This window comes from Perissodus microlepis, chromosome 5 (assembly GCF_051167445.1).
Source record: "Perissodus microlepis isolate ML-2025 ecotype Zambia chromosome 5, ASM5116744v1, whole genome shotgun sequence".
NCBI classification, from domain to species: Eukaryota; Metazoa; Chordata; class Actinopteri; order Cichliformes; family Cichlidae; genus Perissodus; species Perissodus microlepis.
This window is the reverse complement of record NC_140465.1, coordinates 24,636,909-24,708,997: the sequence shown is the minus strand read 5'-3', so window position 1 is coordinate 24,708,997 and position 72,089 is coordinate 24,636,909. Positions and strand designations below refer to the sequence as shown.

Sequence of the window (72,089 nt, the reverse complement as noted above, 5' to 3'; positions counted from 1 at the left end):
ATAAATTATAAGAAAATTAACATTAAAATTGTATGTGTCTGAGTAATAGAGTAAAACATCAACGGAAAGCACAGGTTTTTTCCTTCTATCATGCTCAAACTGTTTCCTGAGGCTAAATGGTAACTGTATTATATTTTGTATAAATCCATGTTCCATTGCTAAATGTAATTTTTATTTTAACACCAGCCGGCAAACTGGAAAAGAAAGACACGGAAAAGCACATTAGATGATCTTGTTTTGGTGAGACCGCATATTTTATTACTTCACATATTTTTGTTGAAATATAACATATATTTCACTGTCACCGTGTTCATTGTTAGTGCTTTGTTTGGAACAGCAGTGTTTTCAGCAAATTAGTTTGAAACAATAAAAGAGACCATGCTAAACAGATAATGAGTCTGTTAAATGGAAATTAGCAACAGTGATGTTATTAATGCAAATAACCTATAATGCCTGGGGAGTGTAATTAGACTATACACACGTAAATACACACAAAATTCCCCATTTATTCCAGGATTCTGCCTGCGCTGGGAGTCAGGGTGTTGGACAAGGGTCATAATAATTAGCTGCTTATCAGTTTAACTGTATAAGGTCAAAACACAGAAAGAAATTAAGCTGAGCATTTGTGTCCTCCGCTGCAGTTCCACAGCTACTGGGAAATGAGCCTGAACCAATCAGTGTTTCTTCTGACACATGCTTTTTAACAGACTCGTTAACAACACTTCCAAGTCTTTCTTGGCTCGCCCATCTTTCTTTCTCGTGCTATTGAAATGCAACTGTGTCTGCGAGATATACTCCTAATGCCATTAAGAATCATCAGACTGCAGAAAGCTGGAAACTTGTGCAACCCAGAGTAAAGTAAAGAAGTGTTTGGATTTTTTGTTTGTTCATCTGTTTTTGTTCTCAGCTAAAGCATTTCTGTTATCACCTCCATACGTCTCGATCTCTTTATTTTACCACTATCAATTATTTCTTCCACCTCTCATTTTTATCTCGCCTCACCCCTCTTATCTTTCAGGTCATGTTTTAGGTTGTTTGGCTAATCTTTGAATGGCTTAGTAACATTTTCATAAAAATTTGATCTCAAATGCATCTATAATTCAACACCAACCTCACTTTATCAGTCATTAGACGTACATACACAGAAAGTACACAGAGAGTTCTCATACTCAGTATTAGGCTTACTCTTTCCTCCTCCTTTTTTATGCCTTTTATCAAGTTTTCATCTACCTTCCACTACATTCTTTGTTTTTTTTTCTCTTCTTAGTATCTCTTTTGATCTCTCCTACTCTCCTTTGCTCTGCCTTTGTCTCGTCTTTCCTTCCATTTCCCACATCTTCTCTCTCTTTTTTGAATGTAATCATTTTCTTTTTTGTCCCTCCTTTTCTCTTGTCACTCTTCTTTGTTTTCCTTTTCCCATCATCTGCTTCACTGGACAGCTCTAGTTCAAGCTTGTTTTCCATTTCACTTTACAAGTTAAACTACACAGCGTTTGTCCTAGTCATTCCTCTCTACATCCAGCATCACATAAGAGTCAGAGAATAAATGTTGTATGTGTATATCTTTCCTGATATAGAAAAAAAGCGCACTGTATTTCCATTTTTGTGCTTTTGTGGCAAGTAAATATTTAGTTTAGTGGTTATATGGTAGTTTAATTAAAAGCTCAATAAGGAAATAAATGTGAGTTCAGGCAAACCTAAATCAGCTGACAATGAGTGTGTGCTACTATAATTATTGTACTTTATGTTCAGTGAAGGAAAACAAAATGAGACAACTCGCATAGTCATCGCATACTATGTCCCACAGCTAAAATGTTTACAGCAGTAAATGTTATAAATGATCAAGATGTTATAATGCTAAAGTTAGATTTTGTTATTAGGTTAACAGGCTACTTGGCAACCATGCTAACATTTCAGTCTCTGTCTCATCAACCACTCAGTTGATTTAGTCTAAATGCTGTACTTAAGTCTTGCGTGCCCTATTGTAAAATAATATGTGTTTTTATTCTACTTTGTGTATTATGTGTTATAGTAAATTACCTCATCTACTTACTTAGCTATAGCTTTAGTAGACACGTTTGCTGGTTTAACTCTCCATTATAAAGGAAAACTGTACAATGCAGTGGCTATAGAACTATGAGGCCATTGACATTTACATCACTTTCATATAAATCTTGCTTTTCACTAAGCAGTTCTGTTGGTGGAACAATGGCCTGTTCGCAGTCAATGTGTCATTCAGCCCTTACATGCAAGCTAAAAACTACCAAGACCATTCCCACTGGATGAGTAAAATTCATAGAGTCAGAACGTCAAAATTTAGGATTTGCACTTATCAGAAGTTTTCAACTTAAAGAAAACTGGTGAAATATGTGACAAATGAGACAGCACAGATGGAGAAGAGTACACAGAGTGAGAAGGGGATGAGAGATAAAAGAGGAAATAAGCAGATGATGGAGAGGAGGAGAAGGAGGAAGAAAGCTCTCCATCTGTTTCTGCTGAGTCACGAAGGTGGCTGAGTTCTTAAATGTCAGGACTCCTCTTGACTCCTGACCGCACGCACACACACACACACACACAGTATCTGTACATAGAGCAAAGCTACAGAGCATTAATAGCATTAAAGCTGAAAGTTTTGGCAAAGCCAGCGAGTCGAGAGAGAAGGAAGATGATTACAAAGACGGCAAACAGAGGAGAGAAAGCAGTCTCTCAGTTGACTATTCAGTAAACAACCAGCCAGCCAAGAACATCACCAGTCAGTGTACCATACAGGCATATTCATGAGCTCCACTGTCAGAAAATCAAACACAAGAGACACAAACAAACAAACAAAAAAGAACTGCATTATAAAACAGGAATTTGTGAACACGGTCGTTTCGGGCACGACATATTTCTTTCTGAGTAGCTGACAACAAACTTGCAGCGAAGCGCATCAGAGTTTTCAGAACAGCCCCCTTTCACAAGAGTATTATCATAAATGATAGCTGTGTTAGACATATGAATTAACTGGATTATGTTTCTACAAACTGTTTTTTAAACTATACCAAAAATAAGTGACCTAAAATCTAGGAAATCTAACACAATCTGAGCGTGTGACATGCAAACTGTGCAAGTATAATCCCATTCTTACTGCTTCGCCACAGTGGATGGCTGCCACTACCACTACACTACAGCAACATTATAATCTCATTTTTAACAATTAACTCAAAAAGCAAAAGTGGAAATGTATATAAATATTTAGACAATCTATTTGCCAAAATAAAGCTTGACAGCTATTAATGAATGAGGTCAAAAGCCCACAGGCCGAATATTCTAGCTCATTTAATGGACAAAAAAACAGTTCTCAGTAGAATATCACAGAATGCATCGCATTACCCAGGTTTACTTATCTCAGCGAGAAAGAAAGATTTGCGTGCCACACTACCATTATCTGCCCGCTGGCTAAGTGTGCTAGTGTGTATCCGGTCTGCATGCAGGTGTGAGTGTCTCCAGGGGAGAGAAGGATAGACCTGTGTGAGTGGGTGTCTGTTTGCATGTGATGTGTCTAAGTAAGCTTCAGTGGGTCAGTGTATGTGTTTAATGTTGAATGTGTTTCAGCTCTGTGCAATCTATAAAAGAGAGTTAACATCTCCCATAGAACAAAAGGATAAATCATATCACATGCATAGTTAAAATATGTGCCAATTTATTTAATAAAGAAGCCTAATTGAAGTCAAGGTCATGCAACAGAGAAGAACATTAATATGGCTTGTTTGCATGAGGCTGGTAATGCTGTATTTCATCTCGTGCTCCCCCCGCTTCCTGCTCACTTTCTGCTCTAGTTATCCAGTAAACATTGAAGAAGTTTTCCCTGAAGCACAAGTGTAGGAAAAGCGCTCTTTTTTTAAGTGATGTTTTTGGGAAACGAGTTGAAAATCACTGGAAGTTTGTTGTTAGCAGATGGTGTCATTTCTAGGGTGTCACATGCTGCCATTCTGTCAGATAGAAAAACTGTACTCTGATATTTTGCTGATATTTATTGCACTAATGTGGCAGATCTTTAACTTTTACCCCATGCATGTGAACGCCTGTAAAACACTCCTTGATATCACCTATAAACACACCCAGGAAGCATAATTGTTCTACATGGAGTGTTACTATTGTGAAAGAACAAAACTGAAGTTTTACTAAACATCACCACATTTTTTTTTAGTTTCTAAATGTAATCAATAAGTGAAGGAGAAAGAGGAAAAAGGTGAAAACTCCAAAATGAGACCTTAACTATGGCCTCCTGGATTACAAACTTGCAACTTACTTCTCTTCCTCCCACTAAACAGGTCTTAGTAGAACTACATTTTGGGTGTTTTTGGTTTAGGGAATAGTACTAGTCATCCGCTAATTACTTGTAAAAGTGTCTGTGAGCAAGCTAATGAATCCAAATTGTCCCTAAACCATCCAGCATATCAAGGCGCTCGCAAAAAAACATCTACGTTTTCCTCACTTTTAGAACTCATTAACTTGACAAATTACATATTTTCAATCTAACCACACGTTCCACTTTGTCACATATCGTTTCCACTCTCCTGTGCATTATTTGATTTTTCTCTCCTTTGACTTGTTTTTTCCTTAATGCCAGCTTCACTTTTTTTTTGTATTCATACATCGTCCACCTGCCAATTTTAGCTGCCACTTTAAACTCTGTTTTTAATATTGCACTTCTTGAAACATTTTTTCATCCAAATGGCATCTCTCATTCTGACTCCCAGCCCTTTCATGCATTAATATAAGCTGCTGAGGCTTGAGGGAAGCACTGACAGTCTTTACAATCACAGACGTTGATGGCTTCAGTCCTTGTATTCTCTCACGTGTCATCAAACAGGTGCAAGCAGCTATAATGGCTCTCGGAAAAACCGGAATCCACTGAATTACTGCAACAACAAAACAAAAAGCTTCATCATTTTTAAGAGCAAAAAGAGTTTTTGAGAACACATTAAAAAGGTCAATTAAGAAAAATGTGTAGGTGTCAAAAAATTATTCTGTTTTGTGTACACTACAATCAACAAAACTGGTGTACTTTTTATTCAGTCTTGCCTTGATTCTAGATTTAAACATATCTGCACCTTGGTGTATGTGCTGCCATCTCTACATGGAAATTACCAACATTACCAAAGAGGACAGGAAGGTAAAAAGAAACAAAGGAGAGCAGGTTTTACGTTTCACATTTATGTCATAGGATCCAGTTCTGAGAGAAACATCTGGAGTGACATCTGCACTAGAAAAAAGTAGCCTGCTCGACCAAAAAACTGAACTTACCCCACAGCTTTACTGCTACAGAGAACTGGAGACAAAATGGTGAACATTCACCCTTCTGTACGTCTCTCTTTTATAGTCATTTCAATAATTTAAAGCCACGAAGCAACAACAAATCATTTCCTGAAACAAATATGACTGATTTGACATCATAGCCATTGCTATAATATGTGAACTTTCAGTAAATCCAAATGGAAATCCAAGTGCCTTTGATCAACCAAAAGGCAGCTCCGGGAACCGGAAAATAAATCGAATGCAATCTAAGTGTGAAAACTGTACTTTCTCCAGTAGAGTGACACTTGACACTTGAGACTGGCTCCTTTTGTATCCTTCCATCCATTCTCTTCTGCTTATCTAATCCTAGGCAAAACTTTCTATCCTGTACTATTAATTTGTGCTTAAAAAATGCATGTGTAGGCTTGAGAACTGTCTTTTTCTCATTTCAGTTGTCCCCTTAAGGCAGATCATCTTCTTCCATCTCATCTTATCCCTAGCATCCTCTTCTCTTACACCAAGTGTCTGCATGTCCTCCTTCCCTATATCAGTTAACCTCCTCTGCAGTCTTCTCTTTTCCTCTTACTTGGGAACTGCACATCCAGCATCCTAGTTATGGACCAAAAGATACTGTGACATGAATGAGGACCCACACACACAGCTACTACACGTTTTATTGTTTAGGGTTTTTTCATCAATCGGGTGCAGCTTTCCAGCTGCCACCCACACACAAAACACCCCACCTCAGGTCCCACCACATCCTTTATAGGGGAGACACGATCAGCTGATGGAGCTCAGGTGTGTGTCAGCCTCGCCTGACACCACACCCTGAACCCACTCCTCCACCCCTCCTGAGCCACAAACCACACCCCGCCACAGATATTTAACAGTACTGTATGAATGTCTGTGCAAACATCTTGAGCCACCCCTCATTTCTTTATATTTTGCTTGTAAAGAGCCAGAATTTATTGCATTTCGAAAGTATTTATTTTCACATTGAATGCTTTTTCATTCATTTTCAGGCCAGCCCTTGAAGTTGCTGCTATCCTTCTGTAACAAATCACACATGAGAGTTGTCTCCACCCACTCCAACCTCCCTGCACTGTCTTCTTCACCTGCCTCATTCAGTGTATGTTTCTTCTGATAGTTGACCCCAGCTATTTAAACTCAACCACCCTCGCTACCTCTACTGCTACCCTCTCTCTCATTTCCACACAAGTATTCAGCCGTTACTGAACTGCATTTCTCTCCTGAGCATGCCTCCAGCTCTCCAGGAACCTGCTCCCTACTCTCACTACATACAATTGCCATCATCATAGTCCACAGAGACTCCTGCCTGACCTCATCTATCAACCTGTTCAACACCACAGCAAACGGCAAGGTGTTCAGAGCTGATCCCTGACCCAGTGCCGTCCCCACAGTATTCCACTATATTAACTGGCATAACATGCAAACTTTGTTATTTATCCACAGTCAATGTGAACAAAACCATGACAGATTCAGCATTAACATACTCTATTGCCTTACTGAAATGATACACCTCTAGTGTGACAATGCTAGCTTGACCAATAGTAATTAAACAGAGGAATAAATTAAAAAAAAAAAAAACTCAAATTGTAATTAAGACTAATAGATTTTTTTTCCACTGGTGCTGATAAGTTGAGCAAAAATATCAATGTAGAACATGGTTTATGTGCATGTAACATTTCTAATACATAGTTTTAAATGAATTTTTTTTTAAATAAACCTCAGTTACTATTGATTACCAGAAATACAAATGAAATTAATTTGGCTAATTCATGATCTTTTGATATGACTTGGATCCTTGCCACAACATTTCTAAAAAAAAACAAAAAAAAGAAGCTATAAATATGGAACAATATTTAACAAAAAAATGTGACATAAAAATGATTTTTCTCTAACTTGGTATATACATGCTTAACAATACTGGATCATTTCACTGTGTGTGTATAGCTAAACCCCAGAAAGGAAAAAAATCACTAATTATGCTACCATCCACAAACACTAATGAGTTTCTACATATGGAGCCAAAATGCAGTAACATCTATTTATCATCGGCTCAGAGGTACTGAATAATTAACAAAACCATTCTAATAATTCAGAATCATTATTTATTCATCCATGTTTTCATTTTTCTCTTTTTCTATCAATACAGCTGTCTGAACACATGCTGTACAAGAACACTGTGTAAAAGTGAAAGAGCATCTAATTTTCACAGTGCTGTAGCTCTCACTGTGACAGGTTTTATTATGTCACTAAGCTGTGAGTCTGCGTTCACTGAGCTAATTTCAAGAGCAATATTGTCGCTGTCAGAACCTTTCATCTCTCCTGTTTTGTTTTTTTTGCTTTTAACTGATCTGAAGGTTTGCATGCAACTCTGTGGGGTGAGATATTCTTTTTTTAATGCTAAAGGCTATTCACGGACTAAAAAACCTTTCAGCAAATAAGTGCAGAGGTCTGCACAGAGATGTCTGAGGAAACAGAGAGAACTGAACAGTTTAAAAAAGAAAAACAGTTCTACATTTGTACAGTGCAGTGACATGGAAACTCCACCGGCCTATCAAATACGTGCAAGCTTTTTATAACATATACCTCATATTATTATAAACTATTAAACACTGTTTGGGTATTAGAGAACCCTTAAAACCTGCGGATTTGAATTGTAATTCATCCGCTCTCTTGCGCTTCAGTCATGCACCCATCAATAAAGCATTTTAAATACAATGCCTTTCTTAATCTGAATGCACAGTAAGGCTCAAAAATGCCTTCAAAGCCTTGCAATTAACACCTAACGCGCTTTGTTATTCAGCAGGATATGTTCCTTAGTTCCATTTTGCATATAAAAGCTTTTCACCTGAAAACACCACCTGCCAGGATTCATGCCTAAGCACTAAACATTGACAAGTGAACCAGGACTAAACAAAGATATCATTTTGTGACCACTTATACTGCTATTAGATATGTGTGCTGGGGTTAAGGTAGCACTATTCTACCCATATATCATACATAGTGTGACACATAAACAAAAACGAAACAGCCACTGCTGCTGGTGAGTGAGACACACCGGGGAGTTTATTTCCTCGCTTCTAGGATGAACAGAAAATGATGTCGTCTATGGCAGTGAGAGGGTACCGAGTCCTGGTTAACCTCACTCACATACTAGAATGATGTAGTATGTGATAGTTATCATAATCATCCGAGCAGGCGAAACAACATTAAGTCACAGCATTTGCCTCACTGACTTTGAAAAGTAAATGAACTTCTTTAAACGTATTAATAATTTGAAACGTTTTATATGTGCAAGAAAGCTGACACGCATTGGCTCTAATAATTACATCCTGACGAACAAGATGTCAAGCTTCACTCGTAGAACCAAGAAACGTGCTGAAAACTCTGTTGCTGAAGTGAAACAGGACCCATACTTTTCCCCCGCAGGGAATTAATTCTATAAAACAGGTGAGCAGTAGCTCTCTACCAAGAAATGAGTCTCTCTCCTCCAGACAATACGGAGTTTTGTGTTTGTGTCAAACTGCAAACTGATTGATTTCTCTGCAAAGAGGCAAACCTCAGAAATGTATAAAGAGAGAGAATTTGGTCTGGTTTCAACAATATTCTCAGCATAGTCCATCAGTCATCACTACAAGCACAGTTCTCATACCTGTGCATTGATATAAGCATATTTTCTACGCACACATTTTGAAGGATGCATCAGGAGCCACTTGGGATTCAGTAACTTGCCCCAGGATACTTTGACATACAAACTAGAGGACCCGCTCTACCTCCTGAGCCACAACCACTCTTAATCAAACAGTTCTTGAAAGCACCTGCAAGACTTAAATACACAAAAGTATTAATCAGTGGAGCTTTTGGAGTATCAGATACGTGAGAGTAAATGTTAAATATTGTGGCTGCCAAATTATTAAATTGTTTTTGAGAATCTGTCAGTAATTGAAACGTAATGATTAGAATTCCAAATATATCTAATTTCTCATCAAGAACAGACAGACTGAGCAACACAAACTAACCCAGAATCATAAATTTATCATAAGTGCTCTCTGGCAATATGATGAAACACATTTGCAGAATCAAGCACAGCTGCAGCAGCCTGAATCTTCACTGATCTTATAAGTAACTGAACTGTCAAGACCATAGACGAATAAAAAAATGCTGCCTATAATAATGGGAAACAGAAAAAAATCTTAATCACTTACAAAGCACTTGATACAAAGTTTTCTGTGTATGCTGAGGAGATGGATGTCTCATCAAACTGTTTATATACATTTACACCTTCGCTTACTTCTTATATTAGCAAATGTTTATGTTTTTCTTTGTTTTAAACTCTCACTGACTTCATTTTGGCTCAGAAAAAGAAGTTTGATTTTAAAATCCAGTATAAAATCTGGTGTATTCAGGTTAGACAGCTTCCAAAAGTCTACACTGGTTGTTGTAAGTTTGAAATATATCACCAATATTAAACTAAACTAGATACAAGATTTGCTATCAAATTAATAGATCTGAGAATGAAGTGTGCATGTCAAAACAGCTCTTAAAGGAGCCAAGTACAGAGTGACGGTTTACAAGAGCAAACAAGCTCTCAGCATGCACTGAAGCTCATATCTGCAAAAACAGGAACAAACAGCCAGTCTGCTGACATTACACACCAGAAACGCTGAACAGGACATGACAGAGTAACAAACCCAGCCTGTCAGCTCCAGGTCTGGTTCACGAAGACCGACAGTAAAACAGACTTTAGTGTCTGTTTGTGTCTCTGTCTGTGTGCAGCTGCAAACACGTATTCACAGAACTGAGATCACTCTTCGGGCAAAAGTAGTCCCGTCAGAGACACGAGCAGTTCGGTGGAATTTGATCGGTCCATGAAACACCTGCCCATCATCAGCAGCATCAGCAGCACCAGCATCCCCACATCTGCCATGCTGCACCCGCAGCATTCAAATATAAGATACATAAAAATCCATTTTGGACTTTACAAGAATTAAAAAAAAAAATGTGTGATTACGATGGGGTGGGCAAACTGAAGAGCCAAACTCATGAAAATCCAAATAAATTCTGTAAGAGATTAAAAAAACAGCACATTTCATTTTTTTTTTTAAAAAGTGAACAAAACGTAACGAAAAAAAGAAACTGAAAATAAAGACAAGAAAGGGCAGAAGACTGGTTTTCCCTCCAACAACAACACAAAGCAGAGAGTAAAGAGCTCCGGCAAAGACTTGCAGGATAACAGAGAAATCCAACAGCTAAAAAACAAGGGGATGAGGGGGACAAAAAAGAAGACAAAAAAAGAAAAAGAAGGGATATCAAACCTGAAAGAAAGAAAAAATGAAGACAAGAGGAGGGGAAGAACTGACCTTCCAACGTAGGAGGTAAAAACGCTGAAAGAGGCTGACGGTGAGAAGGTGAGAAGAGCTGACAGCGTTCGGGGACGACGTCCGGAGTGCGCTCGGTAAACGGGCTGAAGCTCTGAGTGGCAGAGCAGCCGCTGGAGCTGCGACAAACAGCAGCAGCGTGTCGACTGGAGCAAACCACTGAGCACGGGCAGGGAGGGGGAGCTGCTGCTGCTGCTGGGAGCTCTGTGGGTAATTTGGCACTTGGATTAAAAAGCGCACGACAAACTCACTTACAAGGAAAAACGAAAGAAAATTTACTGCATGTGTCTAATTCTCCATAGCTGCTGGTAGCTAATTGCCCAGATTTTCCTGTAATCATAAAGCAGTTCATTCATTGTTCATTCACAGAACACAGGCTTAAAAAATGTGGACCCATTGTTAAAAAAAATACAACATCATACATTTACATAGGGAAAAAATATCATGTAATTGTTGATCTATTACTTAATTATTTTGCTGTATTATGAATGGCCATGGGGGAGGTTTTCATCTGCATAAAGATGTAGAGTTTATGAACACAGTCAAAAATCAAAAATCTATGGTCTAGATTGGAGTCTGTGATGGACTGACTCTAGCCTCTGCACCTTATACTGGACACCCCTGGTTTAGTGCATTGGCGAATTTAGACCTTTTTTAATGGGTGCTCAAGCATCCCTAAATTTCATTATAGAGCCTCTCAAAAACACTATAGTAACAATAATAACGTATTTTACTAGTATTTTCTGACATCATCTTCTAATGGTCTATTTTGTCAGCTTAAGTTACAACGAAAACAAGGTAAAATGTTCTTTGTTCTTGATGTCATGATGTTACATAGCTCTCACACAAGAAGAATGTGGCTTCTTAGTAATAAACAAGACTTTAACAGCAAGGTTATTGCTGTTAAAAGAAAATGAAGAGATTATTCAAAGTACACTTTACCTGAAACATCAACAAGCAGAAGTGCAAGTGGTTCTGGGGGGTCACAGCAATGACCCTGCATTTGGTTACAGAAAGAGCTGATTATGTATATTTGTTCTCTAAATAGCGTCAAAACATTTGGTAATGCAGTAGAGATTTTTAGATAACTTTAGCTTATAAGCTATAAATCTGCTACCATATTACAAGTTGCCAGCCAGTGAGCTGGTGTGTTTTATTTTATTAGTTCAATAAAGTTTTCTAGTTTGGCCGAATTGGGCTTCATTGTTTGTTTACTGATTGCAGAGCCTCAGAGTGCAAGTCAGAAAGATGTTATGTGTCAATGGCCAGCAGCCAATTCCTAGCGAATTTAGTTATGTAAATGTGCTTCTTTATTGGATGACAGCATGAAGATTGAGAAAAGAGGATAGAGAGGGTGAACAGAGAGAGGGGGCTAGATGAAGACAGCAAAAAGGCAAGAGCGCAAAAAGAAACAGATAGGAGTGGACTAGTCAGACTCATCAAAAGTTATAAAGCTGAGGTATCCTCTGTTTCACCCACATTCATTGATGATCACTGATTTGGATTCATATCACTCTGAACATGGCTTGAACAGGATGGCTGCCAATAGATTTGAGTGAGACACTGCTAATCTATCCTCCACAGAGCTGGGTACCTGGGATCGTGTCTTTATTGTGTAATATAAAAGAAGGGTTTGTATAAATTCAAAAACTTTAATGTAAAAGCATGTAAAGTAAAATAGACTGCAGTTATGTGTTTGAGAGACTGAAACAATGCTGTGAATCTAATTTGCTACAAATTGTTCGTTAATTTACTACATTTAATCAACACAACTGACGCCCTGGGCTCAGATATGATAACCCTAAAACTGGTGTATTATATTAGAACTATGATTATTCATTCAGAATCATTTCTTCAACATTAGAAAAGATCATCCAACCAATTAGATTCCTTTTAAAGGTAACAGTAATATGTGCCCAGTTAATTTTAGATATGTAACAGTAAAAAGGATCCAGTTTGTTTGCAAATACCTTATTCTATTAATATTAATTACAAAGCACTGTATGCATGACATTGTGACTGGGTGCTTAGCCCACCTGAAGCTTTGATCCTAGAATCACCTCTAATTTGGTGTTTCAACAAGGGGATAGTTTGTTAGTTGCACCCTACTCTGGACATCACCATAAACTCTGTTGACCTGTTCTTCCATTCAAACAGAGCAGCTGTCTGATAAGCTATCAAATCTAGAACTCTTTGAAGTGATGCAATGCTGAAGGGGAGATTCTCATTTAACAAGAAAGTCTATAGTGTGCTGGAAAGGGGATATGAGCAGAATTGGCTTTGCAGCACAAGGAAAGATTGATGTGGTTAATTACACAGTGTACAGTAGTAAGCAAAGATTAGGGTTTTGATAGTCCACAGATGATAAAAGATCAAACTATTTTAAAAAGTGGTTACGTTGTTCTGTCCCAGTTTGCTATGAAACAAGGTTACAGCAAAAATGATTTCTATAATTGGGAAAGGTAAACATTTATAAAGAATATGGAGGGGTTAGCACTATCACCTCCCAGTGTGGAGTTTGCATGTTCTCCCCATGTACTTTCTTCTTTCCACAGTCCAAAGACATACTTAATTAATTAAGTAAATAATTAACTATTCTAAATTAGTCATAAGCATGAGTGTGAGGATTGTCTCTCATTCTGTTTTGGCAACCCGTCTCCTAACCCCATCAAAGCACAGGTCATGTACAGTAAGTGTCTCCCTGTTTGTATTGCTACTCTTGTTTACTCTGTACTGCTGCTGCAAAGGTGCCAGGGAGACTTTATGAACGCGAAGCATTAAGCTGTTTGTTTTGTTGACATCAGTGAAGTTGCAAAGTCTTAAAAGCCAAAGGGCAATCCTGAACACACATATACACACGAGCACGGTTATCTGTGAAAACATTTCAGCTGAGACAAGGAGAAGAGGCATGCGAAGACAGGAAGAGCAAGGTTGTTTATTGTGTTGTGCTGTTTGTTTGTGGGGGTTTTTTTTGTTTGTTTTCTTTCATTCAAGGGCAAAAAGAGGAGCCGTTAAAATGAGAGTGAGTGGGGAAGAAAGAAGAAGCAGATCAGCAGACGGAGACGGTGAAAGATACCGACAGCCAGAGAGGATGAAAAACAGATGCAGAGAAGGAGCACATCCCCTGCTCTTTGAGCAGCCACGTTCATGAAGAAAATACAAGCAGACAGTTGTAACTGGACTGAGTAAGTCAAAATATGAGCCAATGTTGGTGTTACAAAATATACTGCTTTGTCTGACCTGTTCACCTTGATGGAAAGACATAGACTTTATGCATTTATATAAAGAAGACTCTACTAGTCTTACGTAGTGAACCAGTAAATTTCTACAAAATCTTTCTACAAAACTTCATTCACTCTGGAATCCCCTTTGTGTTAATCTAGCTGATGTTTTATAGCTAGATTTACTCTCCTTAATGGAATTTGTCGAGAAAGCCAACTAAATGAACGCTAATGTTTGACACATGAACTGTATATAAAAGATGGCTATAACTTTCCAGTATGAGTAGTGAAGACAATGTTATTTTTCTTCTATGATAAGATTTGAAGCTCTTTGAACTACATCAATACCAAAAAAATACATTTGTTTAAGTGGAATCAACCCAGTCAGCAGGCTTAGTCCCAAAGGTAAATGAAAGCTTGAACTCTGGTAAACTTTATTACATGAATGTGCTACTGACCAACTGCAAGCTTGATTTGACAGTGTTGACCTTTGAGAGAACAAAGAGTGTATAATGGTTGAGACCATCATATTAGCAGTGTTGAAACCTTTTGACTGTATCCTACACTGCAAAATGAGAAAAGAAATACCAGGAGAGTTTGTTTACATCTCTATTTCAGTTTCAGTTTTATTTCAATTTTATTTGTCATATGTAATTTAACAGAGGTTGGGTTAATTGGTAATTCTAAATTGCCCATAGGTATGAATGGTTTTTTGTCTCTCTGTGTTAGCCCTCCAACATACTGGCGACCTGTCCAGGGTATACCCCGCCTCTCACCCTGTGATAGCTGGGACAGGCTCCAGCACCACTGGGACCCTGATAAAGATAAGCAGATGAGAATGAATGGATGTAATTTAACAAAGGCTCAACATTACAATGAAATGTGTTTACCTTAAAAGGCAAAATCAACAAGCTCCTGGCACCACTTATTTTAGCAGACAGTGTGCTTTTTTAAAAACTATACCTGCAAATATAATGCAGAAACCTCAGAATCACAAGTATCTCTTAAGTTTTTAAAAACTGTAATAACTCAACAACAGCAGGCAGACAAAAATGAAATATGCATTACTAAAATATGAGATTAAAAGTCACTTTTATGGTATAAGTCAGAGGGATTTCACACTGGATGTTTTAATTAAAGTCTCTCAGAATATATTGTCTCATATTCCTTCACTCGGTGCTGCACTCAACAAAGACAGTGAGCTGAGGAGATTCTTCAAGTTATGTGATTTTCTTCAGTAAGAAGTCCGGTTTCAAAGCACAAAAGAAACAAAGTTCTCTGAATCCAAATGCTGTTCCCCTTTTTTGTCAGACAAAAAAAGACTGGAGGAGTTAGAAAGAGAGCTTCTTAATACAGCTGTTTGCTTTGAAAAACGATATGAAGGCTCTGGAAGGTCTGATTAATTGCTAACCCAAATAAACAAGAAACCCAAGCATAGCAACAAATTTGTGACATTTTAAATCAAGGACAAATAAAACCTAAAGATTTTTTTTTCATTTATAACAAAATAAAAACATTACACAACAGTCTTTGGCCAAATGTGCCCATGTAATTGCTTTTAATGGTCTGTCATTCTTAACCATCCATCAAAATACATTAGGCCTAATATATATTACTGTTGCGATTGAAACAGAACAAGTTTAATCAAAGAACACATAATTAAAAATAATCTAGTTGCTCAACATTTGGTCACATTTTTATGAAAGGAAATCTGACTGGACAAGACATTAAGCTCCAATATGGTCCCCTAAGCTCTGGTGAAAATATTTTGACCTGCTTTCTGCTATCAATATAAAAATGCCTGCCTTGCTCGACAAGTTTATCTTTGGCCCTCCAGATGGTCCAGAAACATAAGAAAATACATATGAATTAAAGTTTTATAGAAACATAGACCTTCTTATGGGCAGACGTCCCTCTATGTCCTCCAAGTGACATTTTACTGTACAAAACAGATGGGACAGGCGTGTGCTGTAGTCCAGGGAGACCTTTAACAGTGTTAACAGCTGTGGGTGTCAGTGAAGTGTGTGATTTCTGCAGATGTACAGTAAAAGAAATTTTAGAAAGTAACATTTTCATCTTTGGTTTAAGACTGTAGTAATTTATACAATAACACTGACAGACTAGAGCAGCGGTCTCCAACCCCCGGGCCATGGACCGGTACCAGTCCATGAGTCATTTGGTACCGGCCGCGAGAGTGGAGGCTCGGGTGTGAAATTTATGGTTCTCGGTGTTTTTATCGTTAATTCAGTTTCCCTGGGTCTTTTCCCGTGTTGTAGTTGTGTGTCTTATTTCGAAAGTAATATTTACGCATTACCATAGTGACCAGAGAGCATTAAGGGGCAGAGAGGAGGCTGTTACTCTCAATGTTGTTGGCGCATTTCAGGAGGACGCTGCTAATACAGTTACACAATTACACGGTGAATTTGCGTTTATTATTATATTTACAAAATACCACAGTTGTTGTCTTGGTCGTATCATTTTATTTTGTTGTATTTATCCGCGACACGTTAAAGGCCGGTCCATGGAAATATGACATTAAACCGGCTGGGGACCGCTGGACTAGAGTACTATAGCTAAAGAAGATACATCCATATAGGCAAAAATGTCCTTTGCCAATTTCACCAACATCTTTTTTTGTAAGGTGCCAAATGCTGTCAGATATGCCTGGAATTCCAAACATTCCAACAAAAAACAAAAACATGACTATGTCCAAGTTTGCCAACCAGCGATCTCCTGTTTGGCAAAGTTGTTCCCCAGCCACAGTCCTCGTTGGAAGTCATTTTGTTTTACTTAAAGGTTTTGGGAGCCCTAAACATCATATTGAATAATGACTCCCAGCCACTCTCAGTCAGTTTAAACATAATCATGAGGCATCCTTTAACAGTGTCCATATATTATGTGTTTGGAGCTTGAGACCCATATCACTATCACCGCAACCATTTCCCAGACATAAACGGCCATTTATAAAGAATGTGTCTGCAGTAAAAAGTGTGGACCGCACACATAATTCAGATGATGCATACACTAGAGTCGAGCCTGATATGGATGGAAATATAAGACTAGATGGACAAGGAGCAGGAAAAATAGGGATAGGTGGGACTAAATGTAAAAAACAATTTTGCAGGGTTTGCATTTGCCTTTCTTATGATTGTTTTCTTCTCCTTTTTTATAAGCTACGATAGTGTGTACACACAGTGCTATGCATCTGGCTCCTGGTGGGTCTTGGCACAGGCATGAAAGGACAGCTTGTTTGCATTCGCGAAATGTCACTGCTTTGACAGAATGGCACTATTTGACACTCTGGTAATAAGAACTGTCTCATTTGATGGTGCATTGACAGCATTATAAAAACCAACACAGCTAATTAAAAAAAGGAAAACTCAATATACAACTAAATACACAAGTGTGAGAAATGCAGAAATGCAGGGCGAGCCCAGAAATCACAACCAATCTTTTAAAATTAGGTGCAACACATTTCACAATTTCATTCTTTATTGCATACATTTTAATGTCTTGAATTTTCTTCTTTTTGATACTAATGCTGATGCTTATTTTTTTTAAATTATTTTAATGAAGAAATTTTATGTAAAACAACTGCAGAAATATATAATTTCAGCTGGACAAATCAGCCATATGAAGCCAAATTTTAAACAGCTTTATTTAGTTGCCATATATAGTTTACCTAGATTTAACACCACAGAGAAGATCTTGCCATCAAAACAAAACAGATAAAAAAAAGACAATAATTACATTCTCTCCTCAGTTAGCCCCAATTAGAGGATGTTACACAGAAACTTTGAAGATTAGACAGAAAATACTACATCTTTGTTTTCCCCCCTAAAAGCTTCCTAACAAGTTAGTGTTCCCAAAAATATGTCTGGGATGGCAACTTTGGTGCCTAATGAGCTGAGGAAGTTGTGCGTAAGCAAGTGGGCTTTGCCTGGTGTGAATAAAGCTTAACTTCACTTTAATAATGTCTCCTGGTTTGATTTGTGATGTGAGACACACAACAAAGAGTATCTTGTTAAGGCATAAAAAACATCCTGAAAATAAATTGATGGGAACACATATACAGGCCAGAGAAGTGGGCTTGTGAGCAGATTATTAAACCCAAGCGTAGGCTGAGTATACAGAACAGTATATTCAGTGCTAATTTTTTAACCCTTTATACCTGATACATAAAGAAAGTTAAACATCAAAGTCAATAAAAAAAAACTCCGTTAAGTCAGTCATTATACAACCTCTACCTAATCTCCACTTAGAGTAAATGGCTAAGAGAGGACCTGAGCTGTAATACCATTTTAGTTCTTGTTAATAAATAAATAAATAGAAAAGCTTGAATAATCTTAAATAATAATTAATCCAGGATTTTAAATATTTCCTTCAGAGGTTTTAAGATTGAATTCATGTTCTTATGAGAGTGAAGAACAGCAACTTTGATCATTTATTGTCTGAATGTAAAAACAATCCTATACTATTACATTGTACAGTATGGTACATTTTTAGATGTCCGAGACAGCCAGTGCATATGATGTGATTAGACCATACACTCGATAGATAGATAGATAGATATTTATATCCTGACAGAAGTACCTTCTTCCAGGATGACAATGGGCCCATCCATAAGCCATATAGAGTCACTGAGCTGTCTCTATTAGTAGGAAATGATGTGAATCATGTAGTGTAACCTTGGCAATCAACATATTATGGGCTGCTGATTGCTCCACCACCACCATATGAAGGTATATTTTGTACAAAGTGCAAAATAGCCACTGGTTAGTCAAAGCCTGTGCAGCCTGAAGCTAAGTGTTTCCATAGTCACAAACTTCTTTTCATCATCTTCTTCTTGTTTAGTCAGTCAGAGAAAACAAGCACATGTCTGACTGTGAAATTAAGGGAGACTGCACACTTTTCTGTTAACGAACTCATCAGTTATTTATCATACCCCTGTTAATCGTCAATTCTGACTCTAATGAAGGCCATTCTTTACCAAATCAATATCATTTTGTAATCAGTAAAACTTGAAACAAGCTTTCAAGCCCATAACTCATCAAGATAGTTTCCCTATGACCTCAATAAACACTAACTTTCCCACAAACGTCCACACAGTTAGAAATCTCTTTGAGTTTTGCCCTGTTGACTGTTAAAATCAATGTAAATAAAAGTCAAATGCAATAATGTCATAAACCAAAATTTATTTGCAACAGAACATAGAAACATGTTAAACTGAGACATGTTCCTATTTCACAAAAAATATTTTGAATTTGACGGCAGCAACATGTCTCAAAAATTACAACCTGGGGAAATAAAATGCTGGAAAATTAAGGAGTACTTAAAAGAAAACCCAATTAATTGCAAAATATTGCTTGAGCTAAGTGTTTGTCTTCAAATATAGTATTATGTCCCTAATATCCTAAAAACAGTCCAACAATCTTGAGAAATCTATATGTGCAAGGAATAAGGCCAAAAATCAATATTGTATGGATATGATTTGGGGCCTTCTGGAGGCCCTTCATTTAAACCAGGCATGATTCTGTCATGCAAATCACTGTGTGGGTTGAAGAACACTTCTAGAACATAAACATAGTCTGTGAGTACAGTTCACAGTGCCATTCACAAACACAAGTTAAAGAAGAAGCCATATGTGAATATGAGCAACACTTATGCTTTCAGCCAGATGACATCTTTTTCAGGAAGGTCTTGCATATCTCAGCAAGATTAAACCATCTGTTATAACGGCTTCGTAGTAGAAGAGTCTGCATGTTGAACTGGCCAGCCTGGAGACCAGAACAACTAAAAACATTTGTTACATCACAAAATGAAAAATGCAACATAAAAGACTGTCACCACTGAGCAGCTAGGATCCTATATTGGAGAAGAGTGGGATAAATATAAAGAATTAAGTTTAAAATATAAGTATAGCCTCTTTTAGGTTTTGAATATTTGTATTTATTATTAATTGTTTTTGAATGTGACGCTTTATAATTTTTCACTTTGTTAATTTTCAGTTTAGTTTGATTCTTATTTTCTATTTTTGTTTCTTTTTCTCAACTTTTATTATTGTACGTTCGTTATTTAGCTTTGTAAAGGAGCTGATTGCTCCCACTTCTTATACAAATATATTTTGGTTGCTTGTTTGAAATCCCTAAACCGTGCCTGATAGGCCAAAATTCTGTAACTAACCACTCAAATGACCGTCATATTCTCTAAGCTCCCAGACTGAAATTAATGTCTAACAATGGAATGTAAGCATCGCTGCATCTCCATGATACCAAATAAAGGTCAGTGGGATTAAACACATGTGTGGTTGTATTTAAGTGTATTATTATTGCTTTGCTTTTAAAAATGATTTTAAAAAATCATCATGCACATGCTGTTTCTCACAATATACTGCATTTATGTCAGCCTGCAGTGCACATGAACAAGGTGTGCATTGTGCCGGCATGTAGCCTCGCCTCGTCTCCAGGAACATGACAGTTTAATTTTCTCCATCTGACCATCTGATACAACACATTCACTGATATGTTCAGGCACTTTTGGCTCTCGGAGGAGGCGGACGCACTTTTTCTCCTCTCCTCTCCCTTATCTTCCCTGCTTAGTTCTTATGTCCTTGTCTAGTCTCGTGTTTTTTTGTATTACTTTCCCTGGAACAGTCTCTCACAGTCTGTTTCTAAAACCTAAAGAGAATTATGGATTTGATCAACTGGTCTCTGAATGCTACTGACACCCTTTTCTCAACGAGAAGTCTGGGCTCGGGAGAGCCCGAGTGCCCTGGAGGGACTTTCCCCGCTGGATACACGATGGATCGGTGGCAGAAATGGAGGGTCGTGTGCCTGGCGGGACTGTCGATCGAGGACGCTGAAGATATCTACCTATTCGGAACCATGATAACAGGGTTCTTGCTGATCGGAGCTGGCTTGGCCCTGGCTTATTGGAGAATTAAGAAAGCGGAACCGGCTGTTCAAACCCCCCCAAGGCTGCCCGCTGGGATTGAAACGATGGGACGAGGCGCGACTTCTCAGAACGGGCTCATTGAAAGCAGCATGGTTAAGACCTTGGAGACGCTTACAGCTGCCGTGAATACTCAGAATAACACCTCTGAGCTTATATTGGGTTACATCAAGGAGAGGCCTGCTCAGAATACCTCTGAGCGAAAGTTGGATTACATCGTGGAACAGCTCACTGCAGTCGTGAGTTCTCAGAATCGGCTCTCTGAGCAAAGGAATGACAACACCACGGAACGCAAGTTTGATACCATCATGGGGAAGCTCGCGGTTCTCCAACGGGAGATTGAGAGACCAGTGTCGGAGTGTTAAAGAACAGCTTTGAAATTCTCATGAGTTGTTGCAAAAGAAAAATTACCATCATAATCCGGCTACCCCTTCGGCGCCAGCTGTGGGCTCAAGGCCGGAGCCGAACAAAAACTCCCTGATAACGACTGTGTTGAGTCTGTTCCTTCCCATTCCATGCAAGGCCACCTGGGTTGGCTGGAAGACTGTTTACTTAGCCTGGCAGGGCGAAGGACACTGTCTCAGCTGAACTATGGACACACAAACACATACATATACTGATACTGATAAGAACTCACTGACGCATCACCCTCCCTACCCCGGATCCAACGCCACCTCCAACGCTTACCTCCCCTCTGATGTGGACATCGGGTCAGCTGGAGGCGCAGTCGAAGATTGCAGCGGTCCCAGATCAGATGTACACACTGGAACATTTTCCCATGTTGCTTGTCTGTGTTTATTGTGCTATGGTGTGTTGATATCTGTGCATTCCTGTATTATCCTTTTGTGTTACACATTTCAATGTTTTTTTCCTCGCTACCTAGCCTGACCTGTCTCCCCAATGTGATGTTTGTGTATTGTATGTACGGCCGGCAAGGTCTGTCATAAAAGACAGCAACTGACAAATAAAGGCTATCTCATCTCATCATCATCTAAAGCCCACATACATTCACCAGCCCTATTCACAGCTTTTAGTCTATCTTCGTCACAGTCAGGTAACCTTGCAAAACACCAATAAAAATCAATGCCATGCAGAAACGCTTCACACAGCAACCATTTCATTTACAGACACTGATGATAAAAAAAAAAAAAAAAGGAAAAAAAAGGCTGAATGATTGTGGAGTTGGTATGGTATATCTTTGTCATGTGTGTGTGCAAACCACTATACACCATATTAGTTTTTACATTTACCTTTTTAAAACACAAAACGTGGAATTTTAAATAAGTACAGATCATATAGAAGAACAGAACTTGACTCATTGAGATCAATTATTTGGCGGTTAGAGTCTGATGATCATCATGGAAGAATGGATGAAGATGGAGGCTTGGGTGGAGCTGTGAGTCACTCAGGTGAGGCAGAGATGGAGAGTGAATCAGAGACTGAAAGGGAGAACGGCGGAAAAACACTGAAATTTAAAGAACACAGTGAGGAGGCTGACTGACTCATAGTAGGTGGGCAAGAAGAGGATTGGATTAGTTTAATGATGTCAGTCATGAGTTTGACAGCGTGGGAAAGTAGAAGTGATGTAAAGAACAGCGTAGCAGCTGAAAACCGAGGAAAGCAGCCAGATGAGTGATTACAGATCTTCCTTATTGAACTTGAAGTGGAAGTGGAGTGCAAAGTTATCAGTTATCACTAATGATAGGATGCTGTATTAGTCAGGTCAAGTTTATTGACTTAAATCAGGTGAGGCATAGAGACATTTGTTGAATATAGCACATCTGTCAGGCAAAGTGTAAACATGTTTATTTAATAACTACCTCACTATGGGAAACCATAAGGATTGGATCAGATTTTAAAATCCAAGGCACCAGCACTTTGAATCAAACATATGACATTGTTGAATGACAAATAAAAGAATATATCACTGACACAGCCAAGACTTTGTGTTTTTAATTACATACAGAACATTTTATTTATTTTCAATAAAAAGCAGGTTCAGTCACAACCTTTTACCAGCTTTGTGGAGAATTTAACTGAAAAACACACTGCTGTCAACACACACACTGCTTTACATATTGCATTGACGGCAGATGTCTCAAAGCTGCAAAGGATATGGAATATGTTTATGACTTTATGGCTGTACTTTCTGAAGTGACTTTCCAGAAAGTACAGTAAACTGAAGAAGTGAGGATCTGCCAAAATATCAGTGCTTGATTTAAAAAAAATTGTCAAGGTTTAAATCTCCATGCAGCTTGCACTAAGATTTAAATACTAGCCCTCACTCAAACATTAAAGCTCTTTTTAAAACCAAATGTCAGTGCTACAGGGAGTGCAGAATTATTAGGCAAATGAGTATTTTGTCCACATCATCCTCTTCATGCACGTTGTCTTACTCCAAGCTGTATAGGCTCGAAAGCCTACTGCCAATTAAGCATATTAGGTGATGTGCATCTCTGTAATGAGAAGGGGTGTGGTCTAATGACATCAACACCCTATATCAGGTGTGCATAATTATTAGGCAACGTCCTTTCCTTTGGCAAAATGGGTCAAAAGAAGGACTTGACAGGCTCAGAAAAGTCAAAAATAGTGAGATATCTTGCAGAGGGATGCAGCAGTCCCAAAATTGCAAAGCTTCTGAAGTGTGATCATCGAACAATCAGGCGTTTCATTCAAAATAGTCAACAGGGTCGCAAGAAGCGTGTGGAAAAACCAAAGCGCAAAATAACTGCCCATGAACTGAGAAAAGTCAAGCGTGCAGCTGCCAAGATGCCACTTGCCACCAGTTTGGCCATATTTCAGAGCTGCAACATCACTGGAGTGCCCAAGAGCACAAGGTGTGCAATACTCAGAGACATGGCCAAGGTAAGAAAGGCTGAAAGACGACCACCACTGAACAAGACACACAAGCTGAAACGTCAAGACTGGGCCAAGAAATATCTCAAGACTGATTTTTCTAAGGTTTTATGGACTGATGAAATGAGAGTGAGTCTTGATGGGCCAGATGGATGGGCCCGTGGCTGGATTGGTAAAGGGCAGAGAGCTCCAGTCCGACTCAGATGCCAGCAAGGTGGAGGTGGAGTACTGGTTTGGGCTGGTATCATCAAAGATGAGCTTGTGGGGCCTTTTCGGGTTGAGGATGGAGTCAAGCTCAACTCCCAGTCCTACTGCCAGTTTCTGGAAGACACCTTCTTCAAGCAGTGGTACAGGAAGAAGTCTGCATCCTTCAAGAAAAACATGATTTTCATGCAGGACAATGCTCCATCACACGCGTCCAAGTACTCCACAGCGTGGCTGGCAAGAAAGGGTATAAAAGAAGAAAAACTAATGACATGGCCTCCTTGTTCACCTGATCTGAACCCCATTGAGAACCTGTGGTCCATCATCAAATGTGAGATTTACAAGGAGGGAAAACAGTACACCTCTCTGAACAGTGTCTGGGAGGCTGTGGTTGCTGCTGCACGCAATTTTGATGGTGAACAGATCAAAACACTGACAGAATCCATGGATGGCAGGCTTTTGAGTGTCCTTGCAAAGAAAGGTGGCTATATTGGTCGCTGATTTGTTTTTGTTTTGTTTTTGAATGTCAGAAATGTATATTTGTGAATGTGGAGATGTTATATTGGTTTCACTGGTAAAAATAAATCATTGAAATGGGTATATATTTGTTTTTTGTTAAGTTGCCTAATAATTGTGCACAGTAATAGTCACCTGCACACACAGATATCCCCCTAAAATAGCTAAAACTAAAAACAAACTAAAAACTACTTCCAAAAACATTCAGCTTTGATATTAATGAGTTTTTTGGGTTCATTGAAAACATGGTTGTTGTTCAATAATAAAATTATTCCTCAAAAATACAACTTGCCTAATAATTCTGCACTCCCTGTATTTATGACAAAAACCTTGGAGAAGACTTGACCAGTACGAATGGAACATTTATGGAATGTATGAAACTTTGCCTGTGTATTAAAATGTGTGAGCGACTCTGCAACACAAGCGCTCACAAAGAGAGAGATTGTTTTTCTGGGTTTTTTTTACATGCTGTCCATCAGTGTTTACATGTGTTAAGATGCCTTAAAAACACACACACAAGGAGGAGCTGTGCTGCTCTCTGGCAGGAAGCACCATGCCCTCCTGTATTTTAAATGCACTTTAGAACAACATGCAGCAACATTACATATGAGCGGGCGGAGGGAGGTTTGGGGTCCCTCCAGCCCCCGTTCTGTTAACTGTCGGGGCTGGGAGGAGGTGCTGGCTGTTAGATTGGGGTCTGGGATGCAGGGCCTCCCTGCTACTGCAGATAAGAAGGCGGTCTGCTTTCCTCCACCCCAGAGAGAAGGCTTACATCTCCTGGGTCCGGGTACGGTTTGTCCCTCTGGGGGCAGGAGTACCCGGACCTGGGATATAGAGTATGTTTGGGGAGTGTGAATGTGTGTACAGTGTCTATTTGTGTCTGTCTCCACGTTGGATGAGTGCTGAGTATTTGTTTGTGAATATGGAGGTGGGAATGCACGTTTGTGTCTGTGTGCGCCTGTTTGTCTGTGTCTATATGTCAGCTTGGGTCTTAGACTCCACCTCTCTGGGAACATCTCAGGCTCTCCGAGGTATGGAGACCTATCTCCCCTCACCACACTCCCTGCCGGTGGCTGATGCCCTCAGACGCTGGTGTGTTGGTGGTTCTTGGTGTCTGGGGTCATGTATGTACCGACTCACTCCTGGTGGCCGATTGGCGGGACCTGGCGCCTGTGGCCCATCTGGGCCCCTTCCGGGGGGGTAGGGTGCCCTCAGGCCTCTGGCCTCCGGGCCTGCGGGCAGAGCCCGCGGGCACGTCACTGCAACCCCCTCTGGCCTCTGCTCCGTGGCTGCTGGGTGACCTCTCGTTTGGGGCTCTCCTTAGCTCTTCCCAGAAGTGTGGCACAGTTGCCCCCCTGGTGGTCCTCCTTGGGTCCTTGTATTCTGGGGCCTCTGGATATCTGGGGCCTGGATCTCCTCCATACCTGCTTCATGCCCTGGGAGACGGGGCTATGGCTCCCCACACTCCCTAGCAGATCGTTACATGGAGAAACCTTTGGAATACAAGCATGCTGATCCACACAGGTATGCACACAGGTGTACACACAGGTGTTCACAGACACAAACTACACCTTTCTTGGCTGCTACCTCAAAGCACATTGTGCGCTGTCGATCTTGCGTGCTGCACAAGAACATGTAATATTTAGAATGTACTGTTAGCTAGTTTATTGTGATGGTGTTGTATTTATTATGTTGCTCCTTTTTGTTTGTTTTCTCTTCTGTTTTTTTTTTTTATCTCCATACAGGTGATCCAGGTGTTTTCTTTTTCTTTTTCTCCCCCCCTTTCTCCCCTCTATTTTTCTTTCTCTCCCGCTCTTTCTTTCATTCTTTCTCCCTGTCCTATCCCCCAGTCATGTCTGTCCCGTCTGTAACAACCGAAAATCAAATCAAATAAATACATAATTATAATAAAGGTCAATCAAATGGACCAATATGACAAGGCCATGATGATCCACTTGGTAAAATAAATCCGCTTGGCATCTTTCTTGGCCTTCAGACAATAATTCTGATGGCTAAAGATCCAAACGGGACAGGCAAAACAACAACAACAAAAAAACCACACACACACAAACACACACAAAAGTAAACTGCAGGAGTCAGAGTTTTCATTTATTTAACCCCCAAAAATTACATTTACAAAAGTAATAAATGTTGAGCTTATAAAAGAGGTCAAAGAAACAAAACTGAACTCAGACAAAGAACTACAAACTTAACAAACCAAACAACTGCCCAAACAAATATAACTGACCCAAACAGGAAACGACACACAACAAGGGTATAGATAATGGCTGATCAGACCACTACGACACACGAGGGGTAACTAAACAAAACACAATCATAAACCACAAAAATGATGCATTACAGTCTAGTTTGTTAATAAAATAAACACCAAAGAAGAAAATCAAAACCACTGAACCCTAAACTCAAATATCCAATCAAATACAAAAGCAAAAGAAAATACACAATATCCCCCTTTAGCAGGAAGTGGTGGTGCAGTCCAGTTATCCCTCTTTGTATTTAATGGCTTCAAACCCTGGCCACCACCTTTTGTCCTGCAACTCCCAGGGATCATGGCAGGTAAGAAGCAAGTAAAAGAAACAACACTTAGTCAAAAATCAAACAAGGTAATGAACTGGTATGAATACATAAGTAAACTAAATGTGTGTGCTTACAAATAGAACAAATGTATCCAGTGTTTTACAGTATGTGTTGATCTGGGAGGCTGCTACAAAGTCTATATTTGCTTTGCTTTATCATTAGTGGAGTCTGCCTACAAGGTTATGTGGTTGTTCACTTTGTCTTCTACCTCAGCAGTCCCCAACCTTTTTTGCGCCCCTTTAAGGTGTCGTGATAAATACAAAGAAATAAAATCAGTACTGTTACCAAAAAAAAGAAGATTTATTCATAACACACGGGAAAAGACCCAGGGAAACTGAGTTAACGATAAAAACGATAAAAAAAATAACGCTACAAACCAATAAAAACCCTGAAAACCATCAATTTCACACCCGAGCCTCAACACTCGCGGCCCTGTACCAAACGACTCACTGACTGTCCGTGGCCTGGGGGCCGGGGCCGCTGTTCTACCTGAATCACTCAAAAAGATATGGCGTGAATTGTATGAAAGTTTTACTAAAGATGGGGTTTGGCCCAACTTAGATGGCATTTATTTTTGGAATCATTCTGCAGATGGATTTAGGAATTTCTCTAAATACTCTTGACCACTGAGAGATACAGTATCACTGGGCATTTTATGTCATGTCATACACATTAAATTAAAGTAATTTGCCAGCTGTCAAAGATCCAGATATCAGCAATTCAAGAACTAGGGACTGAATTTTTTCATGGTGTCAGGGGAATGTTCAGCCTTGGGAGAAGTACGCATTTGCAGAATTTTGCTCTAAATGAGGTGTTGCAGGAGAGTGGAGTTGTACATTGCCATTTTAATTCTGATGACCTGTTAGTGCATGCATGATCGGGACAGGACACTTGCAGTCAAACGCTGTGTGAGACAGCCTTCTGTCATGTTCTTGTTTGCTTAAGATCTTATGAAACACTCGAAATTGTGGAAAACGTTAGTGTATAATTAAAACGAATATTCAGCTGATTGATTGACTCCTGCACTTGCCACTTAAATGTGTTCTTGGTCCACTTTTTCATCACTTTCACTGACAATTCACTTTAAAAAGCGAACCAGATGACAGAGTGATCGATTGATAACACACACACACACACACACACACACATACACACACACGGTGAAAAGCTATTATGACTTTCATTATCTTTAGTGTAATAGATCCAGCTTCAGTAATGACACTAAATCACCCCAGACAGCCTTTAAAATGGCTTTAGATCATCTCCTTTTATCCCAGAACTTCCTCAGAATACATACAATTGAATGTTTTAGGGATAAACTCTTCAACAACGGTTTTTAGTATCAAAATAATTACATTTAACTCAGATGACTGCAGAAGACTGAATCCAAATATAAAACATAATTTATACTTTTGCATAGCTTTTTTAAATTACTGTTTTACCTCCAGGTGAAATTCTTACTGATACTCATCTTATTACATTTAAGAATGTCACCATGTTCACCATGCTCCCAGATCTCAGTAAGAGAGATGGCTCTAAAACTGTGTTACAACATAGTGTTGTCTAATAGATTAGTTGGGTGCTTTTTAGTCCTCACTCTATAGTGGTTAAAGCTAAAGTTCCTGTCAGGTACGCTTTTCATTTGCCTTTGTTGCTGAATTACAGTGTATTGATTTGCAGAATACTGAGGAACTACTGACTGTTAGAAACAATAAATTTAACACACATGCAGGGGAAAAAAGCACCACATCATCAAGCAGTACTTTGACCACATTTGATACATAAATTAGAGCTCTTTGGTGTGATTTTCTGCAGAGACACATTCTGCTTTCAGACCAGGTGCATTGCAATTTTGTTGTTCAATATGTTTGAACGGGATCACACTTCTGATATCCCATAACCACCTGATTAACAGATGTGCAGTTCAATACAGCTCATAAGACTGTGAGGTCTGGCTTATTTAACTTATTTATCATAATTTCTTGTTATCCTTCAGTTCTCTACAATGTTCACCTCCTATGAATTTCACTGAATACTATCTAAATACACTTAGAAAATATGTCTTGTTGAATGAGACTATCTCCCATTCATCACACCCAACATAACACCATGTTTTCAGAACTTGACAGCATGGTGTTACAAAGATTAAATACTTTATTTATTCTTTAATTTCACCTTAATTGAATTCAAAAACATATATGGCAGCACAACACCACATAAGTAGCACTAATCCAGGCTGCTTTTTATTTAATTTAAAGAATTGTGGTTTTTTTTGTGGTAAATGTCCAGTAATAATCTATCAGGGGTAGAAATTGGATGATAGAGCAACAGTTTCTTTTAACCTTTTTTTGCCCTGGGAAATGTACTGAAATCTGAGTTTGATCTTAAAGCTTTCTGAAGGTTTATGTGTTGTTCGTTAACTCTCCTGCTGAGATGAGAAGTCTATTTAAACAGACTAGGCATAGAAAGCTGGATCAAGATAAATACAACACTGTGAAGATAAACATTATCATGGCAGTAATGAGAAGAATTTATGAACAAGCCCCGTCTGGTACACCGGAATTTATTGAAGAGTTTTAAAGAATAAGAAATGCAAATAGAAGATATGGAAAGATTTTAAAGGTCTTATTATGAGTGAGTCTGTCATTTTTTCTGCAATTCTAATATGTATTCAATCTTTGAAAAAAAATCTACTTTGTTAGGTTCAGGGAAACATGATTTGAGATCAAATACAGCTATTGCAGCCAAACTTTGATTCTTAAAAGTTGGGAGGGTTTTTGTCTTCTGAATCTAAACTGGGAGCTGATTCCACAGGAGAGGGACCTGATAGACGAAGGCTCTACCTCCCATTCTACTTTTGTAAACCTGCACTATGAGAGAAACGTGACGGGTAATCAATCAGCAGAGGATAAAATTGCTGCACCTCATGGCCATGGCTAATGAATGTAATTCAAGGTTAGACTTGTTAAATGTACCAGTATCAATATAGTGCTATAATTATATGCATTTTTGGTAATGCTTAAGATGATGATACTAATTAGGACCTGGTAGATAAAGATGATCCAACCCTCATCTCCAGTGAATGTCAAACAAAAGATCGGTGGTTAAATCCTGGCAGATGTCAGACAACACATTAAAATAAAACAGGCTGTTCATAAATGTTGAGCAGGTGGAGGGTTTTGATTGAACTGACAACCTTTAGGCAAAGATGAACAACCAGATTCTCTAAAGATAATGATGCTGAAAACTTTTCTTATTTATCTGTTTTTGTTAATGAAAATGTCCCATTCGTGCTGTATCTCTGTGGCTGTTTCTGTGGTACTTGCAACTGCCGTTTGTGTAGTGAAATTAGCTAATCACACAGGTTAAAGTTATAGTTTGGGGCAAGTATTTGGACGTTGTAATTATTTTTTAATGATTGACTCTATATCCTACCAGAACAACTTTAATTCAAGGCTTTTACCGAAAGTACTGCATCATCTGCTAAGGAACTAGTCATTTTTGTAAATACTACATAATTGGACAATTGCCTAACGAGCAGTTTCATAGCCAATTGTGACCTTTTCCCTCTGTAGTCTATTGTAAATTTAGTACATAAAAGATCTTGTGTTGATTCCAAATGAACTTGTATTTGGTAGCTGTTTACTCAAACTCACACTATAGGGTCCAAAGATATCATTGCAAATGAAGTCAACCATCATTAGGCTAAAAACCAAAATAAACTTGGCAGAGAAACAACTTTTTGAGTGGCCAAATCAACAATCTGAATCATTCTTAAAAAGAAAGATTGCAGTGGACAGCTCAGAAATCTCTCCAAAAAAGGAAGCCTCTACAATATCTAATATCTAACCAAGTCAAGAACACTTGTCAAGAACCAGAACGCCGGATAAGAGTTTGCCTTAACACATCTTTAAAAAAAACAAAACTACCTACTTCTGGAAAGAATATGTGAAGAAATTAGCTTGTACTGGAAGTACCAGAATGAGCTCATTATACGAAGCATAGTGTACTGCATTATCTGTCAAACATTGTTAACATGGTTGAATTAAACTGAAGTAACACTGAGATGTGCAATAGAGTAGTGCAAAATTATATAATAAACTATATGTACACTATAACACTAAGAAGCAGCTGTAAGAAGGTATTATACAGAAATATGTGTGTGGAATCTTATGCCTGACAGGTGTGTTCACCTGTCATAGAAAAGAGTATTACTGTACAGTTTTTTAGAGAATGGTAGGAAACAGCAGGGCTATACTCTGCTCAGAATCCACCACAGGCTCAAAAACTGATCAGACAGGGCTTCACAGGTATATAAATCTTTGAATCTCAGATTATTTGACAAGTGAAAGAACTGTGGCTCACCCACCATAAAACAAATTTCCAGCAAACTGGAAGGCAAGCTGAAAATGCAACAGGAATTCTTTAAAAAAAAACAAAAAACGGAGGAAAAAAAACGCATGTCAATGATCGTTACTCTTGCTTCTTTATGTATACTTATGATTGAGTTCAGTGTTATTAGTTTTCTATAACTGGTCAACTGATGAATATTTATGTAATCATAAAAAGATGGAATAATATTTTCCAGTTCATTCATGACAAATGTACCCAGGTAAGAGGAAGAAAGAAAGACAAGTGTTTCTTCAAGAAGCCCAGTGATCAGATATTAAATATTAAAATGCTAAACTGGTGAATGTAAACTAACTAGCTACAAAAACAAAAAAGAAACTGTCAGATTTGCACTTTAGCATACTGTATATATATTGTCATTAGTACAAAAAGTTAGAAAACTCATGGATAAAAAAATATTAACCACCTCTTCTATAGTTTCAAGCCACGAGAGATTTCTGCTTCACTTGGCAAGAAACAGTATTGCTCACTTCTATTGTTTTACTGTGAAAACCACTTACTAAAGTTTGCTTTATTCTGCCACTTTTAAAAAATAATAAAATCCCATAATATCGAAGTCCCTGAAGGCAAGCATGGAGCAATACCTTCAACCAGAAATCTGCCTGAAAGTTGAACATCTTTGATGTAGTTTGTCTTTTTTTTGTTTGTTTAAACACTATTTGAATTCCCTCATTGGCTGATTACTGTCAGAGCTGTAGCGAAAAATCTAGGCCAGGGTTGTCAGACAACTCACGACAGGCATTTTCCCTACTGTTCATCAATTGCCAATGAAGATGTTTGGTTCTAGATTTGTTTACTTTAAACAAAGCCCCATCTAATAAAGGGAAATTTTTAAGGATATGTGAAGCTCATATGTTCTAGAAATTTCTGTGAATACTTGTTTCTTATTATGAAGCACTACATGTTGCCATATTAATTCTGTGAAAGTATCAAACACTCAGTCCACAGTGAAATATGCACAATATTCAGAAAGAGATTATAAGAGACTATATATATTAGTTTTGACATGGTATAGCCTCAGCCTGTCAATGTCATCCAGGGTTTTATTTAATTAATTTTAACACCTGCTATCACCTGCTGATTTATTATGTGCTTATATGAGTGAAGTATATCAAGAAATCAGAGAAATTTTAATTGAATTTACTGGAGAACAAAATATGATGGAGACCCCTGACAGGTTAAACCAATAAGAGCCAGAACCAAACCACAGACTATAAGACGCTAACAGAAGGAGCTTTGCAGGGAAAGAAGATGGTTGAACAAGAAGGTAAATGAGTAAAACAGATGGACAGACAACCAACAAAGTCACTTACTGTCCTATTAATAAAAAAGGAACTAATCTGAAAACAAGGCACAGGTGAAAGAGTGAGAAATCAAAAAGGTGTAAATAAGCAAAGAACCACAAAGAAAATGATGACAAAAAGAAAAGTTGATGATGACAAAAAGTTGTTATAACTGAGGTTCAAAATAACTAAAAAAAACCTACAATAACAAACAGACAAAACAAACAACCACTCACAACACTGAATTGACTTCAAATATTTTCATGGTGTGGCACTTGGCTGTGCATGTAGAGCAATAAAGGTAAAAATATGGAAAGGGAAATGAATAAACTGCTGCAGAACTCTTATTCATGTCTACTGAAAGGTTTGTGTGAAAATTAAAAGATGAGGTCAGTATTTTCAGATCCTTTGCCTTTGCCTTCTCTTGGTTTATCTGCTGTTAATGTGTAAGTGAGAGGGAGGGATAAAGAAGAAGTTACACTTTTTCTTGTTGGGCACGCCACTACATAAAAACCATCCCATCTCAGCAAACACAATTTTATTCTGCTGCACAGACTTCTTGAGGATTCACTCTGTGCATTAGATTTTTTCAAACTCCTATAAAAATGAAATATAAAAGGTGTTTTGGTAAGTAAGAAGAGAACAACCTTCTTTTTTAAAAAAAACATGTGAAATTTGATCTTTAAGTAGAAAATGATATCCAAGAGATGCATAACATTTAGTAACTATGCATGAGCCTCAAGTGATTTTACACTACTTATGATTCACTTTCGATTTCATGCTTATTATTGTTGATTATTGTGTCAACTGATTAAAGAAAGATAATTTCAGTGAATGGAAGAACCAGGCTAAGCTGTGAATACATAGTCAGTATTAACTAATAAGTGTCAAAGGGCCAAAGATGTATGTTTTATGCGATGCCATTAACCAACAACAACAACAACAAAAAGACAAAAGCATCAGCGTGCAATGAATTCTACAGCTCACTTGCTGCCAAATAGCCACTACTAAAAGTTCTCACACAGAAATTAATCAGTAATGCACATTAAAGTAACTGTATGTTGCTCTTTACTGGTCAGTTTTTAATTATCTTCATAGCCCCCTTTTTGTAGATTAATGCAGTTCTGGTGATATATAACCAATTGAGAACCTATCAAGAGAAAGCAGACTGTTGTTTTCCATTCTTACATCACATATAGGAAAATTTCCAAGACTATGACTGCAATAACCTTATCCAAAGTCTCTGGCAGACCACCGTTTGCTTAAAGCCTTAATCTCACCTCTTCTAAAGAACTTTCAGACAACTTTAGCAGTCAGCACTCTGTATGCAAACCGTTACATTTTCAAGGATCAGTCTATAAATGTTGAAAACCTGAAAAGAACCTTTCTGGGATATTTGGAGAACTATTCCACACTTTCAGGAGCAGTTGCAAACCACTTTCAATTTACCACCGTAACCTTCCCAGTACCTTTCTACATAGTACACTATCACACCACACAGACTCACATGCACGCACACAAATAGCAGCTTTTTCCCATGGAGTGATTAGTAGCTGAAAGTCTCAAAAAGCTCATCTAGGCTCATTATCACCTCGTTTTCTGCTCATTAGGCTGAGATCAAAGACAGAGGGGTAATTAACGAGGTTCACATCACTGTAGGCTATTGGGCTACCCCAGTTCCTGCTCAGTTGGAGAATTACTTAGGTTAGCACACACACACGCACACACATACACTTACATCTGTCTTTGAGTTAGTACTCAGTGACATAAAGTAGAGATGGACCGATATTAGTATCGGTATCGATAGAGCGGCTGTGGCGTGCGAGACCTCTCGGCGGTCTGGTTGAGCATTTGGAGCCTCGCTATCAAACCGGCATTTCATCTCCGAGAAAGTTATCCCAGAGAGAAGTAAAGCAAGTGTGTAAGTTCATCTCTGAATGTTTGTAAAGCACTCCCACATTAAGCTTAACAACCGATATATGGAGACTGCCTCTCATTCTCTCCCCCTCCCTCGCTTGTTGCTACTTCAATCATGAAACTTCCCGTCTCTCTTGTTTGTTTTTGGCCCACTTTGCACCAGAAAGAGGAAACCAGCGGCTGAACAACAGCAGCATGTTTAAGCTTGATAAGCTGTTAATAGAATTTATTTAATATTACTTTCTACAAAAAAAAATTAAAAAAAATATTACTTTCTACACCAGGATCCTCTTCTACGTAGCTGACGGCTGGTAACTGTGCAGGGGCGTGTCTAGCAAAGTTTAGCCAGGGGGGCAGGTAGGGCTATAACAGGGAAAAGGGGGGTACGAAGACATACTTTTCTTTCTTATTCTATTTTAAAATGTCTGGCTTTTAATAAATAATTATCTAAATCTTATACCCAAAGTTTTAATTAAATTAAAGTTGACTACGTCAATTAAGCATCGCGAGGTGGAGGGTGGGGGATGGTTTCCTATTATTTTTGATCGGAGTTGGCAACCCTATTAGTTAGGTTGTTTAATATTTCTGCTAAGTACTCTTTAAAATACCAGATGGTGGAAGGATGGTGTAGGTTTAAGTTTATTAGATTGATCAGTATTGCTGAACTATGAAATATTTTGGGTGCAGTGTATTTTTTGCATACAGGTATAACAGAATAGCTTTTGTGTTTTGTTGTTGTTGTTTTTTTTTTTTTAACCCCTTAAAGCCGGTCGGAGCGGGCACGCTCCGTTTTGCGTAACTATTTTTAAATCCCGATAGCACTGCAACCACGTAAGCTAGCGCAATAATTTTTTTTGCATATGAAACCAGAGGAGTTGTACTTACATCTTATGCCATCAGCTTGTCCTAGGTCAGGGTTTCCTTCCACATATAGCTTTGCAAAAACTGCATAAAAAGCACTTGCAGCAACAAAAATAATATTCCAGAAACACGCTTTGCCGATCCGATCAGCTGTTCATAACACTTCCTACATCCATCAGCGCGAACTATCGCATGTCCGCCATGACCTGCCCAAAACCGGAAGTGGCGTCATTTTGCGGAAATGTAGTTTTTTTTTTTTTTTTAACCATCAGGGCCTTATGAGCCTATACTTGTGTTTTTAAAAGATATGTTTGACTTTATGACTTTGTGTCGCTTCTGGGATGCTTAGGACTCACATTGCACTGCTGGAAATAGTTTATTTTGATGCATATGCTGTTTTTTTGCAAATTTGCATTATAATATTTATTTTTGTTTTTCCCATGAAGACACTTAAAATAAATTTCCTGTGGTGGGAAACTATTTTGTGCAACTTTTTTGTATTTACAGTTTTGAGGGATAAGCCTCTTAAATTTCTCTAACTAGAAATATATGTTAAAAAAAACAAAAACAATTTTCAATTTTTTTGTAGTTTATTGCATTTTTTGCAATTTATGTAATTACTATGCACTTGATGCATAGTAATTACTATGGGCTATAATGGTTGTATTGATGTATATCAACTTGAAATGCTCCCAAAAATGGCACTACAACATGTAAAAATATAATATAAGCTCTGGCGGACTTGGTTCTATGGTAGGACTTAAAGGGTTAAACTTGAGTATGAACTTATACAAAATGCAGCAAAATAGTAAAAAAAAAAAAAAAACAGTTTTATTGATTAAAAAATACACTATATCAGATTCATATCGGTATCGACAGATATCCAAATTTATGATATCGATATCGGACATAAAAAAGTGGTATCATGCCATCTCTAACATAAAGCAGTCCCTAGCTCTTACTCTAAGCTTACTGATCACAACTAGACAATCTTTTTCAACTTTTAGCTTAACCCTTACCAAGACTTAATTCAAACCTTAATCCCAAATTAAGTCGTAACCTTGAAAAAATCCTGCTCACAAACTGTCTCTCTTACAAAAACTACTGACACACTACCATATATGTGGACCCTTCCCCTTAACCTGTGGTTCTCCAACTGTGGGCCTGTCTACACTGGTGTAGATGTAGCAGTTCATGTTAAGTGGGCATGTGGCTAGCATGGAGTGGACTAACACTGCTGGACAGATGTAAAACTCAAAATCACAGCTATATTACTGGCACAAAAGCAAAACAAAGGGCAAATACAATAACTAGGCAAGGTAGGCCCAGACTGACAGAGGCAAAACACACCATGAGTGAGAACACACTAAAGAACAGAGAGCGACAAGGCACTATATATACACAGGAAGGAATTAGAGCAGAGTGAACACACCTGGGAGCATGGCTGAACAGAATCTGACTGACGGGACATACATAGCAAAACAGAACATGATGCACATGTGACGAGGGGGTGTCAAAATTAAAACAATAGCTGACTAACATCAAGACCAAAATTAAGACATACAAACTTAACAGAACAAACGGGGAAGGTGTTGGTGGACACGTACATGCTTATGCAAGTTAGTCATGTCTGAGTACTTTGCTCGCACTATACGTCTGCACAAGCGGCACACCGCTTTGGTTACATCCTTAGGTTTACCTCTTTCATCTGGTTTAAAGCCAAAGAAATCCCAAATTGGCGACTTTATATTTCTTTTAGTGCTGTCAGCATTAACACGCTGACAGCACTAACACAATTAACAATAACCCATCTGGAGCACAGACTCAAATAAAGTAAAAATCCCTGAAATGTCTCTGTTCACGCATTTCGGGCAGATTGTCCAAAGTTTGTTCAATCTGCACTCCAGATGGGTTGATTAAAATTTTAATCGCGTTAACGCTGGTAGCCCTAATTATTTTTATTTTTTTATTCTTTTTTGGGGGGGGGATTAGTTTGTCCATGCTTGGACTTCTTCTGTGTTGTAAATGCGCAAATCGGTCCGTGCATGATTACATTGCTCCTCCCATCAAAAGGTCTGCGCATGCGCGAATATATTGCCCATCGTTGATTATTGGACTGACAATTGTCGGTTGGAAAATTTTTATATATCGGCCAACCCTACTGGGTGACCAAACAGACCCAACTGGGCACAACTGTGGAGACAGAGACACGACTGACTTCATACAGGAAATATGAAGCACAGATACGAAAGTAGAACAGACTAGACACAAACATAGACAAACAAGAAACAAGAACTAGAAATATAAGTAACAAAACTTAGGGACTTTTGAGAACTTGAACATAATTCCAAAGAACTAAAAAAGTCCAAAACAGGCTGAAAATATTGGGCTGGAGACCCAGGACTATGACAACCCAATTTTCAGGAGGGTTGCTATCATAGAAGTCCTCATGCTTTTTTGGGCTTGCAGTTTGCAGTGTTTTCAAGAAAGACTTTAGTAATACATAGTCCCATTTTGCAGTAGGTACATTCTTAGTACTTTGTTCTTCAAGTAGAAAGTTTTCTTAAGTTCTCTCTCAAGCTCAGAAACCTAAGTAAGGATGTTTAGGAAAACATGGTTTGTGCTGAAAAATAACTAACAGATTTTTTTTAAGAAAAAAGATTCATGATGAAAAAAAAATGAAGCCTTTGATTTCTAAGGTGTGGGGAAAAAAAGTGATGAATATTTAATGTACAAAGGCATTCTGAAAGAAGTTTTTCATAATAACTGTTGAAAGCAGTACACTTTTTTCCTTCTTTCCTGTTCTCTGTATTGCAAGAAGTGGGGACTATTGATTTTTATTCACAAAAGTATAATATTAAGATCCACTAACAATTCCCCTCAAGTTGTTGCTAGGCATCCACAAGACACCAAAGACATTTAGATGAAAAATAAAGAGACTCATACAGGATTACAAGAAAATAACAGACCAGCGTAAGACCTTGCATTAGAAACTGCTGGTTGCCGTTGCAAAATAAATGGAAAAAAAAGCTCAGACAGTATTTAGTTACCCAAAGTCCAACTAGCCCCCAGAATTGTTGGTATTAAATTGACAATTAATTAATAGGGCCACTACATATGTAGGCAACTACTGGCCCATAAAGAAAATAAAGTTCAGACAATAACAAAAATATAAATTATATACATTTTATTATATTTATATAAATTATACTATATATAAAAATATCCCTCTTGCCCCTGCAGGTGGTCTATCCTTCAAGCTCGAGTCCTTTACCAGAGGCCTGGGAGCTTGAGGGTCCTGTGCAGTATCTTTGCTGTTCCTAGGACTGCGCTCTTCTGGACAGAGAATCCTGGATGTTGTTCCTGGGATATGTTGGAGCTACTCTCCTAGCTTGGGAATCACTGCACCTAGCGCTCAGATTACCACTGGGACCGCTGTTACCTTTACCCTCCACATCTTCTCTAGCTCTTCTCTCAGCCCTTGGTACTTCTCCAGCTTCTTGTGTTCCTTCTTCCTGATGTTGCTGTCTTTCGGTATTGCTACGTCTATCACTCCAGTGGTCTTCCTCTGCTTGTCTACCTCCACTATGTCCGGTTGGTTAGCATCACCATTTTTTTCATGTGTATCTGGAAGTCCCACAGGATCTTAGCTCGTCATTTTCGACCACCCTAGGGGGTCTCTCCCATTTTGACCTTGGCACTTCCAGGCCATACCTGGCACAGATGTTCCTGTATACTATGCTGACCACTTGGTTATGGCATTCCATGTATGCCCTGCCTGCTAGCATCTTGCATCCTGCTGTTATGTGCTGGATTGTCTCAGGGGCATCTTTACACAGCCTGCACCTGGGGTCTTGCATGGTGTGATATATCCCAGCCTCTATGGGTCTTGTGCTCAGAGCTTGTTCCTGTGCTGCTATGATTAGTGTCTCTGTGCTGTCTTTCAGTCCAGCTTTGTCCAGCCACTGGTAGGATTTCTGGATGTCATCCATACTGTGCAAGGGTTTGTTCTTCCATGACGGTTCCTCCTCTTGCTCCTGTTTCTTGGGTTTCTGCTGCCTGAGGTATTCACTGAGCATGCGGTCGGTTGGGGTCATATATTGGGGGTCATATTTATAAGTTAACGTGTTCTAAGTTGTAGTGTTTATATATATGTATATATATATATATTAGGGGTGCAACGATACTCGTATCAATATTGAACCGTTCGATACAGTGCTTTCGGTTCGGTACGCATATGTATCGAACAATACAAAATTTATAATTTATTTTATCAACTTTCCTTTTGACGATGCTGTCTGTGTTGAGCGCTCAGTGGATCTGCGCTCGACAGTGCAGCCTAGGCGGAGTAGTCGAACGCAGATTCACTGAGCACAGGGCAAGCTAGCGAGACAGAAGTTAAGCTCTCCTTGCAACATGGCAAATTGAACCTCCCCCACCCTCATTCAGATCTGGCCTTTGGAACTATTTTGGTTTTCATGTGACGTATGACCCTGAAGGTAAGTGCGTCATGGACTAAAGTAAAACAGTATGTTGGATGTGCCACGCAATGCTCAATTACACGGGTGGGAACTAGTGTGTTAGCGCAGTTAGCTCGTTAACGTGTTGGCCGTCCAGCCCCACGCACGGGGCGATCCGCGGTAGCTCGTTAATGGAGATTTGCCGTGTTGTGGCATTAACGTCATTTCACGGAGATTAACGCTGACAGCACTAGTGGGAACACAACAAATATGACTGCACATTTACTCCGACAGCATCCTAGTGCAAAGACAAGTGGAAGCAGACAAAAACAACAAGCACGCATGCTACAAACTTTACCCGAGTCATTTAGACAGCCGTTAGCACATGATTCTCCTTATGGGGACCTGATATGTTTAATATGCTGCTGAGAATATACCACAGAAGAAGCGTATAGTATAGCTTTTATTTTGGAAAGAGCCATTTCTCTGTAATAAACTCTGTTTTCCAAAGATGAGTGATTCCTCAATCAGATACAGGGCTCGCAAAATCGCTAGCCCGACGTCCCGGGGCTAGCGATTTTTCCAGTCGGGCTACCAAAATCTATCTCTGCCCTGCCCGTGGGGCTATCGTAGGAAGGAAAAATATGTCAATGCTTTTGCATTCTTTCGGAAATGTAGCTGGGTAATTATGTCATTGGCATCGGTGAGCCACTGTCAATATGTGACATATTGAAATCGCGTTTGAATTTGCGCTTGTTTTTTGCTTTCACTTTGCAATCGCGCGAACTGTGTATAGAGAGCGACAGTACTGATTGGTGAGTGACGATAATTTGCGCACCAATTCCTCTGACATCGTCTTATCAATCGTTAGCTTACTATGCAAACATGACAAGTGAAATCTCCTGCAGCAAGCTTAAACATGTGAGAGGTTGATTGCACAGAGAATCGCTGAGCGTTATGTGAGTGCGTGTGTAAAAGTAGCAGGATATATATTTTAGTTCTGCTGAGCCAAATAAGACAGGTCAGGGTGAAGAAGTGACAGCCAAAGAAAAGCTTACCACAAAACGGAAAAGTTATGACAAATCAGACTATAAGGCAAAAAGAAAGTGCAGCTTTATGGTTTCATGGACAAAAGAATTTCTGTGGCTGCAATATGACAAGCTATATAACCAGGGGTGCACATAAGTGGTCCGCAGGTGCGCATTCGCTGTCAAAATAAAAAACGTGCACAAGATAAGAAGTTGCAACGCGTGTTTGCGTACATAAGATTTTCTGGAGGAGGACAGACATTTGTTTAGAACTCTTAAAGATGTCGAAGAAGCTCCTTCAAGCAATTACTTTGGTTTTCCTCCACCTCCAAAGAAATGTCAGAAGGAGTCCAAACCACAAAAGAAGTGGCATTCTCGGAAAAGTGGTTGCAGGAGGTGAGCTGGCTTCAAACAAATGATGAACGCACAGAGATGTGGTGCGGAATGTGCCGTGAAAATCCCACTCTAGCGGACAAAAACAGTGCCTTTTATATGGACGCAAACGCGCGTTGCAACTTCTTATCTGGTGCGCGTCTTTTATTTTGACAACGAATGTGCACATGCGGACCACTTATGTGCACCCGTGTAAATAACATAATGTTCTGCCGGGTGTGTTGTTGGTTTTCCCTTGATTTCTGAGTCGACAAGCGCCTTTGTTACTGGGACCAGTCATTTTAAGAAAGGCCCCCATTAGAACCCATGAGATTTGCAAGAAATGCATTATTGCTCAGTCTGCAATATCTTTCCCAGAACAAACACCAATTGCAAATAACATACTAAAAATAAACCTGAAAATCAGTTTAAAACAGCGTACTATGTTGCAAAGAGTGAACTACCACTGGCAAAATTTAGCAGTCTTTGCAAACTTCAAAAAGAAAATGTATAATATTGTAAAGGAAACAAAACCGGAAACAAAACATCAATCAAAAAATTGCTCTCTTTTTTATTCGGGCTACTTAAATTTATTTTGGGCTACCAAAAACTGAAGAGTCCCTGCCCGAAGGGCTACCAGGGATTTTGAAATTTTGCGAGCCCTGAGATATATTTATTTTTTTTATTACTTTTTTGTTTCAGCAACATTAAATTTAAAAACTGTACTTTTGAGTTAAAATATATATTTATAATTTTAATAAATGACAAATTAAAAAGGCATGAACATTTTTTTGTATCGAAAAAATATCGAATTTTTATCATACACACACATACATATATACACACACACAGTGTTGGGGAGTAACGGAATACATGTACCGCCGTTACGTATTTAAAATACAAAATATGAGTAACTGTATTCCGTTACCGTTTAAAAAGGTGGTATTTAGAATACAGTTACTTTGTTGAAATAAATGGATTACACAGCAGTATTTTCCTGTTTCATATTGTCACGGGTCAGGACTGTTTGGGTTTTGTTTGACAGCTATGTGCTGTAGTCCCACATGTGAATCCCCAGAACACTGAGTTTATACTTCATGCACCCTTCACACAGCATTTCTCTTTCTTAGCTCCACCTTGGTCTTAGAAACACCGCATGAAAAATCTGCTTTGGTGTTGGAGGCTGTATACATTATGAATGTTGCTTCCAGCTTCTCCTAGGAGGGAGGAACAAGCTGAAGCATGGAGGAGGAGAAAACTGAAAGACAAAGGAGGGAAACAGAATAGATAAATGTTAAGAAAAGTAAAAGACATTACCTGTTGTGATACAAAATAATAGTAAATTGCTATCTATTTACCCCAGTTTTTTCCTTAAGACTATGAAAAATGGATACATGTGTTAAAAAACATTAAAAGTGATGATCAGATTTTGTATGAGGTACAGATAAAATTTACAAGACATGAATACCACCCAGACAAATATCTCAGAAACCTCTGGGCAAGCTCACACCAATTATATTTTGTCTGAAATGTCTCTGGTTAATTTATTTTAAAGAGTAAAGACTTTAAAGAGCAGGAAAAGTAGGGAAATTAAAAGCAAACCAAAAAAAGAAATATTAAAAAATCTTACCATATAGCCCAAAACAAAATCAAAATCTTATAACTTATAACTTCAAGTGATCATATTAAGCTTTCTTCAGTTTATTTTCTGGATCTTGCTTCTAGCCATGCTGACAAGTAATTGGATTCAAATTATAAGCCACAGACCATGCTCTCTAAGTGCACTGCTTAAAAACATTAAATGAACACTTAGAAAACACATCAGATCTCAAAGGGAAAAAAGTAATACTGGATATCTATACTGATATGAACTGGCTAATGTGTGTGGGTGCCATAGTTTTATGTAAATCAAAATGATCAACCTACAGAGGAATGCATTCAGAAATAGGGGTGGGCGATATAAACAATATACGATGAAAATGATATAAATTTGGCCAACGATAGAGATTTTGACTATACCGCTCTATCGCGATAGCGCATGTTGATGATGTCATCAAGCTGCGCCTGTTTTGGGCGAAAACATGGCAGCGGCTGCAAGCATGGAGCTTACACGTGATGAGGAGGAGGTGGTGCTCGTAAAAAAGACCGGTGCGACGTCGGTCATATGGAACTGGTTTGGTTTTAGGCAGTCAGATACTGAGCAGAAAAATATAATCTGCAAAGTATGCCGAGCAACAGTGATTTCAAAGACAGGAAATACCAGTAATTTGTTTTATCACCTCAAGACTAAGCACATTTTGGAGTACCAGGAAAGCCAAAAACTGCGCACTGCACAAACGCCCAATCAGTCGAGTGGAAATTAAAAAGGTGACCTTAGACGCCAGCAGACCAATATTTTCCAAGCCTTTTCCAAAGGCCAAAACGAGTCAGCGGTGGATTGCCATCACAAATGCCATAACAGTGTACTTGTGCAAGGACATGGTGCCGTTTCTCACAGTGGAGAAAAGCGGCTTTAAGAACATGGTTAAAACACTTGATCCACATTACGAGGTACCTGACGGGAAACGTTTTAGCCAAACTGAAATGCCCCAACTGTTTGACCAAGTCCGCGAGCAAGTGAAGAAAGAACTCTGGAGCATAAAACACTATGCAACTACTACGGACTTGTGGTCGAGTCGCACAATGGAGCCTTACATTATAGTGATGTGTCGGTCGCGAACGAAATGGCTCTTAGAGCCGGGTCTTTGACGTAAACGACGCGAGCCGGCTCCTTATCACGAGCCGTTTTTTTTTTTTTTTTTCTCTCACCCTCTCTCTCGCACTTTTTTTCCGCTTTACTCCGCATGCGAGCCTTGTGCTTTACGCTGGGAAGAGGGGGGAGGTGCGGTAGTTAGACTTGCAGTAGTGCAGGAACAGAGCAGGAGGGAGAGACAGAGAAAGAGCCAGGGACAACAACGTCACATTAGAAAGGTATAGTAATCATCCACAACTATTTTAAGTTGCAGATGATAAAGGATTCAGAAAGTTTATTCATGCAGGCCCATATGACAGAGAATATGTATGTTCTTTTTGTTTTCATACTTTAATTTATATTTGTTGTGGTTTGTAGTGTTTTGTGTTGTTTCACTTTGTTTAAAAGGGAAAAGCTGAAAATTTAAATAGTTAAAAGTTGAAATGTGAATAGTTGGTTTTTCTATTATATGATTTATTTATTACATTTTATGTGGAGTGATTAAATAAAAGTATATTTACGGTGGCCCCTAGAGACAAAGCGAACTCTGAAGCATGTACAAACCCTGAAGCATGTACAAACTCCAAAACACGTAAAAACTCAGAAACACATACAAAAGACGACAGAAGTGCTCCAGAATGCTAGGTGCAGTGTTGAGCTTTTGTTACCTAGTGGCTACACAAGCCAGGAAGTACCAACGACCGGATTTGGTGTGTGGTAGTAACAGGTAAACGAACATTGTTTTTAAATTATTTGAATATATATGAGTGCTTGTGTATAAATACACAAACAATACACATATGCTTTCAATTGTGTAATTTAAGTGATCTAGGTAGCTCTGTTTTGGAAGTTCAGTTAACGCTAGAAATGTGTTTTGGAGTTTGTACGTGCTTTGTCTCTAGGGGCCACCGCATATATTTATATATAAACATATATAAATAAAACCACTTTTTTTTTACATTAGTAATTCCTTTTGTGCATAATTTTATATTATTGTTAATAATAAATTAATTAAAGCAACAAAACAACCTGAAGAGCCGGTTCGGAGCCGAAAGAGCCAGCTCTTTTAAGTGAGCCGAGCCGAAAGAGCCAGTTCTCTAAAAAGAGCCGGAAATCCCATCACTATTACATTAGTCTCACAGTCCACTTCATCAACGAAGAGTGGAAGTTGTGCAGCAGATGTCTACAGACATCTTATTTCCCCGAGGATCACACAGGTGAACAGATATCTCAGGGATTAAAGGAAGCGCTGGAGTCATGAGGACTGAAAGAAGAATTTCAAGTCTGCATAACCACCGACAATGGCGCAAATATCGTGAAAGCAGTGGAACTGAGCGGTTGGACAAGACTGCAGTGCTTCGGCCACAGGCTCCACCTCGCCATTGGTAAGTTAAACGTTTCTTTTAGTCCTAGTTCAATAATATGCGCATAAGTGGTGTGCAAAATGCACACCAATTTTCAGGCTTTACTGTGCAAATGCGTACCTAATTTACGACTGAGACCAGGAGCCCGGTGCGCACTTCCCAACATGGCCGAAATACATAAAACATTTTTAATTTTGATGCGTACCAATTATAATGTCATACCAATGTAGGTACTCATTAGAGTTCTAAAGCAAAAAAAAAGTCAACCCCTGATTATATGTGACCCATCACAGGGTTTCTCAAACATGCGCACACATACAAAGCGTGTGTTATTATTACATCATTATACAGTGTTACGACCCGTCTAGGGCCAGGCCATAACACGAATGAGGCACTCGCTTCCCCCCCAAGACCCAAGCAGCCACAAGAAACAAATCCGTTAGATACAAGGTGATTTATTTACAATGTGAAATAAAGGAACCAAAACGGGAGTGTCAACACTTCAGGGTGAGCCAAGGCCAAAACAATAAACAATACAAATCTACACAAATCCCGCACCCCTGACCTTACCAAAACAAAGTCGAAAATAAAGACAGAGTCTGACCTCCTTAACTAACTCAAAACAGGAGAAAACGGGTGATCAAAAGAAACGGCAGCTCACCCCTACCCACTCCACTTCCACAACCTTTAAGCGCACTGCAGCCAGCGGCTGCTGCAGGAATACTGCTGGGTCATGAGGAGAAACGCGAGGACCTCTCCCCGCTGTAGCACTCCAGCCTCCTTTTAATGGGCGGGTCCTCCAGCTGGAACCAGTCACATCGGGGCGTTGTATCCACGCACCAATCGGAGCAGGGCCCTGGCACAGCTAAATTAACATAAAAAGACACAACACCTGCACAAAACAAACACATGGACATGCGAGTTCGTAACAACAGTATATAAGTCTAACATTCTATATTAGTAATACTACATATTAATGACTAAGTATGGTGTGGTATTTTTAATCATCAAATAAAATAATTAATTCAGCCTTATCTAGGATTAGATAAATACCAGTGGTATTTGTATATGTTGACGATGTGTTTGTACAGATGTTTTGTTATCTTGTGCATGTGTAACGGGACTAATAATAATATCTTCCAATTTTGTCCTTAGAGAGAAGCATGAAAGACGCCTGTGTTGAACGTGCAATTGGCAAGTGCAAGAAAATAGTGAGTGTCTTTTCTTACACTTGGAAAAGGAAGAGAGAAATGGCTAATGCCCAGGCTGAGCTAAACCTGCCTCCTCACCGCCTCATCACTGAAACGCCAACAAGATGAGGGTCTCGACAACAGATGATTCAGCGGGTACTTGAACAGGAGAAGGCCATTACACAGGTCCTGAAGGCAGACAGAAAAACCAGGCACCTGGTACCAACTTGGCAGGACATTGACGTGTTAGAATCTGTGAACAAGACACTCAATCCACTGATGGAGTTCACAGATGCTCTGTCTGGAGAAGAATATGTTAGTGTTTCGTATGTCAAACCTGTGCTCCACCTTCTAAATAACACAGTTCTTCCTCTAGCTGATGAAGACACAGAACTGACGAAGGGCATGAAGAGTGCCATCCTCAAGTATTTAAATGAGAAATACTCAGACCCTGCAACTGATGACCTCCTGGATATGGTTCCCTTTGTCGACCCACGCTTCAGATCATCATATATAGCTGATGACCGAAGAGAGTTCATCTTAACAAAAGCAACAGCAGAAATTCAGTCACTGCTAGAGACGCAAGTTGTGTCTGAGTCACCACCATCACACACAAGCACTGCTGGAGAAGCCCAGAAAGAACCCAAGAGGAGTAAAAGAAGTCTGGGCAGCTTTTTCAAAAAGGCACCTTCTCAGCCTGGCCCAACTGCCCTCACTGACAGAGAAGTGATTGAAATTGAGCTTAAGAGTTACTTGCAGGCACTGGATGTTGACGGAGAAGCTGACCCACTGAATTGGTGGAGGCTGCACCAGGCTAATTTTCCCAGGGTGGCAAGCCTAGCCAGGAAATACCTCTGCATTCCTGCCACGAGTGCCCCCTCAGAAAGGGCATTCAGCACCAGTGGCAACATAGTAACATGCCACCGATCTGCACTAAAGCCAGAGACGGTTGACAAACTTGTGTTCCTGGCGAACAACCTCTAATGTGCAAGAAAGTTAGTTTATGGTCCTGCATGCAAGAACCATAAATACTGATGTTGTGTTGTATATCCAATACATATTGTAAGTTTGAAATTTGTTGTTCTATATTTAACAGAAAAGAAACCTGTTAAACTAAAGGGTTTTCAGTTCAGATATGTGCATCTTTGTTTTTTGTGCAATATAAATACGTGATCAGGACAGCAGGGAGAAAGTTAATGTTTATTTATTAACATTTTGCACAATTTAGGATTTTGTGTTTTACTGATATTTTACTTCCATTCATTATTCAAAAATGTTTGCACATTTATTGTCATTTTTATTTGTTATTTAAGAATTTTGTGTTACGTTGTTTGGAAAAAGTTGAAAAGTTTTGTAATTTATAAAAAAATTTTATAAAAGTTTTGACAATAAATGTTCTTTAAAATGGCATTCTGTACTTTTTTGAAGTGTGTTTATTATTCGGGAATGTATCTGGCATGCGAGTCAGTTTTAATATATCGCGATATATATCGTTACCACACGTGCTTCAAATTATATCGCGATATAAATTTTAGGCCATATCGCCTAGCCCTATTCAGAAACCACGAAAATCAAGGTGAAATTGCTGAAATTTCATTGCAGCAACTCAAAATGGTACTCAGTAGTGTGTTTGGCCCTCATGTGTACACATGCCTAAGAACATCAGGGCATCACTGGACTTCTCGACAGTCAGAGGTCCAACCTGATGGCGTCAAATGGACCAAAACATAATGTATCAGAGGAGTTCTATTGGCTTTAGGGTCAGGCGAGTGTAGGGCCAGTCAATGGTATCAATTCCTTCATCCTCCAGAACTGATGCATACTCGGGCTACATGAGGCCAGGCATTGTTGTGGACCAGGAGAAACCCAGAACCCACTGTGCCAGTCTGACAGTGGGTCCAAAGATTTAATCCCAATACTTAATGACAGTCATTGTGCTGTAGCCTGTAGAGGTCTCTGCATCCGGCCATGGATATGCCTCCCCAGACCAGCACTGACCCACCACCAAACCAGTCATGCTGAACAATGTTATGGCAGTATAACATTCTCCAAGGCTTCTGCAGACCCTTTCATGTCTGTCACATGTTCTCAAAGTGAACCTGCTGTCATCTATGAAAAGTACAGGGCACCAGGGGTGGACCTGCCAATTCTAGTACCCTATGATACCGTTGGCCTCCATGGTGCCAGGCAGTGAGTACAGGGGGCAATAGAGGATGTTGGGCCCTCAGGTCACCCTCAAGAAGTCTGATTTTCTGATTGTTTGGTCAGAGACATTTACAGCAGTGGCCTACTGGAGGTCTTTTTTTTTTTTTTTTTTTTTTAGCTCTGGCAGTGTTCCTGTTCCTCCTTTCACAAAGGATCAGATACTAGTCCTGCTCATGGGCTAAGGGTCTCCACTTCTACAGCCCTGTCCAGCTCTGTCCTAGAGTAACTGTCTCGTGGAATCTCCTCCAAGCTCTTGAGGCTGTGCTGGGAGGCACAGCAAACCTTCTGGCAATGGCACATATTGATGTGCCATCCTGGTGGAGTTGGGCTCTGTTGGGTCCAGGTATTACCTTAAGTTACCAGCAGAGACTCTGACCTTAGCCAAATGCAAAATTGTGAACTGGCAACCCCGGAAAGAAAATTGTCAATATCCTCCACCTGCAAAATCATTCCTGTTTCCGGGGTTATCTCATTGTTGCTCCTCTAGTGACCCTGTTGCTGATTTCATTAACACCAATCAGAAACTGATTTAACAACCCCTTACACTACTTACTTGACTAGATCAATAGCACAGGAGTTTAATTGACTTGATCCTATACTCTGATTAAAAAGAGTTCCTGTAATTTATTTGAGCAGACTATATGAAGTACAGTGAAGGAGAGAGAACAGAAGAAGAAAAAGAATAAGTATGAGAAAAGGAAAATGCAAAGATGAGGTAGGACGCATGAGAAAAAAATGTATTGATTTTAGAGAAAACACAGTAAATATAATGAAAGCTTCCTATACTTTTCTAAACACAAAAGAAAATTGTGATAATACAGTGCTCCAAACTGTCATTCCAAAGTGCTTTTCAGTGATTGAAGTGGCCACTGTAAAGGAAATAAACAAAGAACCCCCTGATGACCCTTTACCTGGTCCTTTGTCCCTCTTTGGGGGGATACTCCCACAGGGTTTAAATCTGGGACTCTCCACCATTTGACCCTAGAACTGAAGAAGCTTCTCGGATGAGAGGTGAAACGTCTTCAAGCAACTTAAAGAAGTCCAGACGCTTTTCTTTTCAAGCTCCTTAGACTACGATGACCTGGATGACTGAGAACCTTCACAGATAACCAGCGCTCTAGAAGCACAGTCTCCCCTTTAAGCCTTGATTGTTGTATCAGAGTGGCAGAAACCGCACAGTGGTTCAATAGATTATACTGTTGCCTCACAGGCTCCGCTGGGAGCTATGGTTTCTCCCACCATCAAAAATATGATAGGTTAATTATCCTTCAAAGCGTCCTTGACCAAAGCAAAGGCTTAGAACTAGAGTTGGTTCCCAGGTGCCATGCAAGGCTGTCCACCCCTCATAATACTTAGGATAGGTAAAGTGTAAAAAAATAGATTTTTTTTAGGGAATTAATAAAGTTTTAACTTCTACCTTCAAGAAAAATCTGATTATCTGAGAAATTTGAGTTATTATTGCTATTGAGGTTTTCAGCTACTACAGGTTATAAGTTCAGAGATATTCTATGATCATTTCATGCTATCAGGGATTTTTCAGTGTTTTCCAGGAAAAAAAGGAATAAATGTAAAAAAAACAAAAATGTAAGAATCAGATCAAACCATCCCAGCATTTACTTAATATGCAAGTCTCAGACTGGGCACAAATACCTACAAGGGCAACATAACTAATGGTAAAGCCTGTTATGTTGAGCGTGTCATGGTGTTCCAAAAAGCAACTGCAAGTGAAAAATTCCAGGTGCACTCTCTAATAATATAATTTATAGGCTATAACATGGACTGCATTTTGTTTAAATGCAAAATGAAACAGGATGCTCTGTAGATATTCATAAACACACACCATACTTCTGTCTGCACTTCCTGTTGTTTGCTATGATTTCCCCCCTGAGCTGCTTCCTTATTATTCAATTAGATCAGGGAACTCATCTCAGCATCTGCAGCAGATAAAACTTGCTGAAACCTCTACTGCCATCAGATACACAAACTGTGTGTGTGTGCTGGAAGAGAGGGCAAGAGAAAATAGAAAATAGACCAAAACAATGAGATGAAAGTGAATAATTGTGTGTTAAAGGGAACATAGTGACTATGTAAATGATACTGCTTGTCTGCATGTGGGCGTGTTTTAAAGTGTGTGGCGACATTGTCATTATTATGTGTATCATGAAAGTGTGTCAGTTTGTGTGCATTTCTGTTACTAGAAGCCCACCTTCCCTGTGCTCCCTCTGGGTTGTTAAGCAGGTTGACTGATTGTGGTGGGTCTCATTTGACATCCCATGATTCATTTCAGGAGGCGATTTAGTGAGTGAGAGTAAAAGTGTGTGTGTGTGTGTTTGTGTGTGTGCATGTGTTTTGGCTGCCTTGGGGGAAAGAAGAATGTAGCAAAAGGGTGAACATTTTTCTCTCTTTAACACCATATTACATGATAGATAACCACATCTAGTGGGACACATGATGGATAGGGCTTAAACACACTGACACACACGCACCTAGGAATTGTTATTGTGGTGTGGTTAGAGTTGCATGTGGACTTGAAGGCAGTAGACTCTGACATTGTCTAACACTTGCAACCAGGGCGCTATTCGCCCAGGGGAAAATCCCCCCATTTTGTCTACACATGCCTGCCCCTGGTAAAAAAAAATAAAAAATCATCTCTGGCAGGGATAAAATTTTTTCTCTCCCTTTGATATTTACCGTTGCATCTTGAAACAGTCCACAGCGTGAACATCATTTAAATCTGATACTGACGTTCAGCACTCCTGACACTCATCCTGTTACAGTACTCACAACTCTCCGTGTGACAGTAATCCATTCTGTTCCAGTTTTTCATTAAGCCAAACAGCATTGTGTTATGTTACAGAATAAAAAAGCAGTGAACCAATTCAAAGTATTGGGAGACTCCCTGATAGCTGACATCACAATTCCCTACAGAGGTTAGTTGTGCAGCTTTTTCTTTCATTTTGCTGAATTACAGCTTTGCATCGTGATACTGTCTGTGACATCTTGCAGGAAAAAAAAGTCCATCATCAAAGCAGGCTGTTTTCTAAGTTGATATATAGTAATCCACCATAGGAGGACATTTATTTAGCTTAATACTTTGTGGCCCTCAGCTGTAACACGCTGATGGCGTGTAGTTGTCACCCTGCCGGGCTGGCAGGGCACATTTTTTGAATGTGATAACTCGAGAACAAAGTGACATCATCATGTTCAAATTTATACCGTATCTACTAAAAATCTCAATGTATTAAACTACAGTCACTACATGGTGTTTAGCTTTAATTAGAATTTCTTCAAGAAGATTCTGATTTATTTTGTCTTTTGATCCAATGTGTGCTCCAAATGTGTTCAGAATACACCTTCCAGAAAGTGATCTTTATGTAGCAGGTGCTTTTCTAATTAAAAATCATTTAAAAATATGGTAAAATATGCATTTTACTGTATAACTGGTTTATTTTTAAACTTAACATTTTGCAATAGTTTAAAAAGTTTTTTTTTTCATAATATTGACTATGAACTTTAGCACTTTAGAAATGTGATGATTTGTTGGATTATTTTTTAATTCTAAGGTCGTTGCTATGTTTATCTGGTAAATAAAACAAATGCATATATGCTGATCTCATGCATTAAAAAAATTCCATTCAATGACTTTCCTCCATCTGTCTCATTTTCGTCAGTCATCAGCTCCTCAAAGTACTCCGTCCATCTTTACACACTTGCCTTACTTTTTACTTTTAATCACATCCATTGTCTTGCCTTACAAGTCTTTCTCTCATTTCTCAACATCTCACATGAAACTCATTATGTGCCCTTTGTTGCCTTTGCCACCTCCCTCTTTGCTACATCATGCTGTTATATAAGGTTAAAAATAATCATTATTTTGTTTACCAAAGGCCAACATAATTGTCTGTTTTGCTTTTACCTACAGCCACTTTTCAGTTTTTCAAAACATTTTGCCACTCTGCTACATCAGTGCAGTAAAAGGCAATTACAGGTTGTTCACTGCTGCGTTTGAAAAGGGGTTTTCCAGAGTGACGTTTCCCTTTTCAGTGGGCACATTACCAAACTTGGCGGCTCACTTTTTGCAACCATTTTAACAGCTCAAGTTGCCATTAAATTTCAGCTTAAGTTAACATTTATATATGAATATACTGATGCATCTAACTTTTTCCCCCCACTTTGTGTACATCAGAATTACATCATGATGAAACTTTTCAAACACTATTCAGGCCTGGATGTCATGTTAGCTGGGTTCTTAGTGTTAGCTCTGTCAATTTTCTGTGGTGGCTTTTCCTGAATTTGAAATGAAAATTGCATCCTTGCCCTGATGTATGCATTGGCAGGATAGAATTGCATTGACAGGGAGGCATAACATCAACAGAAAGTGTACTGTGTGTAAGGATGATAAAAGTTCAGCATATCATGCATTCTTTCTATTGAAGTTTGACGCATATGAGGTATGATGTAATGATCGTAAGGTCTGTGTTGTGATTCATTGCAAGCCTCATTTCTCTCTCTGCCATTAAGTTTTATCTTTGTGTTAACCTACCCCTTTACATTTTGGAGCAAGAAGAAAAGTTTTCTTGGCTTGTTTATGACTCTGTTCACAGTTGTCCTTGAAGACAAACCAAAAACATCTCTTCGTACAAAGAAAGGCTATTCAGCAGCTGGCACTGGTGTTGACTCCTTCACTCAGCCTTGAAGAGGGGAAGAATCACCAGAGCGCAATACAAGTCTGCTCATTCTCAATCCAGTCACCTCCAGCCTGGCTGACTCACACAGTCTGTCTGTCTGCTCTCCATACACAGAGTGAAAGTAGGTATGCATGTGTCATTTTGTTAGATCAGATTCGCATGTCTGCCACTACGTTTTTGGAAATAGTTCACATTCATGGCGCTAATGTAAAAAGTATGTTTCTGTTGTGTTTTTACATTAAACATCTGAAATACTTCCAGAAAAATGACAGCTTGTTAATCAAATTAAGCAAGAAATAATGTCTTATAACGAATAATTATATAACATATTAAGACATTTTCCATCCATAATGAGTTACTCAATGCCCAAATCATCAATTTACAGAGTCCCAACAAGTTAGATTTCTTTCTTTAATAATTATACATAGCATCTGGAAATGTACTTGCACATTTTTAAATGCAATCCTAAATGTAGAACACTACATCTTACTGTTGAACAGTAAGTTGAACCATTAGGACTGGGCAGCTATGGCCCTGGTGGCAGAGCATATCATTTACCAATTGGAAGCCAAGAGGACTGGTCCCCTGGATCATAATGTTGAATTTTAAGATTGGTTCCTGAAGGTGGAATACATCCTCAATTGCGTAAAATCCTTTTCCGAAAGCAGGGCATGTTGTGAGTATAAACTGCATCTAATTACAGGACTGGTTTGATCAACTCCTTCATCTATACACATCCAAAGAGCCACTAAAGTGAACTGGGAGAGCAGAGCCAGGCACTCCAAAGAAACCAGTGGTTGCCAAGATACTTTTCTTGGATCCACAGTCACCCTTATATTCTACAGTATATTCTCCACCAGCTGTGCACACATCTTATTAGAAAAAGCAAAGGTTTGGAGGTGATGAAGAGTTGATGCCTTCCAGTTCTTGAAAAGTTGAACACACTAGATTAAGCTAATGCGGTGTCAGAACAGCTAAAGACATTCCCCAGTGGTTTGAGAGGATCACAGATTATTTCTCATGCAGTTAATATGACTCTGGGGAGCTTTTCTATCAGCAGAAATGAGTTCTGTATCATACTGTCATTACATTTTCTATTGAAATGTGTTGGAAGAGCATAAGCAGCTGCATTAAAAAGGTGAAGAGGCCCTCACCATGTCTTCAGACAATGAGTGGCTTTGGTTAAGGTATTTTGATCAGCAACAAATGCTGGACCTCATCTGACTGACTTCTTCCCACTTGTCTGGGAAGAAGTCAGTCCCCGAAACAGCCAAATAATGATGCAGTTAAGAGCAACCAGACTTTCCAGTTTTCATCCTAGCAAACCTCTCAGCTATGAGATGAAAACCCCTGCTCAGTGCAGCCACACACCTGGGAATGCAATCTGGGCGCCGTACTATGACGTCAGTTCAACATCACCAGAGTGTCTTTCTGTTATCTGGATTCACTTACCCTAACACAGGCGACCGGAACAAGTGGTAACCCTCTAAGATAACCCATGGTTTCCTGATCTAGATACGAGCACATTCAAAGAAAAGGGTTGAGGTTGGCAACAGCAGACCAATCACACTGATTTCTTGTACCAGCAGCTGATTTTACAAAAAATCAATCAGCTATAATATTAGAAAAACTCTTCCTTATAATGAGGATGAGGGGCTGAAGCAATGCCCCCCAGAAACCAGAGGCAGAAAGAGAAAGGTCCAGGAGTTGCAGCTCATCCTCACAGCCTCCCAAGAGTACTGAAGACCTAGGGTCACACATTTTGATGTTAACCACGTGCACACCCCAGCAGAAGGAAGAGGGAGGCCCAGGTAGAGCACCTACAGTCAAAGGGCAGGAACCCCCGGAGAAACCACAGACAAAGGACCCAGTGTCCCAGGTGCCCAACAACCACCCGGCACGTGGCAGAGCCCCCAGTGTGTGCAAAAGTGAGAGTAATTTGGTGAATACTGTGGTTACTATCACTGTATGGATTAAAGTATAACCGAGACAAGTTATTAAGAAAAAAGCATTTGAAGGGAGCACACTATTTCAGAAGCAGGGCTTTGTTAAAGAACACCACAGGAATAGCAATAGCATACCACTGTAAACAACTGGACTTATCATTAAGAAAAAAGGGGATATGTACAACAGCCTCTAGCACAACCTGGAAACACCCTTAATCGTTCCGTCTCCATGAAATATCAGCAGTGATGTCTCTCTGTATATACACCCTGAGTTCATCCCAGCAGCTGCAAACAATAAGATAATCAGTATGACAATGGACTGCTTGTTAAGACATATATATATACATATATATATATACATATATATATATGTATATATATATATGTATATATATATATATGTGTATATATATGTATGTATATATATATATATATATATATATATATATATATATATATATATATATATATATATATATATATGTATGTATGTATATGTATATGTATGTATGTATATATATATATATATATGTATATGTATGTATGTATATATATATGTATATATATATACACATACATATATACATATGTGTGTGTGTATGTATGTATGTATGTATGTATGTGTGTATGTATATGTGTGTGTATATATGTGTGTGTGTGTGTGTGTATATATACATATGTGTATGTGTATATATATATATATATATCTGTATGTATGGATATATGTGTATGTGTGTGTGTATATATATATATGTATGTATATGTATATACATACATATATACATATATACACATATATATATATATATATATTAGGGGTGCAACAATACTCGTATCGATATTGAACCGTTCGATACAGTGCTTTCGGTTTGGTACACATATGTATCGAACAATACAAAATTTTTAATTTATTTTATCAACTTTTCTTCTGACGATGCTGTCTGTGTTGAGCGCTCAGTGGATCTGCGCTCAACAGTGCAGCCTAGGCGGAGTAGTCGAACGCAGATTTACTGAGCGCAGGGCAAGCTAGCGAGACAGAAGTTAAGCTCTCGTTGCAACATAGCAATTTGAACCTCCCCCACCCTCATTCAGATCTGGCCTTTGGAACTATTTTGGTTTTCATGTGATGTATGACCCTGAAGGTAAGTGCGTCATGGACAAAAGTAAAACAGTATGTCAGATGTGCCACGCAATGCTCAATTACATTGGTGGGAACTAGTGCATTAGCGCAGTTAGCTCGTTAAGGTGTTGACGCCGTCCAGCCCCACGCACGGGGCGATCCGCGGTAGCTCGTTAATGGAGATTTGCCGTGTTGTGCCGTTAACGTCATTTCAACGAGATTAACGCTGACAGCACTAGTGGGAACACAATGAATATGACTGCACATTTACTCCGACATCATCCTAGTGCAATGACAAGTGGAAGCAGACAAAAACAACAAGCACGCATGCTACAAACTTTACCCGAGTCATTTAGACAGCCGTTAGCACATGATTCTCCTTATGGGGACCTGATATGTTTAATATGCTGCTGAGAGTATACCCCAGAAGAAGCGTATAGTATAGCTTTTATTTTGGAAAGAGCCATTTCTCTGTAATAAACTCTGTTTTCCAAAGATGAGTGATTTCTCGATCAGATAGATTTATTTTTTTATTACTTTGTTGTTTCAGCAACATTAAATTTAAAAACTGTACTTTTGGGTTAAAATATATATTTATAATTTTAATAAATGACAAATTAAAAAGTCATGAACATTTTTTTTTGTATCGAAAAAATATCGAACCGTGACACCAAAGTATCAAACTGAACCCAAACGTAAATTTTGTGTATCGTTGCACCCCTAATATATATATATATGTATGTATATATATATATATATATTATTATTATTATTATTATTATTATCGTAATTTCATATATGTACATCTATCACTTCTGTTTAGGCGATCAAGTAATGCGCTCGGTTTGTCTTTTTGCAGTGTAGCAGTATTGTTCAAAAAGTTAGGGACAGATCTGAATCCAACTTTTACACTACAAGGTGTCTGGACCAACTTAGAGGTGATAGATTTGTCTATGATGGTTTAAGAGTGCAAGACCCAAAGCAGAAGATAGTAACAAACAAAGAAACTTTTATTAGATTGAGTTGCACACTAAAATCCAAAAGTTTGTAAAAAGTAATCTAATAATAATAATAATAATCTTTATTTATAAAGCACACTTAAAAACCAAGGGTATACCAAGGTGCTTAACAAGTAAATGTATAGAATAAAAGAAAGGTAAAAGAAATGGGACCAAAGCAAGTACTAGGTATGCAAGAAGATCACTGTCACTGATACATAGGAGAAGCAGCAGATACATATCAAACAAAGAATTAAAATAAGCATAAAAGTACATAATGTAAAATCATAAGTCAAATGTTAACTAGAAGGAAAGGCAAGATTGAACAAGTGGGTCTTTAGTCGTGATTTAAACAATGCAACAGAATCAGAGGCGCTGATAGTGAGAGGGAGGTTATTCCACAGTACCGGGGCAGCCAGAGCAAACGCGCGGTCACCCCAAGGCTTCAGCTGAGATCTAGGTTGTGCCAGAAGTAGTTGAGTAGCAGATCTAAGTGTTCTAGCAGGAGTATGTGGCCTAAGAAGTTCACTAAGATAACTTGGCGCTAATTTATTAATAGTTTTGAACGTAAGCAGCAATATTTTAAATTGAATACTTAATGGACAGCCAGTGCAAACCAGCTAGAACAGGAGTAATAGAGCAGAATTTCCTGGTACCAGTCAGGAGGCGGGCCACCGGATTTTGGACTGTTTGCAGTCTAAGGAGAAGAGAAGAGGGAAGACCAAAGTATTTTGAGCTAGCCTAGAGCTCTTAGATTGGGTGATCTTTTGCTCTTGGCCACACCAAGGACGAGGCTGGTTCTTAGAGGTGATCATGCATTTGCGGTCATAGCACCTAAATTGTGGAATGATTTGCCTCTCCACATTAGACAGGCTCCTACCCTCAACCTTTTTTAATCCTATCTTAAAACACATTTCTACTCACTTATGTATTTGTTATTAGCTATTTGGCATTGATGTTGATATTGCTATTTTATTGTGTGTTATTTTATTGTGTAATTTGTATGTTTGTACAGCACTTTGCTCAACACCACTGTTGTAATTAAAAGTGCTATATATAGAGCTGGGAGAGAACTAGTCTCTCCAGGATCTTGGACAAGAACGAGAGCTTAGAAATCGGTCTGTAGTTCAAAAGGTCATAACAGTCAAGATTTCTTTTTTTTAAGAATAGGCTGGACTACAGCATGCTTAAAAGCCAAAGGGGGACAGCCTGAAAGCAAGGAGAAATTCATTAGAGACAAGATACTAGGTCCAATTACATGAAAGCAGTCCTTAACTATGTGAGATGGAAGAATGTCAAGCACAGTATTGGTGTTATTCAGTTGATCAACTAGCCGCTTAAGAGTCAAAAGTGACACAGGCTCAAACTGATGGAAAGTTGATATGCACTCAGAAGTGAGGAGAGGACATGGAACAGGGGAAAGGGAGGACTTAAGAGATGAGACCTTATCTAAAAAATGAATTTGAAATCGCTCACAAAGAGCCTGAGAATAAGGTGAAGGCATGTCCGGGCAAGGGTTAACCACTGAGTTAAAAATATTAAATAACGTGCGGGGGCTATGACCATTGGCCAGGAATTTTAAGCGGCTAGTCTGTAGCATGTCATAAGAAATCTGAAGTTCATCTTTTTTCCACCTTCTCTCATCACAGCGACACACGCGACGTAAAGCGCGCGTAGTGTCAAGCGAAATGAACAACAGTCGGGAATGATAGATGCAAAATCAGAGAAAGACATAGAAAAGTCTGACACAGCTTCAGCATTGATTACATGTAATGGACGAAGAGGAGCCGCAGGGTGCAATTCAGTAGTACATAAGCCAGTATCAAATACAACTGGGAAATGATCAGAAATCCCAGCGTCACTTATATCCTTGATACAAATGTCCAGGCCATATGAAAAACCCAAGTCCAAAGTATGTCCTTTAACATGGGTTGGGTCATTAACCCACTGAGCCAGGTTAAAAGAGTCAGTTAATGCAAGGGAGTCTTTAGCAAATGGGTCATCCTTACAGCAAGTGTGTATGTTAAAATCACCAATAATGAGAACACAATCATATTTAAAAAGAACGGAACCTAGAAGGTCAGCAAAGTCCGTGATAAAACATTTGTTATATTTAGGCGGTCGGTAAACCACCACGCAGAGTGTGGTCATGGAAGCAGTCATCTCCAATAACTGGACTTCAAAACTAGAGTAGGGAGGTGAGGGTAGCTGCCGAACTGCATATGAATTTTTAAAAACCGAGGTTATGCCACCACTCCTACCAGTAAGCCTCGGTGAGCTAAAAAAGACACAAAAGTTCGGAAAAAGGGGTGAACTCACCTGGACGAATCCAGGTTTCCATCAGGAATAAAACATCAATCCCATTAGTAGAGAAGAAATCATTTAAGAGAAAGGTCTTATTGACCAGCGACCTGACATTGAGCAATGCCATCCGTATCCTAGGGGCTAAATCGCCATGGGTGGTGCGTCGCAGGACACTTAGGTTGCTTCGGCAAATGCCACGTCAGAACGATGTTATCCAAACCCGAGCAGGAAAACATGCCACGGGAAGGGCAGGGTAGGCTTCATGGTCAGCCGAGCAGATCCAACGGTGAGTAAGCAGTGTTTCTTGTGTAGATTAGGAAGGGGTAGGTGGAAGAAGCTGGTCGGAGGGTCCAGTTGTGGCGGGGTGGCGTTGCGCAGATTCCAGCAAGGATCAGCCCGAGATGAATGGGAGAGTCGAAGGTTTAAGTGTTTGCCTGTCGTACGTAATCAGTGCACAGCCACTAGATGAGCATACAACTAAAAGGATAAAAAATACAATGACAAGGTCCATAAAAAAAGGTAGAGCGGGTAAAAAGCAGCAAACCAGGTACAGCCGAGGACGGCAAGCCATGTACACCGGCGTCATCTTTAAACATAACAGGAGAGCTAAAATAAACACAGAAACAAGCTAAATCACACTGAACACAAGACTAGGGATACTGAGGAGTGAGAATATTTTTTTAAAAATACATCAAAACCAAAGGAACTAAACATAAATAAACCAACCCTGTAGTTCAGCATAACCAAGGAGTTATTTTGCTTCACATGTCATAACATCACCAGTCAGGCTACGAGGTCACACAAACGTGGTTATCATCTCAATAATTAAACCCTGGTCTAGCCATGTGTGTGTTCACATGAAAGATGTGGTATTGGCAGCATATCATCAATCACAAATATGGAAATATGAAAGTGTACTGGCAGCAGAGCGGCTGATTTGAAGAGGTATAAAATATTAGGAGGTTAAATAAATAATACAAACAGCTGCTGCAGACAAAGCAGTGATGTGATGCCAGGAAAGAAAGCTGACAAAAATGCTCAGTGTATAAGTTGACAGTCTTATAAATATCACATTTCTCTCATTAAGACACAGGAAAATCTGACAGATTATAACTTGAGTATTCCATTAAATAAACCTTTAAATGTGTGTAAGACACTTTTAGGTTTTATTTTTTCAACTGGAGTCCCAGTGGCCTCATAAGGCTTATTGAATAAAACAGTTGTAAAATTGTTTGAAGCCAACAGGAGAAAGAAAGAAAGTTATGTTTAACAATCCATATTTATTACTGATGCTCAGGAAATACAGACTTTAGATGCTGCTGATAAACTTTATACCCTCCTGCTATTAGTGCACAGAGGTCAAAGGGATCTTCGAGAAATGGTGACAGGAAATCAACTTCTACTGATCAATTATCTGGAAGGTATTAACTGTTGATATCTTATCTCTAACAAAACCTCCTCCAGTAGAGGTCTGCAGTATTAATTACCATAGCATGCCCTGGTAAACAGTGATCTGCCTTCTCTACAGATAACCTGGGGTTAACCCTGAAGTTACCTGAATAAGGCCAAATCCTGCTTTGTAGTGCAGGCCTCTTGTATTTCTATTTCACAAATAACTTTAACCATTCCATTACTGGAATAATGGAAAAAACAGGAATCAAACCACAACCTAGCAATAACCAAAAAATAAGATTTCTTTTTAAAAAAACAAACAATAAAACATACAGAAAGCAACCAAAAACTCTAAGGTAAAAATCCTGGAACCAAACATAGCAAGATCAAGATCTGGATCCAAACATTTTTTTGGAAGGATTTGTTATTTTTAGATTAGGAAACATTTGAGTTTTATGTTGTGGCATGTTATTCATAGAAGCAGCCATCAGATGGTGGGTATGCTGTGGTCATACAGGGATGGACATGGCCCCCACAATACTCTGATATGCTGCATTTCTTAAATGATGTTAAATTGGAACTAAAAATCCCAGACTCTGCCAAGAAAATGTCCCCTTCACCAGCAGCGTTGGAGAGTAACGGAATACATGTACCGGTGTTATGTATTTAAAATACAAAATATGATTAACTGTATTGTGTTACAGTTACCATTTAAAAAGGTGGTATTCAGAGTACAGTTACTTTGTTGAAATAAATGGATTACACGGTGGTATTTTCCTGTTTTATATGTTAGGCTATGCCCTCTCTATATTTGCTAATTCCACGCCAGTGGAAACCTAAACAAAACACGCATTAAGAGGCTCTAATGTCTGTGTCTCAATCTCGTGGCCCATGTCACCTCTACTTGCAAAATGACGTGAAGAAATATTTTTCAAAATTATTATTCAAAAAAAAAATTTAATATCAAGGCAATAGTGTTACAGGCATAGTCCCCAAGAATGTAGCCTCATGGGCAGTGTAGTCTGTGCTGCAGGGAGAATGGACTGCCATACCCGTTATCTGTCTGTGAGTGCGAGGAGAGAGAAAAAGGAGTCGAAAAGTACGAGTTGTAACCGACCAGAAACGGGAGCTGGAAGCATGTAAATATAATAATAACCACTGCAGCCAAAAAGAGTGCCTGACGTGCCCAGTTGTAAGTAAGCTATTAAGACTGGACTGAACACTGTGTTCATGTTTTCCTCCAAAACCAGTTGGAGCGGCCTTTCAACGCCTCTCTGTCTCTCGTTAGCAAAGTTGACCCAGACTACAAAGTAAAGCTAGTTTTTGGTTAAGAGCCCGACACAGAACCTGACCTATTAGCCAGAGGTCCCTTTACTACAGTTCAGAGCCACGGACCTGTTTTATATACACATGGAATAGTTTTCTATATGAGATCGCTGCAAAAAGTGCAGCCTTACCCTAATGTCCACCCTACTGTTACTCATTTTATATTAAGATTTAAAAATCTAGTTGCTATTGGTATGGCGAGTAGCCTTCAGTAATAGTAATAAATCACACAGCAATAGTACATTCATGTAGTTGTACAAAGCATGATAATATATTAAGAAATCCAAAGTATTCAGAATACGTTACTCTCATTGAGTAATGTAACGGAATACGTTACAAATTACATTTTGGGGCATGTATTCTGTAATCTGTAGTGGAATACATTTTAAAAGTAACCTTCCCAACACTGTTCACCAGTACACCATCACCACCGGCAAGGTGGAATGGGTCCATGCTTCCATGTTTTTTAGGCCAAATTCTCTCTCTGCCACATGACTGCCACAGCAGAAATGCAAACTCATCACATCAGGATGCATTTTTCCAATCTTCTATTGCTTAATTTTGATGAGTCCACGAAAAACACCAGATGTGGTTTTCTGGTGCTGCACCTCATCTGCTGCATATTGTGTATTCAGAGATGTTCTTCTTGCATAAATTGGTTATAATTAACCTTATTTTTTTTCTTCCCCAAAGTCTGGCCATTCTCTTCTGATGTCTGGCGTCAACAAGGTATTTTGTTGCTGCTCACTGAATCTTTTATCTTTTTTGCACCATAAAGGTGGCTGGTTGTGAAAGTCCAAACATCATCAGTTCATGAAGTACTCAGACCAGCTTGTGTGGCACCAACAAAGATGCCAAATTGATAGTCATTTAAATTACTGTCCTTCATCCATTTTAATCCTCAGTAAGTTGTCTAGACCACACCTAGATGCCTCAATAAATTGAGCTGCTGCTATGATTGGGTAATTAAATATTTGTGTTAATGTGCAGTTGAACAGTTGCACCTGATGAACTAGCCAAGTGCAATATATACCAGGATCAAAGTAAGACATACTAATGCAAAATAGTAAAAAGCTTTTAATATGAACAATAAATTATTTGATCTGAAAGTTTCAACTACATATCTATAGAGTGCACATTAAAATGTGAATCAAACAATATGACCTATTGTTTAAAATGATTTGAGTAAAATTTTAGTTATTGATATAAATAAATGGAAATGTGCAGTGGCATACTGTATCAAGTGACAGTTTATTAAGCTATTGGACATATAAAGTTCATAACAGTAGAAACGCCTATTACTCAGACAAGGATCCTGCAAAAGCCAGCTGCTATTAGCCAATCAATCACAGTTCAGCCTGCCCGATGGTGTATGCATGTGGACAGAATATCCAGATTATCTCACTGTTTTTGCTGCTGCCTATTTCTCAAGTAAGAGCGTCAAACTTTCCAGGTGTGCATGCATACACATGCTTCATCACAATTCAGAGCCGAAGCCAAAGTCTGCATTTCAAGGCTGAAGTCTGCATTTCAAGGCTGAATGCATCATTACAGGCCGGCGGGGCCAGTCCCAGTTCTAAAGCTCATCTAAATGTAGCCTTCGTTTGCCTCGATTTGGAGGCCACAAGAGGACCCCCCTCGCAGAAACTGTGCTTATGTAATACAAATTTATTTTCCCCAAGTATGTTGATAAGTTTGTGGTTTTGTTTAGCAAACATTTTGTGAATATAGCGACTGCTGTATACTTTTACGGTATAAAACCTTAATTTAGACTGTCCGACGGTTTATTATCAAAATGAAAGAAAAAAATAGTGACTAAAATATTTATTTGTCTGATATAAAATTAGTTAAGTGCAAATTAATTGATCTGATCTACAATGAGTGGATAGATAATGTAGACAACAAAAATATGTGGCACAAAAAATCCCAACATGATCCTATTAGCATGTTTCAAAGTAAAACAACAGCTGAGATTACATGTTGTTTGTGAAAATGTGTAGGTAACCGAAGCAAATGGGTTCCTTTGTTATCAGAACCTTTTAACCACTCATCCTTTTTCACTGACTCTGGCTTTTAAAGTGAAGAAAATGTGTGCTCTGTGAATGAATGCGCTAAACTGTGACTGGTCCATTTGTGCCAGCAGTGATTCCTCTGTGGGAGAAAAAGTCATGTGTGATGAATAAACGAGAGCAGAAATTCTCTCTCCACATCTGAGCATCATTAATAAGCCGCCCTTAATTGCAACGTGAACGTCCTCAGAGTAAAAAGATATTTTTGCCTCTCGTTTAAAAGACAAATTGCTCAGCTTGCCATCAATAATCTTACCAAGCAGGGAGAGGTGAAATGCTCCTCATAACATCACGCGTGTGCTTCTTCTATACTTATGATAAAATGTTATAGCATGTAAGAGAGAGCACATATTTTTAATATGGATGATTTCATACATGTGCTGTTTTATTTATAGGTTAATGAAAAGTGGGTTTTCATACCTTTTTGGAAAATGGGCACTTTTTGGAGAAATAACCTTCTGGGAAACAGTCACATTTTCACTTTCTGGAAAACATATACTTTTCAAAGGTTTTCTCCATAAGGAGGGTTTTTTTCCTCAAGAGGCTGGCTGAAATACATGGCATAAATGTTAATATTAGAAGTATGTTTAAGTTAAAGTGAGTATAACGATTGGGTTAGACATGAAGCTCTTAGAGATGGGCAAGGGCATGTGTTATGTCAGTGTGTGTGTGTTCATGCTGACATATTTCATGAGAACCACTGAGCTTTGGTATTAATGAGAAGCAGACATCAGCAATTATTCAGGACCAAACCAGAACAACTGTAGGGAGAATCATGCAAACCAGCAGTCTGTCTTTTCCAGTGTAGGGACTAACGCGTTATTAAGTAACGCGTTACAGTAACTACGTTATTATTGTGGTAATAAGCACGGTAACTAGTTATTATGCCAAAATCAGTAACGCGTTAATCATTACTGGGATTTAGATAGGGTCGTTATTATATATAACGATATAGATATAAACCAAGTTTAGGTGGAGTTTATTTTCGTTGTGCTGACTTTTTACAGTCAGTTACAATAACTGGTACTGCGTACTAGCTAGCATGACGGAGTTTCTATACAGCTGGGCAGGTGCTATGATGTTACTGATAGCGAACTTTATTTTGTTCATAAGGTTAGTTATTAGAGTTGCCAACTGTCCTGTAAAAAATGGAATCGTCTCATATTCAGAGAAAATATTACGCGTTTCGTATTGAGCTGAAAAGGAACGCGATTTGTCCCGGACTTCAGCTAGAATGAAAAAAAAAAAAAGACACAAAGCTGGAGTTATTCTGCGTCTTCACGCTGTCAGCTGCTTCTTCTCCTCTCATTCTCTCCCCCTCTCTCTCCTGTTGCTACTTTAATCATGAAACTGATCAATGATCAGCTGATTGGCTTTTCTCTTTTGTTTGTTTATCGCCCACTTTGTGCCAGAAAGAGGAAACCAGTGGAGGTCGTGTTAAACAACAGCAGCACGTTTAAGCTTGGTCAGCTGTTGTTAGAATTTATTTAATTTATTTAATATTAATTTCTAGTATCAAGTATCAGGTTTGAATTGGTTGAAAGAGGAGTGAAAGAAGCCATTTATGTCCACTGTGAGCGACCATCTTTGAACAGAGGCGGTGGTTTACGGCACCAACTGTCTGCCATCTATAATCCAGTTTTGAGTTCCCTCCCCAGACGCCTTAATGCCCACTCACATCCTGGGCCATCTGACCTCAGGAAATTGCAAGGTGGGGCCAGGTTTCACAATGAGCTCACCCGAAACCCTGGCTGATTGGGACCCACACCCGTTTTCACACCTTGGCTCATGTGATTAGAGGATCATCAGGGGGTCCTTTTATCCCTCTTTGGGGGGATACTCCCACTGGGTTTAAATCTGGCACTCCCCGCCATTTGACCTTAGAACTGAAGAAGCTTCTCGGATGAGAGGTGAAACGTCTTCAAGCAACTTAAAGAAGTCCAGATGCCTTTCTTTGCAAGCTCCTTTGACTACGATGACCTGGATGACTGAGAACCTTCACAGACCCAAATGCTTAATGGTTTTTCCTATAATGGTGGGCCAGTCTCTAGTCAAAATGCCTGGGCCGATTTTTTGTCCCAGTCCAGCCCTGTATGCAGCTCATCTGTAGTCTGGAGTTGCCTACATCTTCCTACTCGGAAGGCAGAATTTCCGAGTTCTGAGTACAATCGAGAGCACCACAACTGCAGTTTTCGTGTTGGATGTAAAAAAACCCACGTGACGCTGTGATGTAGGCTAGAATCATGGCAGCAGTTGACGACGGTCCAGGCGTGGGATTTCTCTTGTGGAAATATGCACATTATTTTTTCCTTTCTGTTGGTAGGGTAGGTGGCACAGTGCACTTGTGGCGGGATAGTGCTAACATGTAAGTAAGCTAGAAGACTGGCAATCTTGCTGGGTATCCAGTTAGGGAAGCAACACATTAACAAGAGAATTCTGAGTAAAACCAAAGTTACTTTCCCTAGTAACTAGTTACTTTGAAAGTAATGAGTAACTTGAAGTAACTGAGTTACTTTTGATAGAAGTAACTAGTAATGTAACTAAGTTACTAATTTAAAGTAACTTACCCAACACTGGTCTTTTCACACCCATGCATGCAAACGTGATCTTCAACAGCATTATTCACTACTACTACAACCACTGTAGGGCAAGACTGGGTCTTAATAAGCTGATAACGTAAATGACCCTCAGACTTCCATTTTTATTGTGATAGCATCTTTTAGTTGCCATAGTAACGCTTACAAGAGCAAAGGACATAATGATGTGACATTGAGTGCTTTTCATTATACTTGTTCCTTCCTTCTTTTATCACCTGGAAATAGTTTTGAAGGATCTTTCAATTTCTTAAATGCACAAAAGATGAGGAGAAAGCACAATATATAACTGAAGTTTTCTTTTTTAAAAATAAATCTGAGAGATCTACTGTATAAATGCTGCATCTCTATACCTGACAGTTTATTCATGCATTGCGTATGTTGCAGTCATTTAACATGAAACAGTTAAAAGCTGAGAGGGAATATAATGCATCTACTACTTCTGTGTGAAAAGTAACACAGGATCTACAGGATAATGTAACTGCAGAGTGTGTTTTTCTGCCCATTTTACGCAGCTATAAGGTCAAGTCAAGGTCAAGTTCATTTATATAGCACATTTCAAACAGTCAATGCTGCACAAAGTGCTTAACAATATAAAAATGGCATTAAAAAGCAACAATGTAATACAATAATAACAATATAAAACAATAATAGGATAATAAAAGAATTAAAACAATAACTAAAATTATTTAAAATAAGACCAGAATGCTTGGGTCATAGTGTGTTAAAAGCCAGGGCATAAAATGTGTCTTTAGTAGTGATTTAAATTGCTCAAGTGTTTGTGCAGATCTAATATTTAGGGGGAGACTATTCCAAAGTCTGGGACCTGCCACAGAGAAAGCTCTATCACCACGGGATTTGAGATAAGTCCATGGGATGGGCAGCATTAATTTTGAGCTAGACCTCATGGTTTTTTCTGGAGCATAAGCAGAGAGGAGCTCAGACAGGTAAGGAGGAGCTCGGGCGTTAAGTGACTTAAAAACAAAAAGTAAAAGTTTAAATTGGATCCTGTAGAAGACAGGAAGTCAGTGTAAAGAAGCTAAAACTGGGGTTATATGCTCTCTCCGTTTGGTACCAGTTAGCAGGCGGGCAGCTGCATTTTGGACCATCTGAAGACGATGGATGGTGGCCTGGTCTAGACCATAATACAATGAATTGCAGTAGTCCAATCTGCAAGTAAGGAAAAGGTGAATAACACGTTCAAAGACGTTAGCCAGGAGGTATGGCTTTACCTTGACTAGCTGTCTTAACTGAAAGAAGCAGGACTGAACTACTGCACTCACCTGCTTATTCAATTTAAAAGAACCATCAATGTAGACACCGAGGTTTTTTACATGTGTTTTACAAAAGGAGGAAAGGGGGCCCAGAGTGCTATCGATGTGATTAAAGTTGCCAAAAATGACAGCTTCAGTTTTATTTTCATTTAGCTTTAGAAATTTTAATGACAACCACTGTTTGACGTCGTCAAGGCAGCGTAATAAGAGCTGGGGATGGTCTGACCCTGCTTTTAAAGGTAGATAAATCTGCAAATCATCAGCAAAACAGTGAAATGAAATGCTGTACCGTGAGAAGATGAAACCCAATGGCAACAAATAGAGTGCGAACAGGGCAGGACCCAAAATAGAGCCTTGAGGTACACTGTATTTAAGAGGGGCTATTTTGGAGTTATGGGGGCCCATATTGACATGAAAAGACCTTTCTGACAAGTAGGACCAAAACCACTGTAGGGCAGATCCTTTTTTTTCCAGCATGAAATTCTAGCCGTGATGACAGGATGTCATGGTTGATCGTGTCAAAAGCTGCTGACAGGCCCAACAATAAAAGGGCAGCAGGGCTGCCAGAGTCCAGAGTTAAAAGAATATCGTTAAAAATCCTTAAAAGTGCCGTCTCAGTGCTATGAAGTGATTTAAAACCAGATTGAAATTTTTCAGAGATCATATTAAAATCAAGGTGGGCCTGCAACTGTAAGTAGACCACTTTCTCCAAAACTTTAGACAGAAAATGAAGCTTTGAGATTGGCCTGTAATTGGGACGCAGCCTGTAGCAAGGGACGTATTAATTCATCTCAGGATGAAAGGCCCAACAGTATTAAAAGTGCTTTTAAGCAAGCTTGGGGGGAGACAATCAGAGGGGCAGTGTGATGATCTTAGGTTACTAACTACCGCAGTCAAGTCATTAAGGGAGACAGGATCAAACTGCTCTAAGACAGCTGAGCACATAGGAGAAAGACTCAGATCTGAGGCAGCAGACGACAAGACAAGGGCCCTAATCGATAGAATCTTGTCATTAAAAAATGCTAAAAAATCATCGCAAATACTTTGTGAAGAAATGACTCCGGCATTATCACGTGAACTAAGAAAGCGATTAAGGAGTTTAAAAAGTACCTGAGGCCTGTGACTGTTTACTGACACTAAGTTTGAGACAAACTGTGTCTTTGCAGTTTTTACAGCTTCTTGGTAAGCAAAAATTCGAGTCCTTAAAATCTGCAGGGAAACGTGCAATCTGTCCTTTTTCCATCTCCTTTCGGTGCGTCTGTAGTCACGTCTAATGGAGCGCGTATGTTTGTTCAACCACGGCTCTGATAAATGCTTAGTGCGCACAGTCCTGAGCAAAGCAATAGAGTCCAAGATATCAGTGCAGGTATAATGAAGAATGTCCGAAAGGTCCTCAACACTTTTACAGTTGGAGTTCATTATTCCAGAATCCATAAAGGCAGCAGAAAAAGCGGGCGCTGTTAGAGCATTAAGCGCGGTTTATCTACCGAGCAGCGCAGTGTTAGAGTGAACAACACAGGAAAATGATCAGAGATGCGCAACTCAGATATTTCTGTGATGCACACATCCAGCCCACGGGAAGGCACTAAGTCCAGTGTGTGACCTTTTTCATGCGTGGAACCGGTAACCCACTGGGTCAGTTAAAAGAGTCAATAATATTTAAAAAGTCCTTGACCAAAAGTTTAGAGTCACAGCAGACATGGATGTTAAAATCACCAAGGATTAAAAAACTGTCGAAATTAAAAACAATTCCAGCCATAAAACCTGAAAACTCTTTGATAAAATCCTTATTAAACTTGGGAGGACCGTATATGAGGGCACACAACAAAGGCGCAGCAGAGTTCAGGTGTAACTCAAACAACTGGAGTTCAAAACTAGAAAATGAATCGTGCTGTAATGTTTGATGGCAATGAAATCGAGCGTTGAACACGGTGGCTAAGCCCCCCCTACCAGAGGGCCGAGGGAGGCTGAAGAATGAGCAATTAGGAGGAACCAGTTCCGAAAACCTAAAGACTCACCGGGTTGAAGCCATGTTTTTGTCAGAAACAGAAAGTCCAGCTGTTGCGACTTTAGGAAGTTGTTTAATACAAACGTCTAGTTTGCTAGAGATCTTACATTTAGTAGAGCCATTTGAAGTGTGTAGATCCTAACATCAGATGTTCCAGCTAGGTTAAGTGTGCGAAGATTTCTGTGGTCCACACCGCATCCACGGGTCCGAGGCTGCTTAGGGAAATAGAATGCTGAGAGCGGGGGATCAAGTGTCGTGGGAGCTCCAGGGACAACAGGCAGGATCCATCTAAAGATGCACTCTGCTGGTCCAGTAGTTCCACGGGAAGCACAGAGAAGAGCTCGGACTTTGATGAGCGTACCAGCCCGCTTTCCTCATTTCCTCGGGCGCTTCTTCCAGGAAGTGGTGTAGGAGTGTTGGCACAGATAGGCTGGAATACGGGGCTCAAAAAGTGGTGGAGGATGCCCATAATCTATGAGGTTAAACTGATCTCTCACATACTCACTGGAAGAAACTAAGACCAAGGAATAGATGCAAGTTTAAATGAAATGAAGTCTCCAGAAGGACAAATGGAAGCCTGGACTTTTGCCAGGCTTCCATGGCATTGGATTAATCTCCAAAAGGAGACTTCCATTGGCTGCAAAGAACCTTGAGTTGTATTTCCCCTCTAAAAGTTGCTCTGTCTGGAAGTCAGTTATTTCAGGTGAGAACAATTCCCTACATAAATAATGATGATAATGTTTTCTCCCAAAACAAAGTTTTAAAGCATGCAAAACATTAAACCACTATAGCATTAGCAATTAAACCAAAACCCCCAAAAGATCAACATTTGTAGTTCTTCACTCCAGGGCATTTGGTGAAAGCAAATGGCATTCGCATTTTATGCCAAGAAAAAATGTGTAGTTCACTTAGCTACACCTTTATGTAGTGCACTTGCAATACTGCAACAGTACAACTGGCACCTATTGTGTTCATGCAGTGTATAAAAACAAAAAAACAAAACAAAAATACTCTACATTTTGAAGCTTCAACATTAGCAACATTAGTATTTTGCCTGCTGCAAAGTACGTTTGTTTTTTTGGTTTGCTTTGTTTTTTTTGTTGTTTTTTTTTTTTTTACCTCATATGTTTGAAAGTTATCAGCTGACCCTAACAAGACTGGTAGGTTGACTAGCAAGAAATATTCATTAACTGTCCAGGTGCAAACCAAAGATATATGTATCAGCTAGTTAGTAAATAATGGACTTTTGACAGGCTTCCATTGCATTAACTGTGAAGGTTGCTCCTTGAGTGGAAGGGTTGGGATGAATATTCATTGTCAGAGTATTAGAGGACAAAGAAGACAGCTCTCTGTTAACCTTGTTGAACAGGACGTTAACTCTGATTATTTCATAACCTAAACTGCTCGTATTTCAGCCATGACAAATATTTACACTTATACTCGAAACCTGGGTTTTACAGAACAACTCTCTTTCATATCATGTTTCCTTACAAGTAGGAAATACAGTAAAGTGGCTTTA

General features: G+C 39.1%; 2 protein-coding genes across 2 annotated transcripts in view; one reads left to right on the top strand and one right to left on the bottom strand.

The window, feature by feature from the left end:
* Positions 1-10,814, bottom strand: part of raly (RALY heterogeneous nuclear ribonucleoprotein) — a 125,050-nt gene extending 114,236 nt beyond the window's left edge. The window contains exon 1 of the mRNA XM_084929020.1: positions 10,667-10,814. The gene's annotated coding sequence lies outside the window, so the exon portion shown is untranslated. The remainder of the gene's footprint in view (positions 1-10,666) is intronic.
* Positions 10,815-46,790: 35,976 nt separating this feature from the next.
* Positions 46,791-47,630, top strand: LOC146387417 (E3 SUMO-protein ligase ZBED1-like). The gene has a single exon (XM_084929024.1). The coding sequence runs from the start codon at positions 46,791-46,793 to the stop codon at positions 47,628-47,630; it is 840 nt and encodes a 279-aa protein (XP_084785150.1).
* The last annotated feature ends 24,459 nt before the right edge of the window (positions 47,631-72,089 follow it).

What these genes read in the sequence shown, in the direction of transcription:
- LOC146387417 (XM_084929024.1), top strand. Translation starts at nt 46,791, where the DNA reads ATGATTCAGCGGGTACTTGAACAGGAGAAGGCCATTACACAGGTCCTG.